Genomic DNA, 71579 nt, shown 5'->3' on the forward strand with positions numbered 1-71579 from the left:
GGGATCCACCCGGCACGCCCACCAGGGGGCGACGCTCTGCCCACCAGGGGGCGATGCTCTGCCCCTCCGGGGCATCGCTCCGCCGCGACCAGAGCCACTCTAGCGCCTGGGGCAGTGGCCAAGGAGCCATCCCCAGCGCCCGGGCCATCTTTGCTCCAATGGAGCCTTGGCTGCGGGAGGGGAAGAGAGAGACAGAGAGGAAGGAGGGGGTGGTGGAGAAGCAAATGGGCGCTTCTCCTATGTGTCCTGGCCGGGAATCGAACCCGGGTCCCCTGCACGCCAGGCCGACACTCTACCGCTGAGCCAACCGGCCAGGGCCTCAGCCTCTCTTAACACATCCCATCTGTACCTCAGCCCTTTCTTCACTCCCTTCATAGCACTTACTACAAAGTAAAATTTTTTCCTACTTTTTCTTTTCTCACTAGAACTTAAATTCTATTAAGGCAGGGACCATATATATCAGCCTCACTCATCTTCCTCTTCCTAGTGCCTTACACAGGTCTAGTGCAGGGGTAGTCAACCTTTTTATACCTACCGCCCACTTTTGTATCTCTGTTAGTAGTAAAATTTTCTAACCGCCCACCGGTTCCACAGTGATGGTGATTTATAAAGTAGGGAAGTAACTTTACTTTATAAAATTTATAAAGCAGAGTTACAGCAAGTTAAAGCATATAATAACAATTACTTACCAAGTACTTTATGTCAGATTTTCGCTGTTTGGCAAATAAATCTTTATAAAACAACTTACTATAGTTAAATCTATCTTTTTATTTATACTTTGGTTGTTCCGCTCCTGCCCATCATGAAAGCTGGAATGCCCACTACTGGTAGGGACCAGGCTGACTACCACTGGTCTAGTGTATCGTCGTTATTCATTAAATGCCTATTGATGAGTAAATTGATATTGACATCAAAGTTCATTTTTCCCTACCTGACCTGTGGTGGCGCAGTGGATAAAGTGTCGATTTAGAAGGCTGAGGTCGCCAGTTCAAAACCCTGGGCTTGCCTGGTCAAGACTCATATGGGAGTTGATGCTTCCTGCTCCTTCCCCCCTCCCTCTCTCTCTCCTCTTTAAAATAAATTTTAAAAAGAAATGGTTACAAAGTTCATTAGTCCCTAATCTTTGTACTATACAAACAGTAAGGAGAAATACCCCATTTAAGCATAATGCTGTATTATGATCAGGCTGGTCCTCAGCAGCAAGCTTCTTTTTCTGTGTATTCCTAGAAATTTTACAAAAATAAAGAGGCTGTTGGGAGAAGGCATGTAAGCCTAGCTAGGTAAAAGATAAACATACTCAGTGCAATAAAAAGCCAACTGGAATTGATACACAGCAAAAAATGCACCAATGTGTTATTGTTGGAAAAACATTTATTGCAATTCAGTGTCAAAAAGTTTTTACAAAAATATGCCACCATCTGGTACAAACAACTATAAAAAAGTCAGTTCATCATGCAAGAAAAGTGTGCAAATAATTTATACAGATGGACTCAGCTCACACAATATTAAACATCTTTGCACGTAATTGGTCTTACCATACAGTTATAATGTTCAACCCCCTATACTATCTTTCATTAAAAAAGGAAAGCCTCTAAGCATAGGACATGGACTTGAATATACCCCCTTTAGCCAGGGTGATTGGCACTTGGTAGAATCAAGACAGCTCCAAGAGTTCTGAAGTGTAGAGCACCGCGTGGTGTCTTCTGTTTAACAGGCTTGTGTATCATCATTAAGGAAACCAACATTTCTACATTTGAAGACAGAAAAAGTCATGTTCAAACTCCAGAAGTAATGTAGCAGATGGAGTTTTCAAGAAGTTCAGAGTTTTGGATCAGCCATCCATTTTTGGTCAAATGGAACATGGCCCATGTTTTGAGAGCTTTTTCAGGAAGTTGTGTTTGCTGAGCGAGTTCAAGGACACTTTGTAAAATGTTCAGCAAAGTCTTGAATATTGTGGTTCCTTGCTCCCGCTGCCCCATGGAACATCCCCTTGCTTAGTAAAGATGAGGAGTAGCGGAGAGCCGATTTCCACGGGATGGAAGCTCATGGCATGGGGTCCACTGCAGGTACCCAAAGACCGGGAGATGGAGGGGACGGAGTCAATGGGCCCCTAGTCAAAGGGAAGAGAGGAAGTACCTCCTTGGTAATCATCAGAACCTCAGTTTCTAGAAATCAAGTGGGCTGCTCAGCCATTATCTGGCTTAAGGGCCACTTTTGTAATTAAAATGTGAAGTGTTCAGGGAAAAAGGAACTTGTCAAAACATGCTGCTCACTTTTTGCCCAGCGTGTTGCATTCACTAGAACGTTGTACTCACAACAGAGTCAGAGGACCGTAAAAATATTAAGCGGCTCCTTAATTTCTCTGGGAAGAATCAGGGCCTTAAAATGCTTAGAAAACTCAACAGCCAGATGCCTAACACTGGACCCTTGCACTTGCCTTCCACAGTGAAGGTCTTGGGAAGAACCAGGTGGTGTCATGTGTCCCCAGCCACACCAAAAGGTGTTGGGCAGGGGACACAAAGTCAAGGCCTCAGAAAGTCCTGGATTTATGCTCAGGTCCACCACTGAGTACCAAGTAGGCCAAGGCACGCCCCCTGAGTATTCTAGACTCATTACTTCACTTGAAAGGCCAAGGAGTACCAGACTTCAACATCACAAACCACCCTTCTATCACTAAAGTCTGGGGTCAGAGTTCTCCTTCCCTTAGAAAACCATGGAGGGTTTACTTTCCTTAACAAAACAGAGAAGAGAGCATCTAGAGAAAACGGCGAGGTTAAAGGAATTACGATCTTGTCTGTTGAAGACATCAAGGGCCCAAGATATATCAGAGTCGTGTGTCTGCATTTGCCTAGAGGTTCAGGGTGTTTCTGAGGTCTGATTAAACACTAATAGGATTTTAGGCGAGCATCCAGTCAGAAGGGATGGTTCACAGACTCAGAGTTGGAAACAGATGAAAAAAAAATAAAATAAAACAACAACAAAAAAACCCCAACAGATGTCAACATAGAAACTGATGATATAGTTTAGTTAGAAAAAATTCACACATAAAATTACAGTTAAAAAAATTCACACATAAAATAAAGTGTCTGCATAGCGAGACATTATTGCCCTACAGTTTGGCAGAAAAAGATAAACCCAGGTGCATATTTTATGATAAACATCGTATTGAATGCTAAGGGTGATAAACTGTTGAACATGTCTTGAAATGACTGACCTTCTTACAAATCATACTACTTGCTTAGACAAATGCAATTCCAAACTCTTTCTCTTCTCCTGCATAAAAATGACAGAAACAAGGAGCGTCTGTGAGCAGCACGCTTGCTGTGCAAAGGTTTTTGAATCCACATGGATGAGAACTGGCAATAATGCTCCCACTCGTTCCCTCACTTCCCCGTCACCAAGGAAAGCCCGCTCTCACGTTGAGTTTTGCAGTATAAACCCACGCACCAAAAATATCTTCTCTGAGCCACTTCAGGATAAAATTGATCATAACGACACAGGTGTTACCACACAACCGACAACTTGTCGTTTCTGTCCCTTGCTCAAAGTAACAGTGTTGAGCAATAATGCCATCCAGTTTAAGATGTCATTGAAATTTTTTCTGGATCTTCCTCTGAAGCCAACACACCTAAGCTTCTCACCGTCTCCTCTCCTCAAATGCTTTTCTCCATTCTCCAGACACGGTAGGCTCATTGCTCATAAAACTTTGAGTCGGACCAAATGAGAACATCCCTGGGGACTTGCTAACAACTGCCCTGGACAAAACTCTTTCCTTTTCTAGAAGTCCAAATTACTTCATATTTGATATGAGTTTCAAATGCTACGCCACAGGGTTGGGGTGGGGGTGATTAAGTACAGCACAGAGAATAGAGTGTTCTCTTTGCAGCAATTTCCATGGCCATGTCCCTACTAGACCAGCAGTTCTGAGACGGGAATTCTGCTTTTGTGTTTTAAGTCAGGTTGTCCCAGGAGGGTTTGCCTAGACATTCCATAGATGATTAGTGCCCCGGGAACACGGATTTTCTTTTTACCTCACTTTACTTATACATGAGGCTCTGGCCACATCTCACGGCTCTCACGTGGCACCAGCACATGTGCTCTGTGACCACCATGCTCGTCCCCGGTGTCCTCACACAAACCGCAGCTTCAAAGAGATGCCATTTCTGTTCCTTCCCCTCTCCCTCTCCACCTGCCGTTGCTCTCTTACTCTCCTCTTCCAATGAAAGAGACCACAGATGTCAGTTTCTTTTTTTTTCCCTTAAAAATTTCCCTTGACTCTGTCATACTCCCCTCCAATAATGCCAAAGGAGATGGGAGAACCCAGAGGCACCATCTAGGTAAACATCTCAGAAAACTGTAACCCTGTCCCTGGGGCTGGAGGTCATCTTGCACACGTGCGCCTTGCTGTCTGGGGCAGGACGAGCCATTTCTTGCATTGGGGACAGTCCAACCGAGGCTGGTTCGCCAGCTTTGTGTTAATGGTGCAGAGCAGGTGACATTTCTGGGGTGGCAAACCTGAAGGTGCCCAGGAGCCCCCCACATCCTTGACCAACAGGAAGGGGCAGAGATCTCCAGCTGGTGGGAAGATGAGGAAGGCTATGAACACCTAACCCTAAAATTAATGACAGTCCAAGGTTCCAGAGCTCCAGCCACATCTTTAAGAAAACTGAGGCATTTGAGAAAAGCTGTCCAAATTATGGAAGCTCTTTAATTCCAGTGTAGGCTCTGCCCTCTCAACGCGACCCTGACTCTGGGCCGGGTGGGGCAGAGGAGCAAGAATCACCTCTCAGGATTACAGTGGTTTGTGGCACTCCAGAGCTCAGCCTCACCCAACAGGGTTTTTTTTTTGTTCAATCTTTAATTCTCATTAGGGAGAATTTACATTAAATTTAATTTTTTTTCTTTTGGAGGGTGATCATGAAAAAAGAAATACTGAGAAACCCCGGTGTAGGCACAAACATTGCAAAGTACGGAGCACTCACAGTCGACCTCTCCCAAATGTTGGCAGTTGAGCTGCACGTTGGGGGAAGGGTGTGAAGAGGTCCTGCACCAGTAGCTGCGCCCTGGGCCGTTTCTGAGCAGCCTAGGCAGCTCTCCCTCTTCAGCTCACCCCACGTTCAACCCCTAAGGATTCACTGACCCTCAGCATGAATGGCAACCAGGTTCCTACTCAGCTACACTTAATTTTCCAAGGACATGCAGGTGGCAACTTTATTTACAACCGCCCCCCCCCCAAAAAAAAAACAAAAAAAACGGGTGGGGGCAAAGCAAATAGAACAGCAAAAATATATACACTTTTGTAGAAAAGCAAAGTTCTATAAAAGTAAAGAACAAAAACACTGCCCAACCCCTCCCAGGAATATTTGACAACAAACTCATGACATCCTGAGATTTCCTTTCTCCCACATACCTGCTCGAGCAAGCTTTCCTGGAATACAAAGCAGGTTTAGGCTGAGCTCAGAGCACCTCTGTTCCCTGTCTGGCTGGAACTCCAGGCTTCCTTTTCTCATCCTCACAAGAAGCCCTCGCTCAGGGGGATGCGGGTTGAAAAGGAAAGGCAGTGAGCTCCCCAGCTCACCGCCCGCCCAGAGTGGGGGCGGCTGGTAAAGCGTCTCCGGCATGCCACGCCTGCCTTCCAGGCCTTTATCAGCACGCTGGCTCCGACCAGTCCCCAGAGAGACACTACGCCTGTCCGTGAAGATACCCCAGGAATCAGACAAGCCAAGAAATTGAGCAGGAGTAAGAAAGTCTTCACAGCTACGGGGAGACTGATCCCATCTTTTCTGTGGCAGGACATCCTCTGGGGTGGTTTTTCATTGGCCTTACGTTGCCCCGAATGAGCTACGACAGGAAAGGGTAAAAGGCCCACGTGTTTTGGGGGTTGTTCTGGGAGACGCAGTTCTGAAGACCACCCCGTACACCTCAAGAGAAACACAATGAGGACTACCTCCAAGATCCCTTCCCATTTGAAATCATATTTTTATGTGATGAAAAAAACAACACAAGAACTACAGACACTGCCAACTGCACAACGCGGTTTGTCAGAGAGATCACTGTGTGCTGTCCGAGGTAGACTATGTGTGACGTCTTCGTAAGGCGAGGCCCTGTGCATGCCCAGGCGGGTTTAAGACGGGCGGCATTTCCTCTGCCTTCTCAAAACCAACCCAGAATCAAAACCAAAAGCCCAGGGATTTCTCATCTGTAGTTTTTCTTCTTTCTTTGTCTTTTTTTTTTTTTTTTTTTTTAAAACAAGTTTTCACATTGTAAACAAAGCATGTTCTATCTTGTATTGGAGTTTTGCCTTTTTCTTCCACATCTCTGGGGACCGTGCAGGAGCATCAGTGAATGTCAAGAGAATTCCATTGTCACTGATGGCACAGAGCTCCCGCCCTTACAGTCTTGCTGGCAAATCATTAGGAAAAGAATAAGTTTATTTACAGTATTTCTGCTTTTCCATACCCATTCTAAGGAGAAGTCCATATTCTTAAATTCCCAGCCAGCAACTGCGTCTCTCCCCTCCAATGTCCTCTCCGTGACTTTTATCTCAGAAGCTTCGGGCCAGTGTTTAAAATGTACACTATTTACAAACGAAGCGTCCAAACTCGGTATTCCCAACGTCCCGTCAGCAGGGGAACCCCGCCGAAGCGCTGTCATGCGCTGCGACTCAGAACTTGAACAAGTTGATAAAGTCCTGGGGCGAGAGCGAAACGGAGCAGCTCTCCGGGTTGTTGGCTGTGCACGGGTGGTCAGTGCCCTGGAAAGGAACAGCAAGGTCAGGTCTGAGTCCTCGGAAACATCTCCTTGGCCTGCAGCACCACACGGCATTGCCCAACCTCAAGACAACATTCCTCCGCCAAGAATGCCATATACTCTGCACAAACTAAAGAGCTATGTTCACTTGTCCACAGAGATAGGAGAATTTGGGGGTGGGGGTGGGTTGTGGGAAAAAAGTAAACCTAAGGAGTGGGGGGGAGGACAGTGAAGTGAAGGAAATTAAGATCTTTGGAAGTTTCTCTCCCCAGGGACAGACTGCTTTTACTTTCACCTTAGGCTGGAGGTTGCAGTAGTGAAGATTAGGAAAGGATTTGGTGTCCTAACGGCTGGCACTCTTGGCTCTTAAGGGCTGGGCTAGGGGAGTGTGGCAGTCACCTCCGAGACACCTTACCTTCCAAGACAGAATGTGACAGTGTTTGCAAAGCTGTAGGGTGTCTCCATACTGCTCTTTCCGTGGGTAACATCGCACAAGTTTAAAATACATCTTCTTCCAATCCAGCTGTCCTTTGTCTGACAGAATCAATCGCTTGCGGATCTAAATAGCAAATGCGAGTCGTTGCAGGCGAGTTTCAGCAAGAAGAGGGTTTGTGGTTTTCTGTCTCTGAAGGTTCTGCTCCCACCCCCTGTCCCCCTTTTCCATCCCCACCTTGCAATAGCTAGGGGAGAACAGCCAGGACAGAAAGAAGAATCTTCTAATAAACAGTAGCTCTTAACCAGGCTTTGAAAGAAACAGGTGGTTGGTGACATCTTTTTGGTGATCTCTGCTACACTGCATCTGGATAGTCCTTTGAAATTCAGGTGATCTCAATAAACAACATCAATCTTTTCTTTGCTATAACTTCAGTGAGCATTTCCAGGGACATGCAGTCAGTGCTTGGCACAGTGGCTCTATTTTGTATCTAAATATTACAGGCTTCCTGAGCAAAACTTGTTGAAGAGGTTTGGGGGGGGGGGGGATAGACTGAGGCAACATGAAGAGGGGGGGAAGAGCCTAAAGTTGGTGTCAGAAGGTCCAAATTCAAATTCAAGGCCAGTGTCCTCAACTAGACAACCCCTTCACTAATTTCATACGTCACTTAGCCATCTGTGGTCTCAGTCTCTTGATCTGTTTAAAGTGGGCATCACGATATCTACCTTTCCCTAGGTCATTAAAAAATACGAATACAAGTACTTTAGCTATAAAATAGCATAGAAGGGCCCGACCAGGCGGCGATGCAGTAGATAGAGCATTGGACTGGGATGTGGAGGACCCAGGTTGGACACCCCCAAAGTTATCAGCTTGAGCGCAGGCTCATCTGGTTTGAGCAAGGTTTGCCAGATTGAGCCCAAGGTCACTGATTTGAGCAAGGGGCCACTCAGTTTGCTGTAGCCCCCGGTCAAGGTGCATATGAGAAAGCAATCAATGAACAACTAAGGAACCACAACAAAGAATTGATGCTTCTCATCTGTCTCCCTTCTTGTCTGTCTGTCCCTATCTGTCCCTCTTTCTGTTCTCTGTCTCTGTCACACACATATACACACACACACAGACATACACACAAATAGCATAGAAGGATCAGTTACTTTGTTATAGAAAAGAAGGACTGGTACCAGTTGGGGATTTTTTTTTTTTTTTTTTTGAGAAAGCTATAAAATGTGAATAGGTTATAAATGTGTGGGTTTTTTTTTCCCCCATCAAAACCATCTAAAAAACTCAGAACCTCACACATATTATTTAGAAACTCCTTGGACTGTTGTTTTCCAGTCAAACCAGGAGCCCTGGAGGGCGGGCACCCACACGTGGAGCCTGAGAAGATGCCAGGGAAGCCTGAGGGCGGGGCAGAGGAGGGAGGGAAGGGAGGGGTGCCGCCGGGCCCACCGACCTGCCGCTCGGAGAAGTGGTACAGGCAGAGCCTCTTCCACAGCAGCCGGTCCTCGCTGAGCACGTGCAGGTCGGGGGCCGCCTGGCCCAGGCTGACCAGGTCGCGGCCGTCGCTCAGCCGCTGCATGATGTTCAGCTGCAGGCACAGGGGCAGGTCAGTGAAGGTGAGGCCTTTGAAGGCGGGCTGCGGGGAGAAGGGAGAGGGCTCTGTTAGGTCTGGGGGTAGAGAGCAGCCACCCGTCAGGCGACACCCTCCGCGGAGGCGGCAGTCCCCTCGCCCTCCATCTTCAAGCTGGTGTATGGATCAGAGATCGAAAGCAGCACTTCTCCCTGCCCTCCGCGCAGACGCAGGACCACGGCCGAGACCACAGGGAACGGCCGAGACCACAGGGAACAGCCGAGACCGGCCGGAGCTGAACGGCGCCCGGGGGGTTTTCCCGTTTCACAAAGCTGCTTGCTGACTCTGCGATTCTCCCAGCAGCACGTGCTGGATTCTCCTGCTCAGTCCGTTCGCTCAATTACGAGCGAGCCTCGCTACCTTCTGGAAGGGCTCCCCGCCCGCCCTGCGCGGAACAACCACCGCCTGCCACCCCAGCATCTAACCTCACTGCCCCCTGGTGACCAGCGGCCTCTCCAAGCGGGTTTTCTCACCGGCACCCAAACACGCTGCCCACAGGGCCGCCCCTCGCCCCGTCCCAATGTTACTCTTCCTCAGGTCCAGACAAACTCTCTTCCTCCAAAAGGCTCTTGTGACTCCCTCAGGCCTTATTCTCTGCATCTTCCTGGAATTCCTAGGGTCTCTCTCAGGTGCTTTTTACAGCAAGCCCCCTTTTGTTATGCAGTGCAACCCTTTTCCAAAAGGAAGCTGGAAGGGGACATTTCTGCCAGAATGGAAGCGCCAGGGCGGCAGGAAATTTGGTGTTTTTTCTTCACTGTGTCTCCAGTGTCTAGAGGACTGTCTAGCAAACAGTAGACACTCAATACATATTTGTGGAATGAATGAAACCCAAATAATAGGTAAACAACAACAACAAAAAGACCTTGCACTGCTGTGTGTGTGTGTGTGTGTGTGTGTGTGTGCGCACGCACTCGCATGCATGTGTCCATCTACTTGCACTTTGAAAATGGCATCCAGAACCCTTTGGCCTAAAAGCCACCACCCATGGAGGCATCTCTATTCAAACCTAGGGCACCATGGAACATCTTGAAAACTGTGGATAATACGTTGGTAGTGAATCATGACTTTCTCTAACTATATCCCTGAACTTTTATTTAAGGACTTTATTGCTTAATTTTGGTGAGCTCCTGTTAACCACCCCCTCCCCACAGCCCTGCATCCTTGAAGCCAGGGTCTAACTGCGTATCCGTTGCAGACCACCCCAGCACAAACAGCTATGGGCTGGCACTGGAGGGGTTGCAATGGGCTCATTAGGCAGGCGAGAGACCCAGAAACCGACACAAATAGTTCTAGAGCAGTCTTTAAATGCTATCACGGAGGCATGCACAAAGTGTTCTGGGGGCAGCCTGCGCACGGAAGGTCCTAACCTAAGTGTTTGCCGACAGGCCTTGCGCAGCACCTGGACGCCGCTACCTGGACAGTACGTCGGCGCCCATCACCTGAGACAGTGGTTCTGGATTCCTGTGTGAGCTTTTGAGTCTGTTACCTCTGGGGGCTCACAGGAAAAAAAACTACAGAGTGAGAAACCTTTCCTTTGCTCAGGGAAACGTATCCTGGGAATGGGTATCGAGTTCCCTCCTCAAATTTCTAGGGATCTAGACTCTGCGTGAGGCACATCAAAGCAGGGACACACCAGCTGCCCTGCAGTCTGAGCAACTCCATCCCGTGTCCCCTGCAAAGCAGGACAGGCATGCAAAGGGAAGGTGGGCAGTGGCAGGGGGCCCTGGAAAGGTGGTCTATGGAGAAGAATGGAGGTGGCATGGGAGGGACACGGGATGGACACATAGGACACAGATCTGGATCCCAGGTCCCCTTGGGAAGTCTGGGTCTCTGTCTCCCCATGTCCAAAATGACTAACTCCAACAAGCGAGCCAGAGCAGCGTCAGCCTCCTGACGCATCAGAAGTGTCTATGAGTTGGCAATTTTTACTGCTCAGGCTGCGGGGTTGAACTTTCAATTGTTTGCAAAAGTCAGGGCTCTGCCGGGCTGCAGAAGGCTCTAGACCTATTTGTCATTTATCATCTGCCGCTGATCATATGAGCTAATAAAACTGCCATGAGATTTTCTTTTTGTTCCCAGCACTTCAAAGCATCAACTTTTTTGGTTAAAACTCCCAGGCCAATGATTATATGAACTCCTATTAAAGTCTACTTGGCAGAGTTCACGTTCAGATTTCTAAACCTGAGCTTTTCCAAAATTCTTGCCCGGACCCCTTGCTGAGCCCTTACTCCTGATAAATGGTTAATTGCTTGCGTGCCGCCTTCTTCTTTTGAACATAAATGTTGAAGAGAAAAATAAGTCACTCTTGCTCCTCTGATCAAGCATTTGGCTAAAATCCTTTATATCAGTGGTCCCCAACACCCGGGCTGCGGACCGGTACCGGTTTGTGGGCCATTTGGTACCGGTCCGCAGAGAAAGAATAAATAACTTAACATTATTTCCATTTTATTTATATTTAAGTCTGAATGATGTTTTATTTTTAGAGAATGACCAGATTCCCTCTGTTACACCCGTCTAAGACTCACTCTTGACGCTTGTCTCGGTCACGTGATACATTTATCCGTCCCACCCTAAAGGCCGGTCCGTGAAAATACTTTCTGACATTAAACCGGTCCGTGGCCCAAAAAAGGTTGGGGACCACTGCTTTATATCCACCCTGCCCCCACATGGTTCAAAACACACTGAGCTTCTACTTAATGTCACCTTCCTCCAAACCAGTGTGTTTCATTTTTTTCATCCTTTAGCATATTAATTATTTTGCCAATTAAAAAACTGGCTCCACAGAATTAGAGATGAGATTTTGAGGGAAAATAAGATACTGCTAGGACTTTGGCAACTGGAAAGCAATGACTATAAATGTCACCATAACATTTTCATGTAATAATGTGCTTTTCTTTGGTCCAAGCTGTTAAAAAGTAAGCTTTTTAAATATAGCCCAGACTGAAGTAATTAAGTCCCCCCTCCTCTGCTACATCTTTTTTTCTTTTCCTCTGGAGAGCTGGGCATTTGTAGGGAAAGCTCCTCCGGGCTCTGTGGGTTCCCCGCTCTCAGAATCATGCAGCTCGGAGCCAAGGAGGGTCAGGAAGGAGGGCGCAAGGTTGAGAGGGCATGGGAGAACGGCACGGCCTCTGCAGACAGGTCTGGGTTCGATCCCCACGCTACCTCTGACCAGTGGTGCGCCCCCAGCCAGACTCTTCCTACTCCTCAGCCATTTATAAAAGGAGAGGAAAAGCATGACTCGTAGTGTACTGGGCGGAATGGACGAGATACTGTGTGGGAGTCCTCAGCACGGTGCCCAGTCAACATCAGCTGTTATAAGGACTCCTACTTATGACTGATTATTCACTAGATGAGTTCATGTACATGGTGACGCAAAGGTAGGTTTACAGTTATTCCTATAGAAAATACAATCACGAATAAATGATAATACAAGAATAAACTCTGTTTCGGGTACTCACAACTGTAAACCTACTTTTGCCCCACCCTGCACATAAAGGAGTTACAAGAGAGTGTTTGCTCCAGAGTGAGCCCGTAATAATAATAGCAGCTGATGCATTTACAACACTTACTGCACGTCAGACATGGTTCCAATTATTTTCCGTGTATTAACTTCTTAAACCTTATCCCACCAGGGCTATGAGATACACAAGACTGCCCTGTCTGCCAAATGAGGAAATTGAGCCGTGAAGAGGCTGAATAACCTGTCCCCATCCTGCACCTGGTAAACTGTCACCATCATCCAGAATGCAGGCAGATATGTTCCGACTGTATTCCTCTGAACTTTGAACAAGTACTTCAGGCAGGCAGGGGAGGAGGGGGAGGAAACTGCCCTTTAATCATTCATGTACTCAACTAAAATGTACTGACTGCCTCCTGCTCTGTACCAGGTGGAGGGAGCAGAGCAGGGAACAAGATGCTGAGGTCCTTTCTTGGTGGAATGGATAAACTAGTGGATGAAGACAGGGAAGTGCATCCCCACAGGAGGTAATTTCAGGTGGTGGTAATGACTGCTCTGAAGAGGTCAGATGACAGTAGGCGCAGTAGATTGGATGGTCAGGGGAGGTGACAAGCTTAAAAGGCCCAAGCCAGGACCGAGCTTAGAGAGTGCAGAGAGCATCTTGGCCTAGCTGGAGGACTACAAACGGAGTGAAGCGAACTTCAGTGTTTGATGGGTCCTATGAGGGATTTCTTTGGGTTTAAAAGGTTTGCAAAAAGCTGAATCACTGAATAAATAGTTGGAAGAAAGCTGGATTGAAAAAAATGTTTGGAAACCACTGATGTTGAGAAGACTTTGCCATTTTAGGAATAAGGAGTCCAGGGTTCTGGCCTCAGCTCTGTCCCTAATTGCTGAGTTACTTGGGTAAAGTGACTGGGCTTCTCTGGTCCCACTCCATGAAGAAATAGCAACTACAGTGGCTACCTCCCAAGAGTGTGTGTGGATCAAGTGGAAGAGGCCCTGGGAAGTAAGCCCATGGAAGTGCCTGGGATGTGGGTGGAGGTGGCCCAGGGGTGCTCCCGAGAGGTGGACAGAGGGAACAGCTCTGGCATGTGTGACCCTCCAAATGGGTATCCCAGAGTTGCTGGAGGAAAGATACCTTTGGGATAAAAGGGACTTGCTCATTTATGTCACTGGCTAGATAATTCTCTTCTGGGCTTAGAAAAAACAGTCAGTGTTAAGTCCCAGCTACGGAGAATGCCAGAGATCAAACAGAATGTGTAAGAGGGTTTTCTGTGAGAGAGAAGCTGCAAATTTGGGTCTCAGATTCCCATTGTCAAACTGTGCCTACATGTGAGAGATGGAAATGGAATAAACCATTAAAATAAACCAGATACGTTCATAAGAAACTTTCATATTCTCTTACAATAAATAAATAACTGAGATAGCTTTTGAAAGATTACCTGGGCTTCTGGTCTGCATTGTGTATGCGTGTGTGTGTGTGCGTGTGCAGGTGTGCATGCGTGTGCAGGTGTGTGTGCGTGTGTGTGCACGTGTGGCAGCCTAAGTAATTCTAAGGACATCACATAGCTCTGAGTTTAAGAAACTAAGGCACAGAGAGGTTAGTTATTAACAGTAATCTCAAGGCCACTGCATTTTGAGAACTCATATTAATACAAGAATTGTTTAATAGAGGTCAAAGAGGTTTTGTTTCATGTTACTTTCTGGAGAGGTGGAGCAGACCCAAATTTTATCAGCGTGGGTCCCAGAACCACTTACAACAGCTGTGGTCAGTGATTAGATAAGTCAGCCAAGTGCTGCTACATGAGCTGCCTAAGTGTGCCTGTCCATTAGTGAGCCTTAAGAGATTACACCAGCGTCTTTCTGACAGGTTTTGTGAGCCTTGGTCCTCCTGCTCACTAGTAAGAGGACAAGAGCTAAGGGCTAAGTTAAAACCTAAAAGAAACTACTGATAGTAGTTAAGTTGGTAACACAGGACCTTTTTTTGGCTTTGGTTAGAATTGCTCCTGTCTTTTCTTACATGTATGATATATTCATAGTCTTTAATCAAAGCCATCCTTTGTTGTAACTATGGATAAGTAAAACTAGAATTTTAAAAGGTTGGTACCAGTAGCCCTGGCCAGTTGGCTCAGTGGTAGAGCATAGGCCCAGCATGTGGAAGTCCCGGGTTTGATTCACAGTCAGGGCACACAGGAGAAGCCCCATCTGCTTCTCCACTCTTCCCTCTCTCCTTTCTCTCTCTCTCTCTCTTCCCCTCCTGCAGCCATGGTTCTATTGGAGTGAATTGGCTCCAGGAGCTAAGGATGGTTCCCTGGCCTCTACCACAGGCACTAAAAGAATGGCTCCAGTTGCAATGGAGCAATGGCCCCAGATGGGCAGAGCATCGCCCCTAGTGGGCTTGCCAGGTGGATCCCAGTCAGGGAGCGTGCGGGAGTCGGTCTCTGCCTTCCCTCCTCTCACTAAAATAAAGAAAGAAAGGTTGGTACTAGTTCTCCAGGCCACTGCCCTCACAGCTCTATTGTATTCCAGGCAGCACCCCCAGGCTGCTGACAATGCATGCTTTAAGACGAAAGGGGCAGAGTGGAGAGATCTCCACATCGCACTCAAGATTTCAGCAGCGGAACCACCATCTTCCCGAAGCCAACTTTCCGGTGTTCCCACCACGTTTCATCTTTCACACACTCTGATCCTGTTTGGCCAAGTGTGTCCCACCCTCCCTTTATCAGGAAGCCTCCCTCCAGCACTCCATCCAAGGCATCAGAGCAGAACAGTCCGGGCTCCTCCATCAGCAGCGTGGAGATCAAGTCCTGACGAGGCTGCCCGGCCTCACAGTGGAGGAGCCGACGGAAGCCTTCCCTGCCGAGATGGGCAGGCCGTCCCCGCTTACCCTGGTAATCTGGATGTTGTTCAGCTGCTGCTGCCAGTGTAGAATCGTCTCCATTCGGTACACCCACATGTTAATGTTCCCGACCAGCACGCACTTGCCGACTCTTTGGACTAACGTACATAAGGACGTGTAGAGGGTCTGCAGTAGTTCCCGTATTAGTCTAATGTTTTGCTGGTCTTCAAGGACTTGGGTGGGAAGAAAAAAAAAATCACAGTTAGGCGACTGGAACACTCTACCTTGTATAAGTCACCCTTTCTTTGTTCTGCTCCTGTTACCTGGGTACTGCCTCTGGGGATACAGTTCTCTTTCTCGCTGGTGTTGTTTCTCAACTTGGCCAAGCTTCTGCGCTCGAGGTTACGAGGTAGAGTTTCCATTATCTAGGTCCCTTTTTGTTCATGTCTCCCTAGTTTTCTACAAAGACTCTTTCTATCTCATTGTCCCCCCAGCGCCACACCAGAGGCTCACCTGACCTGAATGCAGTTGCTTTAGCTTGGCCGTGCTATCCCTTTTAGGTGGTCAGTGGTAGGGGCATGTAGGAGTCAGGAGCTCGGGTTCTAACCCCAGACGGATGACTCTTTTTTGTGATAATGGACGAATCGCTCTTTCTCATGGGCCTCAGTTTCCCCATGTGTATAATGAGTCAGTTGATCCAAAAACCTGCGGTTCCTCCTAGCTCAAAGAGTCTATGAATCTATTTTGCCTTGTACACAGCTCAATTTTCTAGGAATTTGGAATCCAGAGGCTCTAGAGCCACGGAGGGGACCTGTGTTTACACTGAGAAGCCTGAGAGGCTCGTGGCAGGATGATTTCAGTGAAAGGACAGGAGGGTGACGCTCTTACTCTTGGTCATGAACCGGGATCTGGCACTATTGAGATGCACCTGGAGTGATTCATTTCCATCCACTCACATTCCCTTAAATCTAATGACATGTCCACTCTATTGGGAAATCCACCCGTCTGTCCCCATGCCTATAAAAAGGGGTGAGAGAGCGAGAGAGAGCTCACCTTTCAGTACCACTTTTTCCAAAATGTTCATGAAGTTCTTCTGGGCAATGCCACTCAGGGATGTGAGCTGTGACTTTGCTATCAGTTCCAACAGCTGTGGATAAAAATAGAAGTTGCCAGGCTAAGAATACAGAGATATTTTTCTCCTCTAATCTTCGCTTTGAGTCACATGACACCTAGATAGAGACTGACGGGGAGAGATAAACGGTGGGCGGAGCCACAACGCAAGAAAAAGCAGATGCTCCAAGTGAGAGACAAATGGGGGGTAATTGAAAACCCAGGCATCAGGCTGAATATTTAATTGCTTTTATTCTTTTACATATAAAGAGTTTGGCTGCAGCCGGGGCTAATTTATTCTGCTTATCCTACTTCACAAGTGGAGCCGATGTACTCTGAAGGGAACAAAACCTCCTGTGACCTGCGCATGTTTGAGTTCCGTGTCATCACTCCCATCAGGAATTCTTCTGCCCCCACTTGAACTTCTTCCCCACGGGCACCGACGGCTCTCAAGGCACCTCCAAGCTCATGGTCAGCATCCCCACACACTTTCCAAGGAAGTGGCCATTCTCATCCAGATGCCTCCCACTTATGCAGCATTCAATAAAAATGCCTATTCATTAGACTCCATCATTGCACTTAACTTTCTGTAGAAAGAGTCCAGTCACTGGAAGAGAGAGAAATTCAAGGACGGGGAGTATATGTTTTTACTAAGGGGCTAGAATCCCTGCAGCTCTAGGTTCAGGTTCAAGTCTCTGTTTGACTACTTGTTATCTCTGTGACATCACTGAACTTCTTGGCATTTCGGTTTCTTCATCTGTACTACTAATACTTGGAGTCCCCAAGATTGTCGAGAACTTGAAATGAGGGTGAGCACATACAGCACTGAGCACAGTGGCTGGCATTGCTCAGGGGGGAAATAGAGGTGAGTTTGTTCATTGAAGGAATATGTCTCATTCGCACTACCACCAGTTATCACCAAATAAAAATAAATAAAGATAATAACTTAATTTGATCCATCCTCAGTCCAATCTTTCCTCACTTCCATAGTAAAATTCTTTAAAGATGTGGCCAGAATTTTTACTTTTTTTAATTCAAAGATTTGATTATAGGAAACTGAAACTTTAGACTGGATCGACCCATTTAACAGATGAGCAAAGTGAGGCTAAAGCTCACCAACTACTCCACAAGCAGTGAGAGGCCTTGTCAGTCTTTCTCGGCACCCTTCATAATTTCCCAGAGTTATCAAATGAGAAAGGTTGATGTCAAGTGAAATTAATTTTGCCAGAATCCACCAGGCCCCCAAGAAAAACTAAAGACCCTCCAACTTAAAAAGTAAACTAGACTTAGAGACCCAAGAGCTCTGCTTTATTTTAAAGCTTGCCTCTGTGCTCCCAGGAAACTTTCCAAGGGAGTTTTGTCCCCTGGCCAGGCCGCAGCCCGACTTTTCTTCAGGTCAGTAAACAGCACAACACTGCGCTGGGTGCTGGAATCCAGGCTGAGGGAACCAGCCAAGTGACACTCTAAAAACCAGGCTGCAGGAGAGAACTGAAACTTTTGGATTAAGGCCCCAAGCGATTCAAAGAACCTCTGCTTCGAAAGCATTTGTTTAGAAATTTTGTCCCCATGGGTTCCCTTGGGAGCCTGTCAAACCATGTGCAGACTTTTAATTTCCTGAGCATAATTTTACTTTAAATTAAACACACACACACACACACACACACACACACACACACACACACACACACCTTTCCCTGCCTGGCCTTTGTATCTCTCACACATGACGCGAAGATGCTGTCATCTAACTGGCAGGAGGCGGAGAGAAGAGGCTGAGGCTGATTGGTTCAGATAAGTACTGGTGATGTAGGGGTGGTAATCAGGAGCTGACCCCGTGGCCACTGAGAGAGGCAAGAATTCAAAACAGCAGTAGAGGCCACGGCCATGGGTGGTGACCACACTGGACGCCCTCTGCCTGTCTGGCTGAGCTCGATCACCATCCGGCACGTGACAGTCAAAAGAGGAGTGAAAAATGGCACAAAGGAACTGGCCAAACCTTTCTTTATCTCCCGGACCAACAGCAGGATTTAGAAGGCCAAGCCGCTGGTCTATTAATACCCGGAGCCTCACATGTCCAGCGCAAAGCTAGATGAAAGAAAACGAGGCTTCGGTCGCTCTTGGAAGGGCAGTTGGCTGTTGTACTGTGACTCATCAGGGGGTGGGAGGTGGGTCAAGGGGATGAGAGGAGGAAGGGAAAGGCTGAAACCCAGCCAAAACCCAGATTCCATGTGACTACCATCTCATGAGGCTGTCACTTTTAATCTTGTCTAAAAATGCACCAATCACAAGGACAAGAATGCTCTCAGGGCTATGACTATGCATTTGAGGGAAAAGAAAAAACCCGTGGGTCTGACCGAGATGATCTCTAAGGAGAAGGAGGAATACAGCAGCAAACACTGGTTCCCTGACAGTGGGATGACATGTTAACTACCCTGTGTTGAATCCTATCTCAGGAGGAAGTCCCTCTTTTCACCTCCAGGGCAGCTGTGTCAGGAGGAGACCTAGATTCTCCAGCCCAGTGACCTTTACAACTGTCCTTCATTTAGCAAGTATATATTTGAGTGGCCACCCTGTCCTACCTAGCCTTGTGGTAGGTGACGAGGACATGCGGATACAGACACATGATCCTTAGCTCATAGTGTTTACGTCTGGTCTGTGATGCAAGTCATTTAACCTCCCCCAACCCCAGTTTCTTTGTTCTAAAATAGAATTAAAAGGACTACTTATATCACAGGGTGGTTATATGAATTAAAGGAGATAAATATGTAGAAACCCCCTGTAAAAATAAAATAGAAGGCAGTATTATTATTATTATAAGGATTTATTTCTTTCCCTTCTTTTAGTGTAGTTTCAAGTTTATATCAGGGTTAGCAAACTTTCTTTCTGTAAAGAACCAGTTCGTAAATATTATAGTCCTTTTGGACCATATGGTCTCTGTTGCAACTATTCAATTCTGCCATTCTAGTGCAAAACGCAGCATTAGACTATATGTAAATGAATAGGTGTGGCTGTGTTCCAAGAAAACTTTATTTACAAAAACAGGTGTGGGGGGGCCATAATTGGCCCCTGTGTCCTAGTTTGCCAACTTCTGCTGTGTATATCATAGAGTTCAAGAGTGAGGGCTACAGAGCCAAACTGCCTGCCTCAGTTTCTCCATCTGCAAAACATGCATCAGAATATTACCTATTTCAGAGTTGCTGTGAAGATTAAATGTGTTCATAAAGCACTCATAACATAGCCTGGTACCAAGAATATACTCAGTAAATGGTTATTATTAGTTTTCACCATAGTACAGAGAGTATCACCAGATAAAATTACTGCTCGAGAGTGCATAGTGACTTAGGGTAAAATATAGCTGGTTTAAAGACTTTTAGAACCCTTGTATTTCAATTTTATGTATTGTCAACCAAATGCTTAAATGCTTTCAAATTTTAACATTCCTTCCTGTCATTTTTATTACACTTGTGATACATTTAATAGCTCCCTATCTGTTGATAAAAGTTAATGTTGATACATTTCATGACTTACATAGGTGCCTCTACCATGAAGGCTTATTTTGCTAATACTAATGGTATTTATTACATGACAATAACTGTGCTAAGCACTTTGTATGTGTAGAATTGTTTCGTCTCCAATAGCAACCCAGAGGGGGTGGGTTCTCCATTTGACAGAAGAGACTACTGAAGCTCAGAAAAGTTAAGTAACTCACCTAAGACATACCAGCAGTAGTAAGCCGTGGAGTCATAACTTCAGACCCGGTATGTCTAACAGAACACGTGTATTTTGATAGCTTCAAAACTTCAGTTTTTCAAGGCCAAATAAATTTGCATCTAGGGCCAAACTTTGCTCTAAAAATAGTAGCAATGCCATGTATTGTTATGTTCTGGGAAACAGTCTGGAAGTTTTGTATCCATATTACCTTGTGACAGGTAATCAGCTTTTAACATTAAGGGACAACTAATAGCTGGGACGTATTAACAACAATTTTAAGGTGAGGCAGTTGGCTTGGGGACACCGTTCAGGTCTCTTTTCCATGTCAGCATAATGCTATAGGCCCAGGACCAACCGGTAAGTAGTACTGTATGAAACTTGTGATGAAAAGGACAAAACTTATTAATTTTTATTTCCGTGTCAAGAGAGCTGTGTGCCTGGGACAGAAGAACTGTTTCTAGCAATTTGGGTACCGAGATGGCTTTGCCAATTGATTCTCTGCCCCAGCCACGAGAAAAAAAGAGGCCAGAGGGAAAACGTCTTGTTTGGAAGTGGCTGTTTTCCACTGGGCAAATTTTAGACCAGGTGCCAGTAATTTGTGGCTGTGTTTAGGGAGAGGCAGGAGGGGGCCGGGGGAGGAGAAGGGGGGTCGGGGCTCCTCCTGAACTCAGTGGTGTCATCACCATGTGGGCAGTCAGGGCATGTAGCCTGATTTGCAGTGACTGGTCAGGCAGTAACAGGAACGGTTGGTTCTGAGCTACCAGAGGAAGGGATGGCGGTCACTGCATACCGAAACCACATCCTGCCCCTCAGCTTTGGCTCATGCTTGTTTTGGACACATTGAGTAGGAGAAAAAAATATGGTTGCGGGCAACATGGTCTAGCAAATCTCAGAGTGGATATCGACCACAGTTTGAAGATGAACGGGCAGAAAAGAGATCTCCCTCCTATCTCACTTAACCCACAGAACAAGCCGGTTTCCTATCTTTTCTTCCCTTCAGTTCATCTTTAACAAATAAATCAGCTCCTGTCACTTCTCCGCTTGAAGCCCTCAAGTGGCTTCCCTTTGTACTTTGAAAAAATCCGACTTCCTTACCCTGAATGGCACGGCCGTCCCTTCTCCAGCCGCACCCTGCACTCTGCTTCCCCGGCTCATTGTGCTCTGGCCACGCAGCCTGCCGCTGGTTCCCTGAACAGGCTCAGCTCACCCCGCCTCCCAGCCACGTCTTCACAAGCTTGCCATGTCTTTCCAAGCTTGCTCCACTCCTGGTCTCAGTTCAGATGTCGCCTGCTCAGAGAGACCTTCCCCCACCGTTCTATATGGAAACCTCCCAGTCGCCATCTTTGTCTTACCATGGTTTCATTGTTCCTCATTGTTCCATTTATACGTATCTGAAATGATCTTGTTTACTCTCTTGCTAACTGTTTAAGTGGGCTATGAACCTCAAGACAGCAGGGCTTGTTTTCTTTATCCCTCTGCCCCAACCTGCCACATCCAACCAATAATTGTTTGTTAATACATTAGTTTAGAAACAAGGGGTATGATCGGTGGAAGGGAACTGAGAAACAGCATACCCAAATTCCTTCTGCGGTAGAGGAAGAGGCTTCTCACGATGGTCAAATAACAGTCAAGCTCAGTGGTACACAGTCTGAATGGTCAGGCTGGTACCCCGTATGGGGCCTGGTCCCAGACTGATGCCCCAGCAGTAACTTACTTACAATGCAAACATATCACAGATACTTCCCAGGAGGGCAAGCAGCTGAGATCGAGAGGGACGCTACAGAAAGGGGGCTTTGGCGGCATCCACAAAATGGCAGCTGTCCTACCTGTTAGTTTAAACTGAAACCACACCAATGTCAACCACCAGGCTATTGCCCAAGAATATTCTATTTGGCATAGAATATTAAGAACATAATTTACCCCTCAACCCCTCCATCTCCTGTGACAGTGTGCTCTGCAGTCTGTATTCTATGTCTGATTAGAAAACACGCCACAGGATTATCAAAGGTAGAAAAGAAGCTTCGAGAAAGCAACTGCCATTTCTCACATGCTCAGTACCCAAGCCGGGTGCCCGCAGGAAGGTGATGTCTCCCGCGATGAACCCTCGGTTACATCGGGCAGTGCCTCTGCCTGCACTGCGTGCTCTGTACTTACGGGACCCTTATTTATTCAATGGATAAATACAATTTAAAACAAATGAAAAACCTGGAAAGCTTTGTCCTGACTTTGAGCTTGAACACTGACAGGTTGGAAGAGGGAAAATTTCAGTGACATTAATAATCTTCAGGCATGTCAAGGCTGGGTAAATATTATTTGCAAGTGAAATATCTCTCTAACTGAGGGCGTCAAGATCCTAAGAAGGAGGGCCAAGTTTACACGAATTAACTGTATTCTCAGCCGAGAGAAACTTGCCTCTGTCTTCCATCCACCCCAGAAACTTCTGAGCTTGCGATGGTGCCCTATTCTCCGTTGCATCAGTCTGAGCAGCTCCCTTTGACTCAAGGATCCTGCTTAAATGGGGCTCCCCATCTACTCCGGCACTTCCCTCTCCTCTGGGAGTCCGTGAGGCTGGATGTCACATGGCCCTCAGCCCCTGGCTCACCGGCACTCCCTGCCACTTCCCTTCTTTCCCAGCTCGGGTTTCTCTTCAGGGCATTTGTCCCTGCAAAGCCTTTCTCGTCCCACCACCGCCACCGAGCCCAATGCTGGCCGTCCTTCAAAGAAGAAGACACTCTGACTTTACCTCTTCTAAGAGGCTGTCTCCAGGGCTCCTCCTCCGCCCTCCAATCAGGACCAAACTCAGACTGCGAGTCCAGTAGCCACACCCTGTCCCCTCAGTGTAGCCCAGAAGCTCCTGACAAGCAGGGCCGAGGTCTGACATGACTCTCAACTGGCTCTGGTGACATTCGGTATACAGTATGGCTTTAATACAGAAATACCAGTTTAGGGAGTCAAGAGCTCACCTTTGACCCAGTGGCCTTCGAGATGGGATGGTAAAGAAAATCATAAAAAAAGTCGATTTCTGTATTTTATTTCATCTTTCATTTCCATTTCTGAGTGTTTTCTCTGCCTGTACTTAGGACCCTAAAGATAATAGTAGCAACAACAACGGATAGTCACTGAGTGCTCACCACGGACCAGACACTGTTTGAAAGCAGTTTATGTGTTGATATTCAGTTTAATTGTCACAGCAACAGAATGGTGGATACTGTTACTGGCCCCTTTTAAAGGTATGTGATTCACAAATGAACTTATGAATATACATACACTGACACCACGTTTTCATTATATATTTACTGTTAGGAGTCTGTGGTCAAAATCACCACTGTCTGCTCTCTCAGCCTTCCCCTGCTGCTCTGGGTGGCCCCACTTCTGTGGAGACCTCCTCCTCCTGCGCCGATTCCCTTATTCCTGTGGCTGTGTGGGCACCCTTCACTTCTTCAGGTAGTCCCCCACGTCTGCGTGCCCTCCCCCACTTCTGTGGTCATTCCCTCACACTTGTGAGCATCCCCACTCCTGTAGGCACCTAGACATTACAGGACCTGCTTCTCCGAATGCTTATTATGACTGAGAAGGTGAGGAATTCCGAGAGATGCAGATTTTCTCCTCTAAAACCAGGAGCAGCCTAGTCAGCGTTCAATGGCGGACCTGCCCTGCCCCCTCCCTGTCTGTGCCCTGCGGTTGGGGGGGGGGTTCTCACACTTCCCTCCCATTTCTGTGAGCCATGTTCAATGGGCTCGGGGCTCTGCTCTCTGCTGTTTTGCTCTTGAGGTGGCTGGCCACCTTCCCTTCCTCCCAGCTTCTCAGCCCCAATGGAAAAAAGATACCACCGGTTTTAGGATCCAAGTGGCAGAGGCCACCCTCCATTAAAGGAAGGCCACCGAGTGTGTGCGGCACCAAATTAATCCAAGGTCACTGTGGCAGCGGGGCCAGGCTCCTGCGCATCACAACCCACCGGGGGCTTGGCACAGCACGCCTGCCCTTAATTGAAGGCATTGGGTTTGCATTTGAGTCATCGTGCCCTATTTCAGCCTCTGTTGGCCAAACCGCCAGTCAACTTAAACTGAAACATGTTTTTGGAAACGACTTTTAGGGGTGGTAGGAATGCATAACTTGCTGGAAACGTTCAAACGGACTTAGGGTGGTAATGCAGAAAAATAAAAATAAATGTGCCTCGGTTTAGGTTGTGAAGTTCCTTGCTGCAAAGAGAGTGTGGTTGCACACTTTTGTTTGTCCTTCACGATCTGCCATCAGTGGGGGTCAGTTCATCCCAGTCAGGAAACTGGGATGCAGGGTTCTCTGGGCCCTTCATGGTCTGAACTTGGCATCTACGGTTACTATCTAGGCGGCAGCATTCTCATTCCATCGAGAGCTGGGAGGACCGGGGCAGGCCCTGACGCCGAAGCCCTGAAACCCTCCCTTACGCACCTGCTTTCAGTGCCTGTTTAAAAACAGCGTGCAAAATCTAACATTTGGGCTCCCAAGTAGCTTCCAAGCTGGTCTGCAAACTTGAAAACGCACTGGGCTCACCATCTCCATAGCAACGCCTGGGCACCACTTCAGCGAATTCCGTCACTGTATTGGTGGTTTCCGTAGTCTAGCTTTGCAGGTGATTCTCAAGTGCAGCCATCACATTAGAATCACCTGGGGACCACTGGGCCACAGCAGGCGCACCTCACCGTGAGCCGTGTGTGGTCTCTGAAACCTTCCCCGTGTCCTGGAGACTCTGCTGGCCTCTCTGTGCCCTGGATGAGTCAGTCAGCACTTCCCTCCTGTGGTTACGAGTTCGAGCCCCCCCACAACCCGGCCCCCCCGGAATGCTTTCCAGCTCCACAGGGGAATTTCCAAAACGTGTTGGTCTTGAGGCATAGTGTAAACAAATCTTTTGAAATGACCATTCATAAATGAATAAGTTGCTGCTTTTAAAGATTTCAAATAATCTTTAAAAGCCACAGTTAAAACCCTACGTAAGCCATTGGGGGTGTGTAGGGAAGGAGGTAGTGGTAACAAGAGTAGCCTGGGGCCCATTCAGGTGCCAATGCTGTATCAAACCTCGGCAATTTATATTCAAAATGTTTGTGCTTACTGATAAAGCTGATTAACATTATGAGAATGAGTGTTGGCTGTCTCTTTTTCTGGACATGACAGCCAGCACGAACACAACAGGTATTTTAAAAGATGAACTTTGCCTTTAAAGAGATTAAAGAAAAAAAAATCAGAAGACCTTCAAAGTTGGTTCAGCTTCTTACGGAACCAGGGAATCGCTGTAACACGAAGAAACCAGCAGGTCAAAGCAGTGCGAGGGGCTACGCGTCCTGGCAAGCGCCTCTGCAGAGTTGGTTTAAGGATAAGGAGGCTATATGAGAAGTGTATTGAGTTCCTCGGAAGAAAAGCCTCAGAATGCGGTGCCTGTCATTAAAATGTTTTAAGCTCTTCATAAAAATAACATATGATTTCTCAAATTACAGAGGGCTCTCACAGTGAAGGGGAAAAAAAGATTGTTCTTTCCAAAACAGAAATCTTTTTCCACTACTTCTGAACCCAACAGCTCTGACAGCATGCAGCAGCCTAACTTCAAGGCCATTTAAGAGAACGTGCTCACGGTGCAGCGTGCCATCGGACACCCTCAGACCCACCGTCTCCGCGCCGAGTCTTAACCAGCTGCGAGATTTCCCGGCTAATTATTTATATTATTACCTAAATTAAAACGGTACGTTAGGGGGGAAATCAATGATCATTTTGGTAAGCAGGTGATACTAAATATATATCAGTAGCTGACTCTGCATAATAGCCTGGTCTGCAGAGTATTTCCATATATAAAATATGACTGAGTTTCAGAGGTGCCAAAGTCCTTCTTACAGGCGGAGACTGAGTCTCGGAGAGGCTGAGACAGTGAAGGTGGTGGAGCTGGGACCTGACCCCAGGCCATTTCACTTGCAATCCTCCCCTTGCACAGAACTCACTGTAGCAGTGAGGAGTGTGGGCTCTACGACTGCCCGGGTTTCAGATGCTCATTTTGTACTGATGTAGCTTCACGACCCCGGACAAGCCAAGCCGTTTCATCTTGCTGTGCTTCTCCATTTGTTTACACAGACGTCACAGAAGTACCCGCACTCCGCAGCGTTCCTGACGGCTGACGGAGGGCAGCGCACAGGATTGCACGAAATAGATTGTCACTAGTATCGTCCTTGCTCCTTTCTTTCACTTGATCTCTTGTGAAAGGAGTAACAGGTGGGAAGGAGAACCATCTAAAAACTGTCCATGCCGCTGACCACTTTGTAATCAAGACGCCAGATCTGGGTGTCTGGCTCTCACACCTAGAGGATGGAAACTATTCGTATTCTTAGCAACAGTTTCCAGATCTTCCTGGGCCTGTCTCCAAATAGCCTGGACTGGGCTGCAGGCTGCAGTGACCTGCCTGAGGTGGCAGAGTCACACAGAGTGACACGAACATTTCATCAAGACGGTCTCGTATTCTCAACCCTTCTGGATTGGAATAAAGGGTGGACAGATCTGCTTATGTGGTCAGAGGCTCAGCTTAGAGCCTCTAACCCAGAAGGAGGGCCGGGTTCTCCTCAGGACACTTGGGACGGCAGCCTTGCATCTGCCCAGATGACAGGTGAATGATCCGAGCCTCAAGGGGGCCTGAATGTCATCGCTCTGGCCGAGCCTTTGCAATCATCTGACTCAATGACAAGGCACGGAGAAGCACAACAACCCGGGAAGAAGAAAATAAAAGCCAAACCGACCAACACCCACTCGGGGAAAATTCTGTCCTACTTCTGAGCCTAAAACCCGAAGAGCTGCTATCCCTACCTAGACTGAGCCACTGACAAAAATGCACAACGTTTCTGAGGGGGAAAAACAAGAATAAACCAATGAAGAAGAACTCCTGACTTGAAGGCCATGTTTAGAATTATTTGCTTTACTATCCTCATCATTGACGTTTTGCTAAAGCTCATTAAAAACAAAGGGAAAACCACTGACCCAAACAGGCAGTTTCAAGCTTCAGGTAAACACAGGACTGAACAGTGTTACGTGGGGGTGGAGATGGAAGGGAGCCATGAAAGAAGCGCTGGGGTGCTTTGAACTCATCCAACGCTGTGCTCTGAACCCAGAATGCCTTTGGGGTTCCCTAGCAGCTGCGGTAGAACAAGAAATTGGACAGCAAGAACAATCAGAGGTTTGTAAAACAAGCCAAGGTGCTTTTATGGCTTGCTTGCTGCTGAATTCTCTCTCGCTAATGTTGCAGCCAGAGCCACGCTGGCTACAATGTGCTCCCCTCTATCCGTGGAAGCTGGGTGCGACCCACTTGAAGTGTCCCAGGGCCAATCTCAGGCGCATCCTAACATCCACAGAAGATCCTGAAGTATGTTGGGGGAAGGGGAAGTTGAGGAGTCCATTTCCTGCTTTCTTCAAAGTTCCCAGAGTCCTAAAAAAATTACTCCTTTGGGGAGTATTTTTGGGAAGTATCTAGACAACCTCAAAAGACAATTCAACTGGAGAGAGAGGCTGGATAAGCCTTTGGGTTCTTGAGACTTACCCGGACGACGTAGTTAAATCTCCTGGAATCCAGAATGGCAGTTGAGAAGTCCAGCCGGTTGAAAGCTTCGCCCAACGTGCAGTAACCATGGCGCTGAACGTGAGAAAGGGTGCAGCAGTTACTCCAGAACTGTCCTGAGCAAGCCAGGTGCCTGTCTTAGGGAACCATGATCATATGCTCGTTCCTTGTGCCTTGACATGCTTTGTCTGGGAACCCCATGAGAGCCACAAATATGGGGGCAGTGGAGCTGGCAGCTGCTCTCAGTGAGTCAGTGACTCACATGCTGCACACCCTCTTCGTGACTTGCACGATTTGGGCCCTTGTCTGCACGCAGTAGCCGGGGAAGCTCATGTGGAGTTGCTCACCAAGGGAAGGTCGGGAGCTGGATGTGTGATGTGTGAGATGAGGGCGGTAGGTCATTGTCACGGACTCCTGGAGGGAGCATCAAACCTGCCCACCTGCTCCTCTGGCTACCCCACCTCGCCTCCCTCATGCTTTCCTTGAATGGTTATCAGGAGCGTTTTTAAAGCTTCATGAAGAAGCCAAAGGAGTTTTGATCTTTGAACTATGAGCCCACAAGGAACTGGGAGTAGAGGGCAGTGACGCATGGTCCCAGCTCGGTTCCGGGTCTGGTGGACTCAGGTGCCTCACTGGCCCCTTCAGACTCAAATCACAGAGGGAACTAGATGTTTCCAAGGTCCCTGACAGTGCCTGAAATTCTATCATTCTCTCCTGCTTCCTTGTATCCTAGTTGTCTGAGCAAATGCCTGTGCAGGGAGCAAATACACACAGGAGGGTTTTATAAAGTGCCACGCCAATGTAGCTATTACAATGTCCTGTCCCCTGCTCCATCCAGCTCAGCGCCTCACACGGGGCAGGCAAAACTGCTGCTATATTTAGTGACTGGCTTCTCCAGGGCTGAAGCTTAACTGAGTTGAAGTCTAAAGAGTTCTTGGAACAAAAAGGAGCTGCTGTCGTGAGGCAAAGGCCAGGGCTTCATAATAATACATTTGAGCTGGGCATCTTTACATACAGTATCTTTACTGAGTGACTGGGGGTCCACCTAGTGATTGCTTCTTTCTCTCTCTCCCTCTCTCTCTCTCTCTCTCTCTCTCTCTCTCGCCCCAAACTCTGATGATTGGCCAGTTAGTGGGCTACTCATCACCCAAGAGGACAGTCATGATTTGAAATAACATTGTTGCCAGTTACAACCCCTCCACTCTGTCAGGTGAAGGCATAAAGCTAAGCATACTCTGTAATAAACAGATGGTGCTCACCTCTTTAGTACTTCCTTTGTGAACATAGATCCATTTTTCTTGGTGAAAATCTACAGAGACAGAAAGAAAGAATACCCAGCTTTAACATGCTCAAGATTTTAAACTTGTTTCTTTTTCATTTACTCCAAAGTGGAAAAAGTTTCAACCAACCTCTCACCCTAAAAACCCAAAACCATAAAACATTCTACTGACAATCTAAGAGGATGCAAATGTCTAATTTCTGCAGCATATAAATCCTGGAGGTACAATTTACTTTGTCTGAAGGCACTCCAAATCTCTGATACACAGATTTAGTATCTCACAGCTCTAAATTAAAAAAAACAAAAACACAACCCAAGTACAAGCTTGTTTTATATGGCAAGCCTACAACTTACACAAAGCCATAAAAAGTAGAAATGAACAGATAACATGAAGCGACCCTGCAGTACAGGTGGATTAAACTGCAGATCTGTAATTCTTGCTTATTAACAGAACTTTATACTCTCTGTTAATGCACACATACAGCATCTAAAATGTTCCTAGTATTTATACAAGGAAAGACGGGAAACAAGTCTATTTTCAAAGCCTCAAAACAGTTCAGAATAAAAGCACATGCTGGAATTGATTCAGCTGACCATATCGCTGTATAAATAATTAAATTGACTATGTCAACTCTAAGTGACAAGCAGGGAAAAAAAAACAGCCCAACTAGCGACTGTCTTACAAACAAGCCTATAAAGAATGCATTAACTTTGTCAGGTTTCTGTGTGCAGGGATCCCAGTGTCCTCAGTCAGTGACACAGTAAACATCAAGCAGATGTCCAACATGCCAGGTGTTATTATTTCCAATTCGCGCCCCCCCCCCGCCCCCCCCAAATAACCAATCATAACGATCTTTGAACAGCTTTCTTCTTAAGTTCAAAACAAAGGGCTTACACTGGGTTTTGGTTTTGCTGTTCAGCATGTCCTTCTTTCTCTTCTTGGCTGCAACATCATAGTTCAGGCTGTTGAAAAGATTCTCCTTATTGTATACTTCCTTGTTGCAATAACTAGGAAAAACGAGACAAGAGGAGACGTACTGGAACCGCTCTACTTGAACATGAGCCGTTTCTCTAAATAACTTACTGGGTTATAAAACACGGAACATACACGCTTCTCAAACACAACAATAAAAATCTCTCAAAAGAAGTCTAGCCAGGCACAGACTTCCACCTCTTAGGATCAGATACTGTCGCATCTCTGTGGAAGGCGGGGATGGGGGCTTCTGCTTCTTTTGAATTCCCAACAGTGCCTGCCATTGTATCTGACACACAGTTTACAATATTACTTTAAGCAAAAGGGATGAATGGAGGGAGTGAGAGAGGGGCCATTACTGGTATCCCTGTAACACACAATGCCCTCATTTTGCAAAAGCACCCGCCCCAAGCTGCTTTTAAAAAAAGATATAATTCACCTACCATACAATTCTCCTATTTAAAGTGTACCCAAGCTGCTGTGAACTAGCAGGCCCCTATCAGGCCTTTAAAACGTGATTAACACATTAACAAAACTCGGACTCGCAAACTCCATTTCTGGGAGATGTCTTGTGAACTGAGTTAGTTTTCATGTAATGTTTGGTTTTCAGGTAATGGACTAACACGAGGCATCGCGTCACCAAGTGAAGATCTTGGGTCCTGAAGGAAACAAGTTGAGTTCACAATTCCTAAGTTTACGAGGGTTGAAAAGACAGCACTGCCCTGGGTGGATTTTTCCCTTGCAGCTGAGCTATCACGGGGGGACGGAATGAGGTCTAGCCTACTATACAATGTCATTTCAAAGTCAGTCTCTGCGGAGTGTCCATGGCAGGAATGCGGGAGAAGTACTGAGGTAGGAGGAGAACGCAGGTTCCTCACTCTCCCAGCTTCCACGGGGTATTTGTGTATAGGTAAGGTAGGTTTTAGAATGCCAGCTGGTAAAACATAAACTAGACTTTAAAAAAATGATATCACCCATGTATTGGAATCCTTTAATTTTCTGAGTTTCCTGCTGAATTTAAAATGTGATTTGATATATATCTTTTTTGGACATATACCTATTGGGTAAAATCAGATACACCCGTATTTCCCCAATCCGTGGACGTTGTATAAATAAATGGTAGTAAAAAGGAGGGTTTGAAGCAAGTTCCAGTGCCCTGTTGCTACAATAGTCTCTCAAGTGAGCACTTCAATAAGTGTAATAAGCAACTTGCTAAGATGCTCGCACGTGACATCACCAAGAATATACTCAGTGTTTCTAGTCCCATGGGAATAAACTTGACAGATAACCAGTCATTTGTTAATCTTCCCTTGTACGGCCCTGCTTAATACCATTTCCTGAGCTCCCTAACATCTTTAGCCTTCTCCTTTTCATTCAGGGAGGCAGCATATTTTTAGGTTTCAGAAAGATTACTGCAGACATGTCTTCCCATAGAGGTACTTCTTCAGCCAGCCAAGCGGGGGTGTTTTGGGGGCAGGCTTTGTGTCATCCAGGAGTGTGTGTCTGTCCACTTGCACAACGATAGGGGTCCAAAAGCACCAACCAGGCAGTTGTGGGCTCCAAGGCCAGCAGCAGAAGAGGGGAGAACAAAGGGAGGGCAGGACCCTAAGTCCTTAAAGCTAACGAAAGAGATTTCAATCAAAGTTGAGGAGAAGGGTAAAAAAATGGAAGTCACTTGACTGATCTATGGTGTACTATGGCTGAGAACAACTTTAGAAAGCTATTAGGACATTTTGTGTGCAAAAATACCACACAGCGGCTGATGTTTAAAGAAAACACAGACACACACACACACACACACACACACACACACGAAGAACAAAAATCTATAGCCTAAATTCCTCATATAAAGCTGTCTTGTTCTCAATCAAACATGTAAGGTGCAGCAGAAAACTTCAGAGCCTGGGCCATAGATTGTGACCCTTCCTTAGAGATTTTAAATATTTATATTTCACCTTATTCTTTTCTTATTGAAAACACTCCTCAAAAAACAAAAAAACGCACAACTGAGTCCTTGCTTTCCTCACAGAAACGAGAACCTGCTCTAAGCCTGACCGAGTCATCCGAAGCTGGTTGCAGAAGAATGTGACATTACTGATGACACTCTCGCGCTGCAGAGTGTAGGAAAGCTTTCCCCAAAGGGAAACCTGGCGCTCTTCGCTGGGTTATCAGGTTTTGGACCCCAGGGGTAGGGCCTGGAACAGAGGGTTATGGAGTTTATTTATGTAGCCGGCTTATATGTTTTCTTTTAAGCAATAATCTATTCAGTTAGAGGCTATTTTGAGAGTTCAATTATGTCCATTTCCAAGGAAATGCGAATCCAATGGAAAATGACAACAGAAATTATTTTTTTTTATTTTAAGAACAAAAGCCACCACTATTTGGGAACCCGCTACATACATTTATTTACTTATTTATAAAAAGCAAAACCATTTAAAGAGGTTGCTTTCTTCATGAAATCCAATCACAGAGAGCCAGCTGCTGTTTTGTAGTCACTTCTTACTAATGTTGATTGTTATGGGCACAGGCCTAGACTAAGGAAAAAGGCCCCTCTCAGCCCTATAAGACACCCATTCTAAGATACTTGAAGACAACTTTAGAAAAGATGGAAAGATTTCAAAGAAAGACCATATTGACAGCAGAGATAAAGGGAGGGAGGGACAAATAAATGAATAAAGTCCCATTTTTCATTTCACTTGCAGTAACAGGGCATTGAAGAAAGCAGTGACTGTCCCAAGGGCTCAGTTGTATTTTAAGGGCAGTGAGATTTCTATGCTAATTTTCCCCATTACATACCCAAATTTTCAAACGGGTATGGCTAATACCTGGATTGCTTGGTAGAACAACTGCTTAGTGTATAAAGCTCTTACTTAGAACAGTGCCTTCCTTGCTCACAGTAAACACTAATAAAAACGTGAACTATTATTTTTATTTTCTGATGCCTTACTCATCCAGGGCACCGAGGTGAGTTTCCTGCTTCCTGGTTTGGCCTCAGCTATGTTGGAAAGCAACATTAAACTTCTCAGCCGCTGGACTGGAGGCTTGCAGGAGGGTGGCTGAGGCTCAGGTAGCTGAGATTACTCACCTTGGGGTGGGGTGGGTGCAGGGAGGGGGGGTTGTTGGTGAGAAAGGCTGTCTCAGGTGCCTCAAACACCACTTCCTTGAAGCATTCCTGGATCACCCCAACTCATTCTGAGCTCTTTCCTTGAATTTTAAATCTGTCCCACCAAATTTAACACTTGTCATTCCTTCTCTGACTCCTGTAGTTTCAACTTTTTGAGAAGAGGACCTGCTCTAAGTTTATCGGAAATCCTCCATTTTGGGGCAATGAGCTGCAATGGGCTTTGTCACATTAACCACTGGAGGAGGACAGGGCCCAGGGTCACAGAGGGAGTGGCCAGCAGAGTCCAGAGAAGGTGTGCTGGACAGATAAGCTGTGGTCACCCTCCACACTAGCCCCCTGGCTGAAACACTCCAGCTGCACCCTTCATCCCTGACTCGAGCTGGGGCAGCTCACAGAATGGTACGTGGAATTAGAGACCGGTGCCATGTCTCTGTAGTCCTCTGTTTCACATCCCCTCCCTCTCCTTTTTTGAAAGGGCCTGCCTTTTGTTTTCTCCTAACAGGAGAGGCATTCAACTTCACCTGTGTAGGCAGGCACTCAGCCCAAACCTGACATCACAGTGAAACATCACCAAGACTGAAAACAGTGAGGATATTTGAGACTACAAACCCAGGTCTCAAAAGGCCAACTGCTTTGAAGAATTGGCAGACTTCTCATGCTAAGTAAGGAAGGGATTGTTTACAATTGCTGGGGGAAAAAAAACACAGGACTCCACAAACAAACAGCCAGCTGCTTTGCTAGGAGCTACCAAATGATTCCTAAACTATGACTCATCAAAGAACCACAGGCTGTCGGTTGGTCGCTACATTGATCACCATGTGTGATAATGATGGTGAGTGGGACGGCTCAACCTCAGAAGGCAGGAAATGGGAGGAAGGAAAGGAGACTTGTGAAGGGGACAGGGAGGTGAGGCGCTGTGGATCTCAGTCTAGGCTAAACTTCTGTGCTAAGTTAAAACCGTCTTTAGGACTGTCATACAGTGGAGAGAGAGGCACCACTTCTAACTCTGAAAGGAGAGTGATGCCATCTTATTTACCAGAGCAGGTACAGTGGGAATATTTCTACAAACCAGAGGCTCTGTATTTTGACTCCGCTTCTGCTGAACCCCACAGTCTGCTTCCCACTGAGGGGCATCGTACAATTATCTGTGGGTGAGTCACTGCTGCTCAGCTCAGCAGATCAGTGCTGTGCCTCTCTAGAGAGGATCTGAACTGTTAGATAGAAATTAAGCACCAAAATATTAGATCATCGTTCCTTAGGAATGAGGAAGAAGGAAGAAAGCTCTACTGTACTAGGACAGAACCATTTAGGCATAATTGGTCACTTGAGTTCCCAAAAGACATAGTCTAGTGACAGACAGTGACCTTTTTATTTTTCTGTAAGTAAATTATCTGATTTTCCATAAATAAAATTTCTTCGCAGTTCTGCTGAAACTGCCCAGGATCTGCCTAAAAGTATTGACCTCTTTAGCATAGGGGTCAATATGCTCTTGTCTCTTCTGAACAGGCCTTCAAGATTATATACCAGGTTTTTGTTTTTGTTTTCCAATTGGGAGACAAAGAGTTTGATGCTTTACAAATCACAAACAGATGGGGGTTCTGGAGGTCAAGCTGTCAAAATAACTGTATTTTCTTAATAGTTTTCTTAAAATGAAGTGTCAAGAGGTCAGCCAAACAATCACAGTTAGGTCTCTGTAAGTGGGAACTGGCCCTTACAAAACTCTCCACTTAATTTAAGGTGGTGGTGGGGGCAAGGGTTTTAACCAAAGTGGGTAGGAAAAGGCACCCAAGGGTGACCAGGCTACACAGACCCCTCTGGATTTACTTTCATTGCTCCCCTCATCTGGGCCAAATGCCAGAGGTCTGGAAGTCTACCGTTGAACAAGAACCAGGACTGACAGATTCCAGACCACCTAACTTAGTCAGTGCTTCCGTGTTATTAACCAAGCAGCGCTCCGGCTGGCTCAGCGGACCTCGGATTTCCACCAGGCAGGGCTCAGGTGGGACCTTGGGGTCCAGCGGCTCAGCCAGCCGGGTAGGCTTTCTGCATTTGATAAGCACCAATTGAACTAGGGATGCGCTCACTATACAAACAAAATCATCCCAAAGCATCACCGAGGAAACAGGTGCAATTGTTTGGTTCTCCCAAAAGTAGATTTGTGGGTTTCATCCTCCTCCTCCCTCAGCTCTGCACAGCTTCGAAAGTCTGCCTTGCAAATTGCGGGTGCCCTACGGCCATCTGGCCGCCCCTTCCTGGTTACTCATCCTCCCTGCCCACTCTGTGGTCGCCTGTGCGTGGGAAGAGTCTGGCAGAGCTCCGAGCGGAACCCTCATCCAATGCCATCACCCGATGGTGCCCACAGCGCTTGGAGCCCCGCCACCCCTGCGGTGAAAGACGCAGGGCCCACTCGCCTGCGCCCCTACACTTGCAAACTGCGTGACTCCGGCGTCCTTAAGGCAAGGGACGCCTCAAGTTGTGAACTTAAGTTTGCGTGTTTGTGGGCAATATCCGCGTTTGTTGTCGGATTCTCAGAGGGCCCCGGGGTTCTGTAAAGAGTTGTGCCCACTTGGGGACGCTGACCTTGAAGAACAAGAGAAATCCATTTCCCGGAATCCCGTGCTCTGATGACTTCTGCAGAAACCAGATAACTCACTCCCCCACCACCCCAGGTCAGGGTCTCCCTCCTCACCCTATTCCAGCCTCGCCTGACCCCCATTCACCTGCCTGCGCCCCGGAAACCAGCCCGAGTCTGTTTCGCCGGGTTAGAAGTTGGTGGCGGATCGGCTCACCTGCTGAGGTCGCTCACGAAGCTGCCGCTCTTCTCATCCAAGAAGCGCTTCCAGCCGTCGGCCGTCTTCACCCAGCTCTGCCCAGGGGACCTCCAGTCCTGCCCGAGGAAAGGCATGGCACCGCGAGCCGACGCCACCGACGTACAAGGCAGACTGGTGGACGGGACCGGCCCGGCGGCCAAGGGGACGCGCCGCCCTGGGCGGACTCTCGGGGTGCTGGGGCGGGCGAAGGCGCCGGCTGCAGGGATCGGCGTGGAGGGCCGCGGGTTTCGGGGTGCGGGTCGGAGTGCCTGCGCTGGCAGAGGGCGCTGCGCCGGGGAGGGTCGCCGGCGCGCGGGACTCGCGGAGTGCTGGCCGGGTGTCGCGGCCGCAGTATTTATCCCCTGCCTCGGGCCGCCGCTCTTTGTTGCCGGAAGAGCCGCCTGCTCTTAGCCCGGCCCCCCGGCCGGGAGGCCACGTGGCTTTGTTTATGGGCTCGGCTTGTTTTCCGAGGCTCCCGCGGCTCCTGCTCCTCTGACTGTTGCACAACCACGCGCGGGTGGAAACTTGAAGCCACGCTGCAAGTCCGGAGCTCCTGCTGTCCCTCCGCTTCTGTCCCCTCTGCGTTCCCTCCCCGCCCCCAGGGCGCAGCTGCCGCCACCCGGAGAGCAAGGCCCTGCGCGCGAAAGCCGCGTCTCATCCTCCCACAGCTCCTGGGCTGGCGACATGCAGCTAGAAGGGGGCCAGATAGACGTCTGGGCCACTCTAGGGCGGGGATGGAGAGGAGGGACATCTTCCCTTCCACCCCGGAGCTGTCATAATCGAGCCCCGCAGCCAGAGCCGCCCTCTGGGAGAGGGGCCCGGGCACAGCGCCGCCAGGAGCAGTGTGGGCGGGGGTGCAGCCTCTTGACTCCTCTCACTGCCTAGACCCCACTGTTGGATGTAACGGGGACAGTCCCACAACCCATCCTGACCCTGAACTGTCCTTAACAGGTCCTGGGTCAGCTATCAGGCCTGTTTCCCTGGGCGGCAAAGAAACAAGAAGATGGGGGACAGAGGCATCTGGTCCCCGCCGCCGGGTGGACGTGGGTAGCAGGGACAGTCACCCAGCCCACCCTGAGCACCCTAAGCGAGCAGCGCCGGTGTCTGCGGCGCCAGGCTCCGCACAGCGCCACCACGGAGCAGGTTAGGGATGTCCTAGCGTCCCCTCTCTCTGTCTGAATCTCCTTCTGGGCGCTGGGGGCTGGGCTTTTGTTTCGAAGAACCTGCTATATATATATCCTTTCCCCTTTCTACTGTTCGGCATCCTTTGGGATAGTAAGTCCTCTCTGGGAAATAATAGGACAAGAGTTTTAATTTTGGTGAGGGTTGAGGGAGAGGGGCCCAGAATGGCCCTCCTCCGGACTGATCTGGACTAAAAGAGCTGCACTGTGAATGTCAGATGAGGGCACCGAGAGCCCAGAGAAAGAAAGGTAAAGCCAGTGACTTACCCAGGTCACAAGACTAGTTTCTTTACCACCCTTAGTAGGATCTGAAATTACCTGGTTTGCTTTTACGTTTTTTTCTTGTTTGTTTGTTTTCTTTTGTAACAATCTATCCCTCTCTGCAAAATGTAAACTCCGGGAGAGCTAGTCTGTCTTGTTCAAGATGCATCCCAGAAGGTTGCCAGGCCCAGAGTAGACAGACCTTAGAAAACTATTTGTTGCATGAACAGGTGAATGGATGTGAGAGGCTGCTGGCATCGGGGTGGCTTCTTGCCCTTCCTGACTTCTAGTTATGATGCTTCCTAGGCTGAGCCATTTGGCAGTTAGATTGCATGGAGCTGTCACTGCGGAGTGAAAATTCCGAGCTCGGGAATTAGCTTCCAACTTGATTTGTCCAGATCCTTTCCTCTGCAGCCGTCCATACCTTCTAGTCCAGCTCTGTGCAGCCTGTAAGGCTCAGGGTGCCTTGGGAGGGACATGTTGGAAGGGGAAGGAAATTTTTTAAATAAAGTCTGTTTTCAAGTTGCCAGAGATTTCTGGTTCAGGTTTCCCACCATAAATAACTTCTTAGTGTAGTAATAGTAAAAATCGCTTGTGAAAACTTTGCAAGAAGGTCCTTAGCAAATGTTCACGCTAACAGAGGAGACAAGGTTGGGTCAGTCTAGCCTTTGTTAGAGAGAATTGATACCTGCAAGGGAGCATAATTAAGGGATGTAATTATCAAAGATGCATGCTAGTTACATAGCAGTTAGCTATGTCTCTGTGGAAACCAAAGACGGCAGACAATTTGGATTTTAATTTGGCTATAGAGACATACTGCCTGTCCAACCCAGATAAATGACTTAAATCTTCTCTGCTGTCAGGAAAGAATAGAGCCTTTAATGCCTACCTTTCAAGATTGTTTAGAAAGTGTGGTAATTGCCTGACCTGTGGTGGCACAGTGGATAAAGCATCGGCCTGGAATGCTGAGGTCCCTGGTTCTGAACTCTGGGCTTGCCTGGTCATGGCACATATGAGAGTTGGTGCTTCCTGCTCCTCCCCCCCTTCACTCTCTCTCTGCATTCTAAAATGAAAAGAAAGTGTGGTAATGGGATTGTTGGTACCAGTTCTTTCTTCCTGTTGGTAGTGTTATGCATCCACATGGTCCATAGCCTCTTTTTTCTTATTTTTTTTAAAAAAGAACTTATTCAGCTTTATTAATAAAATTAATACTAAGTTCAAACATAGCCCAAGTAAAGTTTAACAAACCCACAATGTGACCATTTGTTAAAATAGCTGTTAATGTGTACTTCTCTGATTATTGACGTTGGACTTGGCCATGTGACTTGCTTTGGCCAATGGGATGCTCCTAGGTGTGCTAGGAGCAGAGGAGATGATTGTGTGCTTATGTGGTTTGGCTTGTCCTCCTGTGTTTTTACTAATGCCATGTCAAGAGAATAGCCTGGGTGGCTACTGCTCCTTGAGCCTTGGTCCCAGCATAGGGCACATGGAGCAGATACCCAGCTGCCCCAAAATGCGCTAGCAAGAAATAGATGTTTATCCTTGATTGCCACTGAGATTATTGTTGTCCATTGTACAGCATTATTGTGTGACTAGCTACTATAAGGGTTGAGTGGCTGAAAGTTTGTGAAAGTTCTTTTTTTTTTAACTTCTAAAATTCAAGCACAAATAGGAAATTCTCTCTCTTTCTCTCTCTCTCTTTTTTTCCTTTCTGGCTAAGAATTAATCTCAGGAAGCCTCAGTATTTGTCTGTAGTCTTTCAGCTCTAGCTTCCTTCTCAAAGAAAAAAGTTGGGGCTATCATATCTTAACTCAGGCTTCTGAAGTATGAGCAACAGCTTTGGATTTATCACACCATCAAAAATCTAACCTGACACTTCTTCAAAGACATGGTTTCTACTAGGAATCTTCGTAATGCCGAGCCCTTCAAGATAAAGACTGTGCTGGGCCACATCTAGAGCAGTCCCCTTTGCAAAGGCTCTGTGATTGAAAGCCCATCATGGCTGAGCATCTGACAATCACAGAGGCGAAGTGCCCATGTCATAGCTTTGGACGGAAGACACAGAGGCAGGAGGAGAAGCTGAGAGTTTCACAAGGCACAGAGTAGGGAGCCAGCCTGTTCTGATGGTTTGAGCAGTGCCCACAATGTGGCCGTGAGTTCCATAACATGGATACTGAGCTGCCACCTCTCCTGAACAGCTTCATGTAACAGGTTGCCCAGACTGCATGCTGGGTATTTGCTTTTTTGGATTTTTGACAAGTGCTTCTCCTCTATGGGTCTGTGAGCTCCTTGTTGGTAGGGCAGTGTCTTAGTGGTTTGGTCACTGCTAAGGGCCTAGCATGGTGGTTGGTACACGACAATCAGTAAATAACTCAGTAAATGTTGTTGATGCTGTTATTCCCATGTCTTCACCTATTGATATCTTATTACTTCTAAGTATATAGCAAGGTGAAGGGAAGAGAGGGTTGGCAGCCCCCAATTCTACTCTACATGGCTAAATTCTCTAATGGTGCCTTACCAGTTGATGAGGCAAATGAGGAAGGTGGTCAAAAGGCAGCATCTTAGAAAGTAATGTGTTAATGTGTTTGTTCCCCTTGATCACAGATGTTAGCCATGCTGAAGAAACTGTACCAAGCACTTTGCAAAGATAATTTTGTTTAATACTCCTCACAAAAACCTGTGGGCTGGGTATTGTCATCCCATTTTACAGATGAGAAAACTGAGGCTCAGAAAAGTTAACCTGTTTAAGAACCCCCTAGCTAACTAACATGTGGTAGAACCCAAGCTGGTACCCAGGCCTATTGCCAATTCCAGCTGGAGCTAGATGACTGGGTTCAAATCATAGTTCCCCACTTAAATAGCTGTGTGACCTTGGGCAAGTTACTTAACCTCTCTGTGCCACATTTCCCTCATCTGACAAATGGGAATAGTGATAGTACCTACCTTAAAGGGTATTGTGAAGATGTATTGAGATAATATGTTTAATGGTGCTGACAGCAATGGTAGTCATTATTATTATTTTTATGCCAACTTTGCATCTCTACCTTTGACCTTTAAGGCCTTGTCCATCTTCCCCACCAAATTTTACCTTTTGAGGTCATGGAGCCCAGCTCATTCAGCTAATATCCAGATGTGAGAAAATGTGTTGATTGAAGCAAATTATACAATGAAATGATAATTTTTCTATTATCAGTTACTATTTATTGCACTTGAAGTAGGGAACTGTGTCTTTTTTGGTTCAGAAGACTAGATTTCTCAAAGGTAGGCCTGGTACAATTTTAGCACACCCACTGCCTCATATGGCTGTTTGGAGACATTGTAGAAAGGACTGAAAAACTTGATAAATATGAAGTAGTTTGTTGCTTCTAAACCAAAATGGCATTTGTTTATAGCTTTAGCCGAGGGACTGACCATTTCTCACTGAGATGTAATGATGTTTTTTGTTTTTTCAGAATTTCTCTTTCTAAAAAGGATAGTGTGTGTGTGTGTGTGTGTGTGTGTGTGTGTGTGTAAAATACTTATCAACGGTAGTTGTAGGTTAAAAATAACTTTAGCTGTTGGGCAGGAGTTGAAATCAACCAAATTTGTTGGCTCGTCCTGTCCTAGTCAGAGCTACTTTTATGAAGGCAGAACTGGAGGAGCTCATCATATTAAATCCAACCCGTCAGCATTGTCACCAGGAATGCATGTTTAATGCCACAACAATTTGCATATGACCTAGTCTGTCTAGGGTGGAGCATCCTTGCAACAGTGTGAAATACGTCTGTTAGGTGTGTTTGAGCAGGAACTGCTGGCTGCGTGTTATTTTTGGGTCTCTGGCTGCCATGAGTTGGTCAGACACATGTCACCAAAAATATTCTCGTTACTTTAATGAGAATCATTTGGTATTCTTCAAACACGGCCCTGGTTCTGTTTTGAGAGAGGGTCAAGGATAGTTTGCTGTCATCTTCCTTCTTTCATAGTACAGTTGTTCAGTTTTAATAAAAGTTTCTTTTTCTTTTAATAAGTAGTAAAAATGATTTGGAGACAGGACTGCTAACTTATGTATAATATAGGGATATGAATGAAACTATAATATTTACACCAGTAACCCAGACTTCCAGTGTCTTTTTTAAAAAACAAATTTTAAAATGAGGATGTTAAATTTGTCATGGCAAATTTGTATGTTAAATTTATTATGGATATAAAGCTTTAAATACTGTGTTAGTGCCTGAAATTGGTTAAAATGAGCCTATCTACAATCTTTCAAATGTTATCTTGAACGTCTAAGTAGCAAATTTTAGTGCTGATATTTCTCATATGCAAAAATAGCTCAGACTAAAATCCATCCAGACATGGTTTGTGGTGGTTTACTTACTTACTTATCACTAATACATAACTTTGCAAAGTAGGTATTTTTATCTACATTTTATTGATGAAGAGACTGAGGCTGAAATATGTTTGACCATTTACTTAAAGTTCTGCTTAAAAATCAAAAGAAACTTTTAGGCCCTGGCTGGTGGCTAAGCGGTAGAGCGTCGGCCTGGCGTGCCGGGGCCCTGGGTTCGGTTCCCGGCCAGGGCACATAGGAGAAGCGCCCATTTGCTTCTCCACCCTCCCCCTCCTTCCTCTCTGTCTCTCTCTTCCCCTCCCGCAGCCAAGGCTCCATTGGAGCAAAGATGGCCCAGGCGCTGGGGATGGCTCCTTGGCCTCTGCCCCAGGCGCTAGAGTGGCTCTGGTCGCGGCAGAGCGATGCCCCCTGGTGGGCAGAGCATCCTCCCTGGTGGGCGTGCCGGGTGGATCCCGGTCGGGCGCATGCGGGAGTCTGTCTGACTGTCTCTCTCCATTTCCAGCTTCAGAAAAGTACAAAAAAAAAAAAAAAAAAAAAGAAAGAAACTTTTAGAGCAGGGGTCCCCAAACTTTTTACACAGGGGGCCAGTTCACTGTCCCTCAGACCGTTGGAGGGCCAGACTATAAAAAAAACAACTATGAATAAATCCCTATGCACACTGCACATATCTTATTTTAAAGTAAAACAAAACAAAACAAAACGGGAACAAATACAATATTTAAAATAAAGACCAAGTAAATTTAAATCAATAAACTGACCAGTATTTCAATAGGAACTAGGCTCCTCTCACTGACACCAATGAAAGAGGTGTCCCTTCTGAAGTGCAGCGGGGGCCGGATAGATGGCCTCAGGGGGCCGCATGTGGCCTGTGGGCCGTAGTTTGGGGACCCCTGTTTTAGAGGTTACCTACTTCACTTTCCTCCGTTTGCCTAGGAAAAGGCTAAGGAAGAGACTCACTCAAACAGAGTTAGTTAGTAGCAGTCCTGGGAATTGGGCACCCTGAGATCAAACCCAGAGGGTCAGAATATTCTGTGGATCTTGCTGTACTGATGTCCCCGAGAAATGTACATTTCAAAGTAAAATTTAAATCCTATGACTTACACATTCCAGCGGTCAGTTTTATCAGGTTTTCTCATCTATGATTTTGGTGCAAAGAATAGAAGAAAAAAAACAGGCATTTGAGCCCCTAAGGAGGCTACTATTCAATGTCAGCCAGGATCCCAGAAAAATGGCAGAATTGAACAATCAGGGGCCTTGAAAGTCCTTACCTGACCATCAGATCAAATGCAGATCTGCTACTTGTTATATTTTGACAAATTGTAATCACTGCATGTTCTAACTTGTCACCCTAGTGATTGGAGAAGTGGTCTGTGAGTCATGTTAAACGTGTTTCCTCATATGTGTCAGCTGCTGATTTGTCAAATCCTGGAGAAGTCACGTAACCTGTTCAGTTTTTACACTGCTATACACACACTTGTTGTAGAGGTGGTTGTATGCTTCTATGCCCTCATTGGTTGAAGGGTGATCATTAACAGTAATTACACATTTTCACTGGGAAATAGAAAAATACAACTCTCTCCCGCCCTTTCCCTTGGTGGTTTGCGTACCTCTGCCTATCTTAAACACACCATTTTCCTGCAGAAAGCAAAAGTCTATACATGTATTCTGCTTACTGCTGTATGTCTGGTGCCTGCCCCATAAGAGTGGTCAGTGTATGTGGAACTGAATTTCTAAGTTGTAGCCTGGAAATTGTGGACCATGAACTAAAAACCATTTTCCTGTTTGGGCTGATTCACAATAAAAATTAGAGAAAGAACCCATGGTTTCTTTTAAACAACAGTACATTCATTTCAGGAAGAAGAAAGTAATTTAAAAAGAAGTACAGAATGTTCGTTGCCTTTTCCATTGTGACTACTGCCTGAGGAGTTCAGTCCCTTCAGGGACATCACATTTTCCACTGGGGTTCACTGTTGATGGTCACTTAAGAATTAATTTAGTCTTTCAAACATCTGCTTTGCTAAAGATAGTATTCCACAAAAGCTTTCGCTAAAGGTCTTCAAATCGGGAATATGTATGTATGGCACATACAGTAGATTTTCTCCTCCTCCGTCAGCTAAACAAAAGGAGTGGTTATCTTTAGTTTTGTGTTTTTAACCAGTGTACAGGCTGTAAGATTTATCATAGATGATCATTTATTCATTGTCTCAGCAGGGACACGTCACACCTTTTGCTGTGTTTCTGAGACTCTTCTAATGCTTCTCAGGGAACAGTACGAACATTTACTCTGGGAGTGGATAGTCCATAGGGAGAGAGAAGGACAGAAATACAGATTTCCGAAACTGTGGCAGGCACAGAAATAGAGACTTGCACAGGAATTGTTGGGATGGCCACGAGGATAAGGTGCCTGACCGGATGTGGCTGGAATAGTCAGGCAAGGCTTCCTGGGTCTTAATGGATGAGGAGGCACTGATGAAACCGAAGGAGATGACGATGGGTGTGGGGTGGGCATCCAGGTAGAGGAGGCAGCAGAACAGTGGCAGACGAGGGGACCACCCTGGGGTGTGTGTGGTGACAGACAGAGTGCGAGGCAGGAAGTGTGGGGAGCTGGGCATGGAGAGGGGCCGATGGCAGAGGGCTCTGTGAGCCTTGGTACACAGCCTGGGCTGCTTCTGGAGCGGTGGGCGCCACGGGAGAGCTGTCAGCAGGAAAGTGGCACAGGCACAGTGTGCAGTCGGGAGGTACCTTGTGGAGGGTGGGCGGTGGGGGGCTGGGTGGAGGAAACACACAACAGGAGACAAGTTTGGAGGATGCCACTCTTTTCAGGCAGCAGCAGATGAGCCCCAGAGCCAGGGGCGTGGGGCTGGGGCGGGACGGACTTGAGACACGTGTAGGAGGTAGCACTGCAGGACCTGGTGCTAGATCAAAGGCAAGGGAGGAAGAAAGGGAGGCGCCAAGAAGGGTTTTCAGGGTTCCAGTTGAAGTGGAAGAAGAAATGAATGGGTGGGTGGAAGGTTGAGGACTAGAGTCTCATTGTTTTGTGTGAGACCATACTTTCACTGGTTTTAGGGCCAAGAATAGAGCCAAGTCGGTGCTTCCTCTGCCCTGGGGGCGATGGCTTGTGCTGCTGGAAGGAGTTCTTCCTAATTGCCCTGGCCTGCTCAGAGAAGAGGCAGGAGCTCCATTTGGAACAGTGTTCAGAGGGATGGTCTCTTTTTGCCCTCACCTATTGGACCCATCTGGAAGAAGATGGTTTTTCTCTGCCAGTGGTGACAGTCGCACCCAGTCCTGGGCCATGAAATGAAATCTTCCAGTTCACATGCCTTAAAAATGTTATAAATATATAGACCGCTATTTCTCACTGTCAATTGGTTATTAAAGAAAAACAAGATCTTCTTTTAAACAAATAAACAAAAGATGAAATTGCCTAAAACTAACAAATGAATGGGCGTGTGCCGCCAGCCCCCTGACTCAGGGGTATGCCTTATTGTTTCTTGGTGGCAGGTTGTGCTTACTTCCAAATACAGGATCTAAAGGGACAGATCTTCTGGCTCCCTACTGTGGTCCAGCTAGGGACAGACACGTGACTTAGGCTTGAGGGATCACACACTCTTCTGGGGGGTGACAGAAGGAGGTTAGTGGGTCCCTGTTGAACGGCATTCCTGGCCAGCATGGTTGGAAGGGTATTGACCCTGGACTGTCTGGGCTGCAGCAGATTTGCCCTGGTCCCTGCTATTGGGCTTCTCAGGCTTTCTTAGTTCCCACCTAGGTTTTCCACGGCTGTTTCTTTAGCTTCGTGACGATGCTATGGACTCTCCTAATCTTCCAATAAAATATTATTTGTGTGTAGGAGAGTCAGGGTCAATTTCTGTTGCTTGTAAACAACAATCCCAACAGAATGTGGGACTTCCGTGTAGTAGAGGTATTCAGAGACCGGGTCACACGCAAACACTCAATGTCTCCTCCACCTATCACTTCTCTAAGCCCGAGTCTCATGTGCTTATGTCTGCAGTCGGGCCAAGGGTTGAATTAGACCAGAGAGGATGATTTGTAAGTATTAGGACTCACCAAATAAATCATCTGCTGAGAAGACTGGACTCAAGCCCGGACAGGGGATTTTAGCTTGCACAAAATTGGCAGATTTAGAAATATTGAGACAGAAAAGAATGTTGAGCCGTCCACGTGCGAAAGCGAAAGATGAGGAATTGAAAAGCTTAGAGCTGTAGACCTTGCTTATAAAACCATGGGGTAAGCGTCATCAGGGCAGCCAGGCTACATCCAGAGAAAGCTCAACTGGTGCTATTTTGTCAATTTCCCTAAGGTACCCGTTTTGTTATAAACTGTTTCTAAAGTTGATGCTTCAGATGTGGGATTTAGCTTGAAGGCAGGAGGGAGGCAGTCATATTTATTGAGTAGCTGTTGTGTGCCTGACTTACAGCTACATTGGTCTATGTAATTCAACCCGCAAACCCTACCTGGTAGGTGTACTATCTCCATTTTATTCACAAGGAAACTGCCTAGTCAGAGTCACACAGCTCACAAGTGGCAGGGGTGGAATTCGAATCCAGAACTTTTGACCCCAGAGCTTGGGCTCTTTCTGTGACGCCGTTCTACCTCTGGAAGGTTACGTGAGGATAGTGGGGAGAATCAGGACAGCAAGAGTTAACTGTTAGACCTTAGGATCCTTCTTCCATATAAATGACTCAGGACCGGAGACACAGCCGACTGGTTATTAACATAGCTGCCATCGTGCAATCTGAAGGGACCTTGATTGTCTGGCATCCTACACAATATCACCTCGAACTAACCGAGGAACTCGCTTTATGGCAAAAGAAGTTTAGTGCTGGGTTTGTGCTGACAAAACTGGCTGATTTTACTGTGTAACCCATCACTCAGAAGCTTGACGGAACCTAGAACGACCATCTAAAGGCCGCTGGGAAATAATGTCCTAAAAGTTTGGGGTTCTTGTCCAACAGAATTCGGTAAATACAGTGTTTCCCCCACATCCAGAATGCATGGTCTCAGAGCCAAGGGACGAGGTGGGCGTAGCCCCACTTCCCTTTAGACGACTGTACCTAACAGTTCACTCAGAGCATTTGGGCTTCCCAGCCCTGAAATCTTGGGTTGGTGGGTTTGGAGGCCCACCAGGAAGCACAGACATAGTTCCATTAATATCGAAGTAGAAATTGTCCCTCATTATTTGAGGTTCCTCATGCCACAGAACCAACAAACAGACAGAAGTTTACTATATTGAGTAGAGCAATTGATCCTCATTTTTAGGGGAAACTAGGTTATCGCTACCCAAGGAAGGCAAGACAGACCATATTCAGAGCCTGGAAAACTCACTGGGTCACTCTTAGTACCCTCATGGATAATAATAATGGTTAGTGGAAAAGTGTCACAGCTCAGTACAGGGACACTAAGGGCTCGGACCCAGGCATTTGAGGTGCTGAGGGGAGGGAGCAGGTGGGATGGTGGTGGAGGGAGAAGGTTTTCATCACATGACCTGCAGCTGAGCTGTGGACTGAAGCATGTGTTCTTTCACCGATTATAATTGTCTTTTTCTGCTTGCCTCTCTGCTACCTCGTGGGAAGAGTATGTTACGGTTTAGGTGACGAGTGAGGATGTGACTGTATCGACTTCTCCTCACCATGACATGGCAGTTTACGGGACTTTGTGTCTCAAAGACATGGAGGATGAGACTCTCTTCTTCGTCGGAATGAGCGGCAAGAGGGGTGCTGAGTGGATATGGCAGCCATGGGTCATGCAGGTTGCTCAGATCCCCCAGGGAGGCTGAGCGTATGGGCCGCCTCACCTGGGCTTCCCTGTGCTCTGGTTTCCCACTGGGCTCCATCGGTGAAAGTTACCTGCGACAGGCGGGAGAGTGAGAGAAGCCAGCGGATTTCTGCCTCACTCCCTCTGCTTCGCACCCTAGGCTTGGCCCTCCCCAGACTTTGCTTCCGTCCGGCAGCTCCTGTACCCTGGTCTTGCACTGGATTCTGCAAAACCACTTCAGTACTCTTGCCCCTGAGACCCAGCGGGAGCAGCGGCACCCTGCTGCCCTGGCGTCCTGCGGGCTCCCTTAACCTTGTCTGCATCTCTGTAACTGAGCCCTTCATTAAACCCTCTGAAGCGAAACCATTGGAGTAGAGTTGCGTAACCTGCTGGGCCCCTGCGTGAAACAAATTGGGAGCTGATTTTAGTGTATTGAAGCATAAAATGATGGTTTTATTCATTTTATCGAAAGCAGTCTTAATTTTCCCAAAGGATATGTAGTGTAGTGTTTCTCGAAAAAGCAAGGGTCCCTGTAATAGTTAAATCAATTTCACCTACAAATGTTTGCTTTGCATGCAGCCTTTCAAGAAACTTAGGCAGACATACCTTCCTCCCAGCATTACTCACGGCAAATGATATCATTTCCATGTCATAGCTGAGAAAGCTGATTTCTACAGATATGTGGTAGAACTTTGCTGTGACTTGACCTTTTTCAGTTGGCTGTCATCAAGTTATATATAATTCTTTGAGATATGCAGTAACCAAAACTGATTTACTCTTCTCCAAGCTTCTATCTATAGTTGAAACTTACTGAATGCCACACAAAAAGTCCTGTGCCTGGTGAGACAGAGATGACCAAGGTGCGATGCCCGCCCACCGGGCACAAGCTGGCCTCAGTGAAAGAGGTGTGGGCAAGTTCATTGAAGTCTCTGCTTTTGTGTGTCCCCATAAGTAAGAGGAATATAAATACTAACTTTCATTCAGTCAACCAGAGTTGTGGGATGCTTGCTGTGTTCCAATGACAGGCACTAGAGGTATAAGGCTGAAAGAAAAAAAATGCAAAAACAAACAAGACAAAACCATGTCTCCAAAACACACAAGACAAAACCAGAAAAAGAGAAAAAAACCCCAACAACCCCCCAGACAAACAAACAATAACAACCACAAAAAACTCCAACACCCCAAAACACTTACTCAGGTGATCTCTGGAGTCCTGGCATTTACAGTTTAGGGACCTGTTGCAGGGTTGTTGTGAGAATTAAATGAGATATTTATGGACCAGCAGGCACATAGTAGATGCTTAATAAATGCTATGGTCATCTCCTGGGGAGACAGGCCCATTACAATAAGATGTAATGTATGGTATATGTGTGCAAGATAGTGGATCATAGAGGAGGGAGAAACTTACTCTGTTGTGGGGAAATCACGGGAGGTTCCACAGAGGAGCTGGCATTTGAAGGACAAGCCTCGCTTTGCTGAACAAAGGACGAGGGAGGATGACATCTGGGTAGAGGGCAAAGCCAGGCAGGTAACGAGAGTGCTGTGGCGTTTGGGAAGAGGCGCTGGCCCAGTTTTGCTAAGCGGACCGACTTTGTGCAGAAGGGCATCAGCAGGGAGGCTAGTTGGGACCCTGCTGTGAAGAACCCCACCCCCAACTCCCCCCCCCCCAACTCCCCCCCCCCCCCGCCCGGCCACGCCCCTCCATACTGTCCATACTGAAGGCCGAGGGCCCTTTGGAGGTGTGGTGAGCACCTCCCATAGTGTTCAGCCCTAGAACACCAGGGCTAGAACACTAGAACACCAGAGACATTTTATTATGATTTTTTTAATTTTTTAAAAATTTTTTTGTATTTTTTCTGAAGCTGGAAACGGGGAGAGACAGTCAGACAGACTCCCGCATGCGCCCGACCGGGATCCACCCAGCACGCCCACCAGGGGTCGCCGCTCTGTCGCAACCAGAGCCACTCTAGCGCCTGGGGCAGAGGCCAAGGAGCCATCCCCAGCGCCCGGGCCATCTTTGCTCCAATGGAGCCTCGGCTGCGGGAGGGGAAGAGAGAGACAGAGAGGAAAGCGCGGCGGAGGGGTGGAGAAGCAAATGGGCGCTTCTCCTGTGTGCCCTGGCCGGGAATCGATCCTGGGACTTCTGCACGCCAGGCCAACGCTCTACCACTGAGCCAACCGACCAGGGCCGAGACATTTTAAACCTGTGTGCCCATCCTTGAGTGTGGCACGTGCCATCGTCTTGTGCTTGGAACAGGTTTAAAGGCTGAAGCAGCCTCAGAGCCCTCAGTGGAGCCCCAGTGCCGTGTCCGGGTAGAAAGGGCACTGTGTGTCTGACACATGTCAGGCCAGGCGCCGGCTCCTTACCTTACCGGATAAGGACAGTGAGAGGCGAGTCTAATTCTCTCCATTCTCAGCTGTGAGGGCTAAGGCTCCCAGAAGATGAGTTACCCGCCTGAGTTCTCACAGCGCGGATATGGGTCAGGGTCCCTGCAGGAAGGGAGAGCAGCTTAGTGAAGGGACAGTCCACAGTGGTGTGGGCAGGGTCAGGGAAACCAGCCACGATGTTGGCACCCTGGGGACAGCAGGGCGTGGAGAAGTCCCCTCCCTGGCCCTACAGGGGCAGGTGGAGGGAGCAGTTACAGGAGCCTGGAGACGGAAGCTACGATTGTAGGAGAGGGCCACCAGATGGTAACTGTGGCTTCTGGCCAAAGGAGACAGCCAAGTCCCAGTGACTTGGGAGAAAAAGCCAAGGGGATTAAATACCCCGATCTCACCCTCTGCCTGCCCAGCAGCCCCCTATTGATGAACCCAACCGGAAGCAGCAAGAGGGCAAGAGAGCCCAGAGCTGCAGCCTCCTGGGGCACAGAGCAAACAAGAGAGGGGCAGTGGGGGGTGGGGGTGGGGTCTGGAAAGACAAATGAGAAATTCCCAGCACAGCCGCTAAGGGATAAAGAGGATTAAACCCCCACTTTTTCGACTTCATGTCCCTTGCCTTGTTCATTCTGCCATGTTTAAACAGCACTCCCTAACATTTGCCCTGCTCCCTGCACCATTACCCGAGGGGTAATGTGAAAAGTCAGCAGCATTCAACAGCACGGAATGGTGGTGAGGGCATGTGCTGTTTTGATTACTCTGACACCCACTGATCCCCTTCTTTTCGCAGTGGTACCCTTCTTTGATACTTGACACACATGCATTGGGTGGGGTTGTCCTATCTGCGGGTGACAGTGTGGGCATGTGGCCTACGTGATACATTTCTGCACAGGACAGGGTTGGAGGTTTGGCTAAACTGACCCTGATTCTTATAGATATCATGATTTCTCGTGACAGGCACTGAGGGTGCACTCTCAGCAAAGTGGGCCAGGAGATTTCAGACTGGAGGATGTTCTAGAAAGACTGTTTCCTTAGGTCACCCCATTTCTTCTTCGGTGTTACGTCCGGGGTGTGCTGATGAGATTTTGCCAGACCAGGCTCAGTTCCTGTTGAAATTCCTGCAGTGTCATTTTTATATCATTGTAAAAAGTGCCTTTATCAAGATATTTTATCTAGATCTGACACCTAGGTGTTGGCCACCAGCAGCATTTTGTGTGTGTGTGTGTGTGTGTGTGTGTGTGAGAGAGAGAGAGAGAGAGAGAGAGAAGGACAGACAGGGTTAGCTAGAAGGAAGGGAGAGAAATGAGAAGCATCAGCTCATAGTTGTGGCACTTTAGTTGTTCATTGATTGCTTTCTCATATGTGCCTTGACCCAGGGACTCTAGCTGAGCCAGTGACCCCTTGCTCAAACCAGCAACCTTGGGCTTCAAGCCAGTGACATTTGGGCTCAAGCCACCGACCATGGGGTCATGTCTGTGATCTCACGCTCAAGCTGGTGACCTCAGGATTTCGAAACTGGGTCCTCAGCATCCCAGGCCGATGCTTTATCCACTGTGCCACTGCCTGGTCAGGCAGTATCATTTTATTATACAGTTCTTGGGCCATGTATCTTATACAGTTATCAATCAGTCAATCAATCAACTTATCTATCTATCTATCTGTTTATTTATTTTATATGTTATAACTTATATAGATACATCTGCTAAAGCGTTCTAAGCACATCACACGTGGTCATCAAATTACAGCAATAAAACAGTGACCAGTGTGTGAGCTTGTGTAGTCACTTCTCTAGAATGTCTATGAGGGGCTGAGCCCAAGCCAGACCGATCATCCTCTTGAATGTAATGAGACGTTCCGGACATGTGACTATATAGCAGGCCAATCGCAGTGAATTTCAGGACTCCTGATGGTGATTCCGGCAGTCTCTTCCGCAGAAGTGGCTGAGCGGTGGGACATCGCCCTACAGCTGTTGGTAACCATCTTACCTCTGTGAGAGGAGGTGGAGAGAGTGAAACTAACACAGAGGACTGCATAGCTGAAGATGTAGAACAGAGTGACCAGCTCATCACAGACCGCTCTGATTTTAAAACTTAAAATCCCAAATGCTGGGGACGCCTTCAGTCCTGGACAGATCAGAGTAGAGAATGTATCCTGATGATATCATTTGAGCCCCTAGGTCCAGCCCTGCCTGTGGACTTTCCACTGGCTTCTGTCCTTTGCAGCCAAATGGATCCTGTTGAAGCCAGAAATGGGTAGTTTAGGGGACAGGAGCACCTGTGTGGCTTTGACCACGGCTCTGAAGTCTTCCAGAACTCTTTGATTTCCCTGTCTCTGAGATGAGTGGGTAGATGACTTTTATGTTCTCTTCCAGCCCCATAAAACCTACGCATCCGTATCAGTCCAGTCTTGCAAACTCCTCCTCTCCCTTTTTACAGTGAAAACAAAACAACCCTGCTGTGCCGAGTGTTCCAAAGTGCGAGCAATGTGCTCGAGCTGATGTTATCACCCCTCCGCACCCTTTGGCCTAGACGAAAGTGAGGACTGCTAAAACATCTGCTTGGAACTCTTATGGGAAGTTTTCTTCTTGGGAAGAGGGTTGGAACACGAGGCACGAAGTAACAGTCAGGCACTGCTTCACGACGGGGATACCTTCTGAGAAATTTGTCGTTACGCGATTTTATTGTATAAACATCATGGGGTCACTGACACAAACCCGGGCGGCGTAGCCTACTACACGCCTCGGCTCTATGGTAGAGTCTATCGCTCCCAGGCTGCAAACCTGTACCGCACGTTACTGTACTCACTGGATACTGTAGGCAATTGCAATACAACGGCAAGCATTTGTGAATCTAACTACAGAAAAGGTACAGTAAAAATACAGAATAAAAGATTTAAAAAAATGGTACACCCCGATGGGGCACTTACCGTGAATAGAACTTGCAGGACAGGAAGTTTCTCTGGGTGGGTCAGTGAGTGAGCGGTGAGCGAATGTGAAGACCCAGAACAGTACTATACTCGACTACAGACTTTATCAACACTGCACACTTAGGCTACACTAAATTTATAAAAATAACATGAGATTAAATCAAGCACAGGAGAGAGCGAGGCATTTAAGAGACATGGTAAACATGAGAAGGACGAGGCTGCTGCCAGGGTTAGCACATAATATTTTGCATCAATTTTTTTTATAAGTAGGAAGAGTTGTTTACTATTTTTATCATGATGTCCTGTACATAATTGTGTGTGCTATGCTTCATGTGGCTGGAGGCACAGTTGGTTTGTCTATACCAGCAGCACCATGAACACGTGAGGATTGCATTGCTCGAGGATGTCATGATGGCCGGGATGTCAGGATAGCTGGGACATCAGATGTCAGGTGGGCTGGGACAGCACTGGACAACAGGAATTTTTCAGCTCCATTGTAATCTTCTTGGACCACTGTCCATACGTCCATATATGCGGTCCCTTGTTGACCTAAAGATCACTATGCAGCACAAGACTGTTACTTATTTTGCTTGTGATACGAAACAGCCGGAGAGTCTTCAGGAATCAGGTAAGTTTCTCACCGGTATTGATGACTCTCAGGGTGGAGCTTCCACAGACAACCCGGGGCAGGGGTGTTCTAGGTCTCAGCTCTCCAGCCAAAAGAGACCTAGTCTGGGAGTCAGGGTTCCTGGGTCCTTGAAGAATAACTTAATCAGTGAGTGCTTTAGAGTCGATGTGTTTTTCACATGTATTCTCTCCTGTGAGCCCTTCTTTCCACCTGCAGCAGAATGTCTTCCTCAGGCACTGGGTTTTATTTCACTGGTTTCCTCTTGCTCTTTAGGTCTTATCTTGAATGTCCTGGAGGGAGGTTTCTCTGGCACTCTTGGGACAGCTTGGTTTTTGTAGTGATCACGGTGAAGAGGATAGGGGTTGGTTGTCAAGCACACCATCTTATCTCCTCCCTCTTTTTGATAACAGTCTCTCCTTTGCTTTTGGGGAAATTTTCACCTTTTCTGTGTGGTTCTGGTGGGGATGGTAATCACAGAGTCAGCTTCCTTCCCCACAAGGGTTGCCAGGTAACAAGGTTGAGATAATCATAATCATTCCCCCCCCCCCCCCCCCCCCCCCCCCCCCGCACAGTGATGAATTCACAGATAGGCCTGTGGACCAATCAGGTCTTCTCTGAAATCCATCTGGAGAGACCTTGAGAGAAGGTAGGTCCTTCTGATGGGGCTGCTAAGCCAGTGTGTGTGCATCCAGGGATACCAGAGGCTACCATGCTTAGCAGCATTGAGGGAAACTCCACAGTAGGAGAGAAAGAAGGCACGGCACAAAGGGAAATAGTGATGAGTAGTGGAATAAGAATGAGAGCCCTCTTTAGAAATGCACTTGGCCCTGGCCGATTGGCTCAGCGGTAGAGTGTTGGCCTGGCGTGCGGGGGACCCGGGTTCGATTCCCGGCCAGGGCACATGGGAGAAGCGCCCATTTGCTTCTCCACCCCGCCCCCCTCCTTCCTCTCTGTCTCTCTCTTCCCCTCCCGCAGCCAAGGCTCCATTGGAGCAAAGATGGCCCGAGAGCTGGGGATGGCTCCTTGGCCTCTGCCCCAGGCGCTAGAGTGGCTCTGGTCGTCGCAGAGCGACGCCCCAGAGGGGCAGAGCATCGCCCCCTGGTGGGCAGAGCGTCGCCCCTGGTGGGCGTGCCGGGTGGATCCCGGTCGGGCGCATGCGGGAGTCTGTCTGACTGTCTCTCCCCGTTTCCAGCTTCGGAAAAATACAAAAAAAAAAAAAAAAAAAAAAAAAGAAAAAAAAGAAAAAAGAAATGCACTTAATATACCATGAATGAACCCTTTTAAAGTGTGCAATTCAGTGGTTCTTACTTTACTGATGGATTTGTGCAGCCATCGCTATGACCTACTGTAATCCCAGAACATTGTCATCACTCCCAATGGAAACCCTGTCACCTCAGCAGGAACCCTCAATTTCCCTTTCCTCCTAGTTCTTGGAAACCACGTATCTACTTTCTGTCTCTAAACATTTGTCTGTTCTTGACATTTCATATGAATGGAATCATACAATATGTGGCCTTTTGTGCCTGCCTTCTTTATTTATTTATTTTTTAATTTTTTATTAATTTTAATGGGTGACATTGATAAATCAGGGTACATATGTTCAGAGAAAACATCTCCAGATTACTTTGACATTCGATTATGTTGCATACACCTCACCCAAAGTCAAATCGTCTCCCGTCACCTTCTATCTGGTTTTCTTTGTGCCCCTCCCCTCCCCCAACCCCTTCCCTCTCTTCCCTCCCTTCCCTTGTGCCTGCCTTCTTATACTTTGCATAAGTTCATCCATATTGCAGCATGGACCGGTACTCAGCTACTTTTTTTTTGGTATTTTTCCAAAGTGAGAAGCAGGGGGTGGGGTGGGGTGGGGGAAGAGGCAGGCAGACAGACTGCGCCCGAAAGGGGTCTACCTGCCATACTTGGCCAGGACATTGCTCCGCTGCAACCGGAGCCATTCTAGCACCTGAGACAGAGGCCATGGAGCCATCCTCAGCACCCGGGCCAACTTTGCTCCAATGGAGCCTTGACTGCAGGAGAGGAAGAGAGAGATAGAGAGAAAGGAGAGGGGGAGGATGGAGAAGCAGATGAGCACTTCTCCTGTGTGCCTTGGCTGGGAATCAAACCCAGGACTTCCACACACCGGGCTGATGCTCTACCGTTGAGACAACCAGCCAGGGCTCAGTTGCTTTTTATGGCTGAATAATATTCTATTGTATGGCTATACCACATTTTCTTTCTCCACCATCAGTTGACAGACATTTCCCTTGTTTTTGGCTCTTATGAATATGCTGCTATGAATGTTTCATAGAATCTTACACAATTATAATGAATTATTTCTATGATAATTTGTTAATGTCTGTCTTCCCCATCAGAGTCTAAATCTATGAGTACAGGAGAGCTTAGATAGTGCCTAACAGCTAGTAGATATTCAATGATTACTGAGTGAATAAATGAAAGACCTAAGGAGTATGACCCCCATTTTATAGACAGGGAAGCTGAGGGTCAGGGAGATTAAGTAACTTGCCCAAATCACATGACTAGCACATCCGTCTGACTTCCTCATCATCAATGACAGAAACCAACTCTGGCTGATTTGAGAAGAAATTGAACGTATTGATTGAGAGGCTTTTGGGGAACTCACAGAATCAGCTGGAAGACTCAGGCTTAGAAAATGAGCTGGAACAAGGGAAGCAAGATGGCTGCCAGGCCTGAGGCCAGAATCTGTCTGAGAAGCAGACTAGTGTGGACATTGCTGACCTCCTCCTTGACCAGGGGACATCACCACTGCTTCTATCACCACCACTGGACACAAGTATCAGATTTGCTGCTTCTTCTGCTGGCCCCCAACCCCTGTTGATTTGAGAGAGCGAGAGAAGCATCAAATTCTTGTTCCACTTAGTTGTGCACTCATTGATTGCTTCTCCTTGGTGCCTTGCCTGGGGATCCAATCTGTGACCTGCGCATGTGCCACGATGGTGCTCTATCGACTGAGCACCCTGGCCAGGTCCTGGCCCTAGTTCTTTGTATCACCAGCTTGTGGTTGAAAGCCTATAGGACTGTCTGATTGGCTGTGGGTTGGCTGCAAGGGAAGCTGGGAGACTGAGTATCTGGGCTTTTAGACTTTGGCAGTGGCGGTGGGCTTTCAGATATTATGGTATATCCACACAGTAAGAGAGCCCTTACTCCAGTACTCTCAGTGGGGAGTTCTCTAGACCAGGAACATCTAGCGTTGGGTAGAAAAAAAAAAAAATTTTCACTCTTGTAAGAGTTGGAAATCCAGGTCTCCGAATTGAATACATTATAGTTGTTTGATAGCTTCTGACAAGACGCCCAGTTCTCTGAGGCTTTTGAGTCAGTGAAAGCGTTCCTGCGTTATTTTTCATCTCCTTCCCACTCTCCGCATGTCAGGTGTCAACGCTAGGACAGGTCACCATGTACTCAAGAAGCCCATTAATTTCTTATCTATCTCCCACCTTTTTAAAAAGCATGTCCTGCCAGAACATGGTGCCTTTTTAAAATGCAAGCAGAGTTGAATGCCTTAAAAAAAAAAAAAAAAACAGACTAAAAAATATCCAGAAAAACACGAGGGCTTCAGCCTCTGACCGTGCTGTGCGTATGTGACTAGGGGGTTTCCCTGTTGCTGCAGGCCTCGAGGGGAGTGGCCTAGTGACAGTACCCTGCCCCACCCTGTGTACGACTTTGTCCAGAAGGCCACCCTGTTGAGAAACATGTGACTTTCTCCTTGGTTGATGTCCCCAGGACTTTTCATCAGTGAACTCCCTCAACATAACCTCAGTGGAAGCTTGTCCCAGTCCATCCATCTGGTGCTCATGGAAATAGAGCTGTTGTACCATCTGAGGGTCTTCGTCCTGAAGCGAGCAGTCATTGGTTTTATCCGTGTAAAAATGCACCCTCTCTCCTCTGCCCTTGGGCGCGTGGATAATTAAGCTGCATAGTTATTCAGACCCACTAAGGCGATGCCAACCTCCCTGTATGTAGGCCAAGAGACCCCAGGTTTGTTGGACCATACAGGAAGGACATGCCAGAGGACAAGGCCATCTCTCTTGAGCTTGAATATTCTGGCTGGAGGTTCTTAGAATCCAGTTCCACCGTGAACCATTTTACAGAAATTGGGGCCTCGAGAGGTAGAGAACGTGCTCTGGGTTCAAAGTGGCAGAGTCAAGGCAAGCCTTTGCTTTGCCATCTCTAAAACAAGTGATAAAAAGAGCAAAATATTCACTTGTGAAACACAAGCTTGTTCTGACATCAAAGAAGAAAGTATATGTGGAAGCACTATTATATAAAAATTAAATAAATTTAGCAGAGTGCTTAATCGCTCTGTGCATCAATCTTATCACCTGTGAATTGGGATTATTATTATCAGTACCCTGTTATCAAGTCGTGTGAGGATTAACTACATTAAAACATGTAAATTACTTGAGCTGGAACTTCACACATTGCGCGTGCTCAATGAATGCTGTTATATTGGTTTATTGAATCTAACTCTCAAAGAAAACTTCAGTTAGGCCTTGCTACTTGACTGATGAATTTAAAAGTTAATTAAGTGATTACTTTACTCCCCTACGAATATTTTTCTTGGAAATTTGTCCGCCAGCTAAAGTCTCACTGTCTTATTTTAAAGATCCCCAGAAACAGCAGAGGGCTGCCTTGGAAACGGAGGAGCTTGGCTGTCATCTCTCTGAACGTGCAAGCTCTAGGTACTGTCCTGCAGGTGACCTTGTTTCCGGTCCTGACTTGGTCAATTGCTGGTGGGGTGCCCACAGGCCGACCCCTTCCTTTCTTTGGGCATCCACTTCCTCGACTGAATTCCAGATGTCTCTGTAGAAGGTGTAGGCATTGGACCTGAATTTCTTGATTTCCTAGAACGAAGTGGTATAGGTTAAGCCCGTGGATTCTGGAGCCAGAGTCCTGGGTTCAAGAGCAGTCTGCAGTGACTGGGAATATTATGTAAGCACTCTGAGCCTCAGTTTTCTGATCTGTAAAATCGGGGTGATAACAGCACTTCCTTCAGGAGTTGTAAAGGATTAAATTAGGTAATATATGTAAGCTGCTCGGCACAGTCTCCGGCACCCGGAAACCTGTACTGAAGTACTGGCTATGAAAGACACGGGAAGGTGTTTGTTTTGAAAACTACCCCTCCCCCCCCCCCCCCCCCAGTATTCGCTTCTTTCTTCCATGTTCTTAGTCTTTTCCTTTGAAGCCAAGTTTTGGTTAACTGAGTGTTCTGGTTGATTGCAGGTTGGTTAGTCAAGACTTGGCCCACCTTTCCCATTTTGTGGTTCATGCATATTTATGATAGAATTTGCTAGGGGCCTGCTCAACATCAGAAGGCACCTCCTTCCAGCACATTCATTCTTTTTTTTTTCTAGATATTTTTATTTATTTTAGAGAGAAGAAAGAGAAGGGGGGGAGAGAGAGAGAGAGAGAGAGAAAGAGGAGAGGAGGAAGGAGGAGCAGGAAGCATCAACTTCCATATGTGCCTTGACCAGGCAAGCCCAGGGTTTCGAACCGGCAACCTCAGTGTTCCAGGTCGATGCTTTATCCACTGCGCCACCACAGGTCAAGCCAGCACATTCATTCTTAGGGAAGGAAATTGATGTAGGTTTCCACGTAGTGGCCACCACTCTGACTCTCTTAAGGCAAGCTGGCCTCTGGGAGGTTTGGATTAGACAATATCACACCAGCAGTAGAAGCAACCTTCTTCAGAATAAGAAAAACATATCTAATATCATGTTTTGTCTGGGTGCATCAGGGAATGTATTTTCCTTGGAGGTAAATAAAAAAGAAGCAACTGCCCTGTTTTTACAAAAGTAATAAAATAGTAATAAAATGTCCTGTGAACAGCCACTTCTTAGTAATCTGGACCCAGAAGATGTGGGTTCAAAGTCAAGGGTGGAGCAATATTAGCTGCATCACATAAAAACACAAAGAATGTGGAGAGCTGGTTATGGATTTATGACATGTTTATAAGGCTGAACACTTGCTTTTTAAGAGCCTCCTTTCTATGGCTTTGCAAGGAGAGGCAGCTCTAGAAAATATTTCTACTTGACTGCCTGGAGAGAGATGAGGGCAGGGGTGGGGAGGAGGCCGAGGGGTTGTTTATCTGGTAACGGAAGAGCAGAGCAGGTGAACTTGCTCAAGTCTCGGCCCCTTTGCACAGGAAGACAGCCGAAGGTGTTTGGTTGCATCTGGGCAAACGGACCCTCTGGGAGAGAGGTCTCAGAGGGGGTTCTGACTCCAGCCAGCCCTTGGGGTCTAGGCCACAGAGTCCTTGGCGCCATTGGCAATGGAACCACTTGTCTTTTGTGGCTCTCAGTTCTCCTTCCACGGCCCCTGGTCCACTCTGTAACCTCCCTGTCCCTCTCGCCTTGCTGTCTGGTGACCTCTGCCCATGCTGCCCATCTAGTCCCCTGACAGTCCCTCTCCCAGGCCTTCTTTCAGTAGGTTCTCTGCCCTTCCCACTCTCCCACTCACTGAGCCTATCACTCTGTCTCAGATCAAGCAGTTACAGCACTCTGAGCTCATTGCTAGCTACTTTACAAGATCCTTTAAGATTCTTATAAAACTCTGTACCTATGGGTATTTGTAGCTCCATTTTTCAGAAAACTGAAGCTCAGCTTGGTTGCTTGACTTAGCCAAAGGTACAAGCTAATTAGCTGCAGAGCCAGAATTTTATCCTGGACCTGGACCCTCTCTCCCAGATCTGGGCTCTGGTTATAAACTCAGTGGTCTTACAATTGTGTGTCACCGTGAGGCTTTTCTCATAACAGTGGTATAGAAGATAAAGTCTGAGCGGTCCCATGGAGAGCAGAGATGAATACTTTTAGCATGTTGATAGCCATTCATTTTGAGTTAATTGGTAGGTAAAATTTACGTATTAATTTGTTCAGTGAGACTGAGTGCTTTAAGCACACACCTTGTTGTTGTAAGTGAGTCCCCGGCAATTAACTTACCTTCTGTGGGTTTGTGAATTAGGGATAATAAGACCTCCTGGTAGGTTGTAGTTGGGTTAAGAGGAGTAATGAGGTAAAGTGTCCGAGAATGGGAGACTCTCTGGAACTTGCAGTAGTTACCATATATCACACTTGATTTTATTCAAAACTCCAAGATTAAAGGCTGAATTTCTCATTTAATGAATGACCTAAGAGGGTGTTGCTTTCTTCAAGAACACCAGAATCCAGATGGGTCTTATAGGCTCTCCAGCCCCGCACAGCAGAGACTAGGAGAGCGGAAAGGGTGCTGGTAGATGCGAAGTCTGGGAAGAGAGGCACACAGCTGCTCTTGTGATCCAGGAGCACTGCTGGCAGGGAATTTTGAAATGGAACACTTATATTAACAAAGCAGCTTCCCAGGTGCTCAGTAAAATTCTTTTTTTTTTTTTTTTTAAAGTGAGAGGAGGGGAGATAGACAGATTCCCACATGTGCCCCAACTGGGATCCACCTGGCAACTCCTGTCTGGGGCTGAAGCTCAGATCAATTGAACCACTGGCTGTGAGGGGGGAAGAGAGAGAGAAGGGGGAGAGGGAGGGGAAGAGAAGCAGATGACCACTTCTCCTGTGTGTCCTGACCAGGGATTGAACCCGGGATGTCTGTACACCAGGTCGACGCTCTATCCATTGAGCCCACTGGCCAGGGCGGTAAAATTCTTTAGTTGTGTTACCCCCTATGGCAACTCAGAAGGGCTCTGATTCGGACATCAGCCGGACAGCAGATGACTAGGGAATAGTTAGTTATGTCTAAATGTCTTTCTCAATGGCTGGGCTCCTTAAAAGTAGTCTTCCTGCTTCAGATTTCATTTCTTTTTTTTTTTTTTAATAAATTTTTTATTAATGTTAATGGGATGACATTAATAAATCAGGGTACATATATTCAAAGAAAACATGTCTAGGTTATCTTGTCATTAAATTATGTTGCATACCCCTCGCCCAGAGTCAGATTGTCCTCCGTCACCCTCTATCTAGTTCTCTGTGCCCCTCCCCCTCCCCCTAACTCTCCCCCTGTCCTCCCTCTCCCCACCCCTGGTAACCACCACACTCTTGTCCATGTCTCTTAGTCTCATTTTTATGTTCCACCAATGTATGGAATCATGTAGTTCTTGTTTTTTTCTGATTTACTTATTTCACTCCTTATAATGTTATCAAGATCCCACCATTTTGCTGTAAATGATCTGATGTCATCATTTCTTATGGCTGAGTAGTATTCCATAGTGTATATGTGCCACATCTTCTTTATCCAGTCTTCTATTGAAGGGCTTTTTGGTTGTTTCCATGTCTTGGCCACTGTGAACAGTGTTGCAATGAACATGGGGCTACATGTGTCTTCACGTATCAATGTTTCTGAGGTTTTGGGGTATATACCCAGTAGAGGGATTGCTGGGTCATAAGGTAGTTCTATTTGCAGTTTTTTGAGGAACCACCATACTTTCCTCCATAATGGTTGTACTACTTTACAGTCCCACCAACAGTGGATGAGAGTTCCCTTTTCTCCGCAGCCTCTCCAACATTTGTTATTACCCGTCTTGTTGATAATAGCTACAGATTTCATTTCAAAGGATGTCTTTCATTTGAAACAGAGCTAAGAGCTGGGCTGGGGTGAGGGGTGGGCTTCAGGCAGGGAAAAAAATGTTCTAGGGATGGAGTTGGGGGAGAGAGGAAATAACTACAGACTTGCAGCTGTCACTCAAAGAAAGAAAGCTGTCTTTTTTCTTAGATCCTCTTTCTCCTGCTGCTATGAGTTTCCATGTGGATATTCTACAAGAGTCATGAAGATCTCCAGTTACCTTCAGGTATTTGTTAGAGTTCCCAGCAGATGCATAAGGAAAGGAGAAGTTGAGTCGCCAGGAAGGGCCTTTGGTTACATGGGATGTTTCCCATGTAGAGTAGTGGCTTGGGGAAATTGAGTATTCCTTTGGGCTGAGCTAGACCGAGTGAGGCCAGGAGGTTTGGATATCAGTGATGGCATATAAAAGCTGGAAGGGTCTCCTAGGTCCTGATCACTGACTTAGAATGAGAGCATTTGAGGGCTGGGATTTAGGAGACACTTCAGGGATCTGGGAAGTTGTAACTTGCCTCAGCAAGTATTTCTTGAGTATATTAGTCAAGGCACTTGGCTGCAAGTGAAGGAAACTCAAATTAGTTTAAGGAAAAATAACACAGCAGAGGGAATGTATTGGGCCACATGAGTGGAAGGAGGCCCACGGCAGCTCTCAGGCGGTGGGCGTGGCTGGAGGTCCCCGACCTCCATCTGTTTCTTGGCACCTCTGCACTGGTGACAACTCCAGGCAGCTTTACTTAGTGGTGACAAAGGTGGCCTCTGGCACCTCCCAGCTTCCATTGTCCTCAAAGCTGGAGAAGAAATAAAGGAGACTATTGTTCCCAAAATTCCAGCCCAAGAATGCCATGATGGACCAGGTTTGGATGACAGGACTGTTTCCTGAAGCAACTGCTCCATCCAGGAGAATTCATTTTGTACCACTTGGAGCCGAGAGGCTGCGGCCTGCCCCACCTGAACCACCTGGACTTCACATAGTGGATAAGGTGACCAACTTTTTTATAATGAAAAGGAGGACAAAAATAAAGCGAAGAAAAATAATATTGTAAATAAAAGAAATTTTATTAATTGCAACAATAATACACTATAATATGATAAATGCATAATAAAAACATTTGTAATATTTTATATTGTAATTATCCTTACATGCCTATTAGTTTTTAATAATAATTGTAAGAAAAAGTACTCATTTAGATGAAAACGCCACATCACATGCAATGCATTGGCCCTGCATTGATCGAATACGGACATTTACAGATTAGTCTTCCAGTATCAAAAAGGAGGACATGTAGCCCTGGCCAGTTGGCTCAGTGGTAGAGCGTTAGCCTGGCATGCAGGAGTCCTGGGTTCGATTCCCGGCCAGGGCACACAGGAGAAGCGCCCATCTGCTTCTCCACCCCTCCCCCTCTCCTTCCTCTCTGTGTCTCTCTTCCCCTCCCGCAGCCAAGGCTCCATTGTAGCAAAGTTGGCCCGGGCACTGAGGATGGCTCTGTGGCCTCTGCCTCAGGCACTAGAATGGCTCTGGTTGCAATGGAGTGACGTCCCAGATGGGCAGAGCATCGCCCCCTTGTGGGCATGCCAGGTGGATCCCGGTCGGGCGCATGTGGGAGTCTGTCTGACTGCCTCCCTATTTCCAACTTCAGAAAAATACAAAAAAAAAAAAAAAAAAAAGGAGGACATGTAGAAGGACATTTTTCAAGGGAGGATGGAACTTAAAAAGAAGGACTGTCCTCCCTAAAGGAGAGCGACTGGTCACCTTATTATTAGATTTGGATAGACTGTAATGAAACAGCACAACCAAAAACTGGTGAACCATCTTTTATTATAGCCTCGCAACCAGCAGGTGAGTAAATACACACAGCAGGAAAACACTTCCCTTTCCATTCCGGGTTCCCAAATCCAATGGCTTTCTCCCAGTTTTCCTAGCATCACAAGCCCCACCAGCTTTAGTCACCTCTCTTTCCCCATCTGCATGCCTTCATCTTGGCTGCCTGCCTCCTCTGCAGCAACATGGTCTCTGCAAAAATGGCCTACTAGCTCCTCCTTCTTTACAAACTTTTTAAAAACTACTTGGGCCCACATAGACCCCCTTCTCCAGCACACATTAGCATAAAGCCCCTTCCCAAGCAGGAAGGTAATTAGCCGTCCCATGTAGGCAGTGGCCATCTTTAACAATAAAAGTGAGCAAACCCAGAAAATACGGATTTTACAAACTCATTTGCCCAACATTCCATCCCTTTTGCTCACTTTGCAATCCACAATCCGCAACACAGGTGTTCCTGTGCAGGAAATTAGGCACATCACACAAACAAATTACAGCAACAGCACAAGTCCTACGATTTCAACAATTACAAAGTGCCCTTCACCACAGCTGCCCCTCCCCATCAGGGTTTTTCACATTATCCAAAATCCATAAATCCATCTAACATGGGAGCCAGTGCTCACTCTGGTCATCGTCCAGGAATCAGCCCACGCACATGGGGCCTCAGGCCTCCCCCCTCATCCCTGCCATCCTGGCAGGTCTTATGACGCTGTCCCAAGGGTGAGCATGTGGCAGCAGCAGCCAGCATTTCCACCTCTGCCCCAGAGCCATCCACCCCTATATCCCACAATTGTAGCAAACCCTCCAGCGGCTTAGTAGGTACTCCTTGCTGCTGGGCTGTTACCTTCTGAAGTTCGCGGACTGAAGCTTCAGCCCAATTCTCCTCATCTTCAGAAGAGGAGCTGGAAACGCCTGCTCCCGCCGGCTCAGAGCCACTCTGCTGGCACAGCTCTATTTTGGGCTCCAACGGCTGCTGGCTCTCAGTAACTTCCAGGGTAAATTGCAACCTGCCAACCCATAGCTCCTTCTACAGAGGCCTCGAACCTGGTCAGCCTCCTTCTCCAGCGCTCGCTCCAGTTCCGGGATCTGTATCTCTCCTGTGGCCATTCCAGCTATCTTCTGCTCCTCGGTTTGCAGGCCTCAGGCAGCCTCTTCCAAAGAGCTCGAGGTTTCCTCACACACAGCTGTAAAAATCAGCCAGCCCACAGTCCCCAAAAGGACAGCCTTGGGGAACCATAACAACAGCTAGTTCTCTACTCCACCACTCAAGGGTGGTGGCGGCTCCATATCGATCTGATCTGAATCCAGCCGCAAACTACCCCAAATGTAAGGCCGGTGGTCATGGCTGTCATCATTGTGGCCAGGCAGGTGCAAGTTCCCATTAGTAAGGTGACCAACTTTTTATTTTTTTTACAGAGACAGAGAGAGAGTCAGAGAGAGGGATAGATAGGGACTGACAGACAGGAACAGAGAGAGATGAGAAGCATCAATCATTAGTATTTTGTTGTGACACCTTAGTTGTTCATTGATTGCTTTCTCATATGTGCCTTGACCGTGGGCTGTCAGCAGACCAAGTAACCCCTTGCTCAAGCTAGTGACCTTGGGTCCAAGCTGGTGAGCTTTTCTCAAACCAGATGAGCCCGCGCTCAAGCTGGAGACCTTGGGGTCTCGAACCTGGGTCCTCCGCATCCCAGTCCGACACTCTATCCATGGCGCCACCACCTGATCAGGCAAGGTGATCAACTTTTTTATAATGGAAAGGAGGACAAAAATAAATTGAAGAAAACAATATCATAAATAAAAGAAACATTTTATTCATTGCAACAATAATACACTATAATATATGATAAATGCATAATAAAACATTTGTAATATTTTATATCGTAATTATGCTTACATGCCTATTAATTTTTAATAATAATTGTAAGAAAAAAGTACTCATTTTGATGCAAATACGCCACATCACATGCAATGGATCGGCTCTGCATCGATCAAATATGGGCATTTACAGATTAGTTTTCTTTTTATAAATTTTTATTAATTTTAATGGGGTAACATCAATAAATCAGGGTACATATGTTCAAAGAAAACATGTCCAGGTTATCTTGTCATTCAGTTATGTTTCTTGCCCATCACCCAAAGTCAAATTGTCCTCTGTCACCTTCTATCTAGTTTTCTTTGTGCCCCTCCCCTTCCCCCTTCCCCTCTCCCTCCTTCTCCTCCCCCCAGTAACCACCACACTCTTGTCCATGTCTCTTAGTCTTGTTTTTATGTCCCACCTATGTATGGAATCATGCAGTTCTTGTTTTTTTTTCTGATTTATTTATTTCACTCCATATAATGTTATCAAGATCCAACCATTTTGTTGTAAATTATCTGATGTCATCATTTCTTATGGCTGAGTAAGTATTCCATAGTGTATATGTGCCACATCTTCTTTATCCAGTCATCTATTGAAGGGCTTTTTGGTTGTTTCCATGTCTTGGCCACTGTGAACAATGCTGCAATGAACATGGGGCTGCATGTGTCTTTATGTATCAATGTTTCTGAGTATTTGGGGTATATACCCAGTAGAGGGATTGCTGGGTTATAAGGTAGTTCTATTTTCAGTTTTTTGAGGAACCACCATACTTTCTTTCATAATGGTTGTACTACTTTACATTCCCACCAACAGTGAATGAGGGTTCCTTTTTCTCCACAGCCTCTCCAACACGTGCTATTACCTATCTTGTTGATAATAGCTAATCTAACAGGTGTAAGGTGGTATCTCATTGTAGTTTTGATTTGCATTTCTCTAATAACTAATGAAGATGAGCATCGTTTCATATATCTGTTGGCCATTTGTATTTCTTCCTGGGAGAAGTGTCTACAGATTAGTTTTCTAATATCAAAAAGGAGGGCATGTAGAAGGAGGGAGGATGGACCTTACAAAAGAAGGTCCCTCCCTAAAAGAGGATGATTGGTCACCTTAATAGTGGAGGCGGGTCCTTCAGAGATGCTAGCCAGAGAAGGTTTACCTCGTCCACCACCAACAGATCATCATGGCGGAACTGGGGGCCGGGACACTCACCCTCTGAGATCATAGCCTTGTTGGGGAGTGTGGCATGTCCTCTGCCTTTCTTCTATAGTGATAGAATTTTTGCATGGTTGCCTGTGGTAGGCAGTATAATGTCCCCAAAGATGTCCACATTCTAATCCCCAGAATTTAGGAATATGTTATGTTACATAGCAAGGGGGAATTAAAGTTACAGATTAAATTAAGGATGCTAATCAATTGGCCTTAAATAAGAAAATTAGCCTGGATGATCTGGTAGGGTATAATATAATCATACAAGTCTTTATTTTAATTTTATTTTTACTTTTTAAAGATTTTATTTATTGATTTTACAGAGAGAGGAGGGGCAAGGGACAAGAAGTAACAGCTTCCTAGTTGGTTCACTTTGGTTCTTCATTGATTGTTTGTTGTATGTGCCTTGACTGGGCAAGCCCAGGGTTTTGAACCAGCGACCTCAGCCTTCCAGGTCGAAGCTCTATCACTGTGCTACCACAGGTCAGGCACACGAGTCTTTTAATAGGGATGAAGGTGGCATAAGAGTCAGAACCAGAGAAATGGCACCAGGAGAAAGACTCACCTGGCAAGTGACTTTGAAGATGGAGGGAAGTCATGACCCAAGGAACATGGGTGGCTTCCAGAAGCTGGAAAAGGCAAGACATAGATTCTCTCCTCGAGCCTGCAGAAGGGAGCCCAGTCCTGCTGACACCTGAATTTCACCCAGTGAGACCCATTTTATACTTCTGTCCTGCAGAACTATAAGATAATACATGAGTGTTGTGTTACATCATTATGTTTGTGGTTATTTGTTAGAGCAGCAATAAGAAACTAATACATGGCCCCAAATGAAAGGGATATTGTTCAGCCTTCTTGCATGCAGGTGTGGCTCTGAGTTCGGGGTGTAGGTGGAGCAGCTGTGTGGCAGCTCCTGGGAATCTCAGGCAGCGGCAGCGTGCCCTTCCCTCACCTCTCCTTTATCCTGCTGCCCAGCTGTGGATGCCAATCGGACCCTGAGGATGAAGCCACACCCGACAGAGGTGCCGGCATGAGCTGGAAGGAGCAGAGCCACAGGGCAGCCTCGGAATTTTTAGTTCTATGCTTTGACTTGAGTGAGGAACGAATTTATCTCTTGTTTGAACCACTGTTACATGTTTTCAAAACTCACAGCTGGAGCTCATCCTAATTATTGTAGAAAGAAAAGGCATTAACCCTGACCTTTCAGGAGGTCCAACAGACCCAGTGTCCACAAGGTAAGAGTGTCCCAAGGGTGTTCCAGCAACGATTCAGAGCTCCCACCCAAGCCTGGCTCTCCCCACCCAGTGCCTTTTTTCATCGGCACTGCAGTCTGGGCTCACAGCCCCGGTCTCCATAACATCTCTGGCTTTAGCTTCCGTATCTATTCTTAGGCAGCAGCCCGAACCACCCCCAGTTCAGCTGGCCCTCTGGCTCTCTGAACCCTGTGCTGCCTTGGTGAGCACACACGATCCAGTCTGGCCCCATGGAACTCACCCCTACCCTGGCTGGCCTCCCCACCCTCTAAATAAAGCTAAATAAGAATGCAGAATTTCATCAGCATTAAAGACCTTGTCTCTACCTCTCTGTGCGTGACTTTAGAGGAAATCATTGTTATCATAATTAGCATTTATTAAGCACTTACCCTGGGGCAGAAAATTTGGCTAAGTACTCTGTATTTTAACTTCATTTAACCCTCAGAACAACACCAGGGAGGAGGTACTAGTGTTATTGTGCAGGCGAAGGAACGAGGACCGTATGAACAGAGAAGTTAAGTGATTTGTCTGAGGTCACTCAACTGCTAATGGCAGACCCGGCGGGGGAAGCAGGCAGGCTGGTTTCAGAGCCACGCGGTGATACATTAGGTGCACGGCCTCCGAACCCAGCTACTGTCATCGTCTGAGTGGCACTTCACTCCGCATACTGTTTAGAAGATCATGATGATGGCTCAGGGCATCAGGCAGGCCTGCCATGTATGGTGGTGTGGACTGTGGCCTTAACAATTCAGGAGGTATCATTCATATTGTCATCTCTGCTCCTCGTAACCCCTGGACTTGGGCAGTGGACAACCTGGCCAGGCCGAGGTCCTGGGACCCGCCACGCCGATAGCGGGAGGTCACATGGAAATGCCAGGAACTCAGCTGGGGAGCTATTAAAAAACTTTGCTTGGGAGGTGGTGTTGAAGATTAGGAATCAGAGAAACAAGCCAAGGTAACGGGAGACAGGAACGCAGAGGACTTTTTGCTGGGCAGTCTGACAAGTTCTGCTGGAAGGTTGCTTTCACGCCCGGACCTGCACTAGAGGACTCTTTTTAAAACAGGGGGGCGCGGGGAGGAGTTAGCTTTGTTGTTGTATCATAAAAATCATGCATGCTCGTTGATGGATGTTTGGAAAATACAGAAAGTCTAAATAAGAAAACAGTAGTCATCCGCTGTCCCCAGCCCAGAGAAAACCACAGCTAACATTGTCCTGTATTTTCTCCAGGCTGTCCTCTCTCTGTTTCTTGATGGATGGTGTAAAGATAAGGAAATAAATAGCTATAGATCTCATTGTCTCTCTGTCGCTGTCTCTCTATACATCTGTATCGTCATTCCTCATGGGGCTAAAATCACTATGTATATTAGCTCACACTATTTGTATAATTTTCACTCAGTCCTCTAGAAATGGTTCAGAAGGGATTGGGCTGACCCTTGCTTGTCCTGGAGCACCTTTAAGGCCCCACCTGATGACTTTACTTATTCAATTTTTTTTTTTCAGAGAGGTGAGAGAGAGAGAGAGAGAGAGAGAGAGAGAGAGAGAGAGGGAGAGAGAAAGAAGAAGAGAAAGAGAGAGAAGGGGGAGGAACAAGAAGCATTAACTCCCATATGAGCCTTGACCAGGCAAGCCCAGGGTTTTGAACCGGTGACCTCAGGGTTCCAGGTCGACGCTTTATCCCACTACACCACCACAGGTCAGGCCCCACCTGATGACTAAAACAAGCCACTGAGCAATTTTTTCAAGAACTAATGAGCCGTGTACTAGAGAAGCTGTTAGTTAATAGGCTTGAAGCGGGTAAGTGGAGGCAATCCTTGAGACAGACAAAGGATGCATCCCGTTCATACCTGGGGGTCTGGAGTATTGAGGGGCCATTGGAACCCATGAGCCTGCTTGCACACCAGGGAGCTGGGTGACCTCCCAAATGATAAACTGGCTCCCCTGAAACAGAGACCTTTGAGGTGACGTGGTCCGGCACCTTTCCTCCTCTTCATCACTCTCCCGCTCACCTTGGCTGCACGAATACATTTTCTAGATGGGGAAACTGAGACCTAGGGAGGTAACATGACCTGCTTGAGGTCATAGAGCAAGGCAGTGGCATAAGGTCTAGGACTGGGGTTCCTGACTTCTTTCGAAGAATCCAGCCTGTCTGAAAATGTGTGTCATGGAAAGCCGGACTTACCAGATACCCCAGAATAACGGAGTGTTCCATGGCCAAATCAGGATTTTGGTCAAAGTCTTCATGCTGTAATCCTCTCTGAGATTCACAAGTACCTTAGCTTACTGAAGACTCTAAGGCCTGCAGCAAAGAAATCTATTGAACTTGGTTCAATTCATTGTTTTTTGAACTTGTGTGGACAAGGAACTCTTTTCTCATTGATCATTTAGTCATGTCTTGAGGAACACATTTGGGGAGAGAGAGGCTGTGTTACACTATACTGTCTATTTACTCACAAGAAAGGACACCTGAGGACGTGAGAAATGTCACAGTGAGTTAGAGTCACAGTCCTTCTAGCACAGGAAAGGGCTCCTCGATAGGGCCATCAATAATAGGATTACAGAAGTGTGTGGCTGCCCTTCCCTGAGATCAAGCTTAGTGAGTTTAAACTTTGGAAAAGTTCAAATAGCTTACACCAGTGTTTTTCAACCTCTGGTCCGTGGATCGGTGCTGGTCTGCCAGAAATTTCATGCTGGTCTGCAAAAGAGTCAACCATCCTGGTGAAAAACACTGGCTTGCACTGAATGAGTTCCATGGAAGCAAGTTCTTGTGTGTCTTATTCATGTCTTTTTCCTTAGTGCCAAGAATGATGCCTAGTATATAGTAGATACTCGATAAAGAATTGTGTGAATAAATGGAATTACCTTTCTAATTACTTTTGAGAGTTGCAGAATTCCAAAATCATTTCCTCTGAGAGATATAAAATCTTTAACTTTCCCTATCTGGGCACTGAGACTTACAACTTATGGTTCAGATTTAACAAATGTTTATTGAATGCTTACCGTATGCACACCCTATGTTAGGCATGTTCCCATATAAGTAATCTCATATTTAATAATTTCAATTACCCTGGAAGTAAATCTAATCTCAATTTTCCAGGTGAGGCGGCTGAGGCTTAGAGGGTTTAGATGATTTGACCATGGTGATGTTTAAAAAAAATTTTTTTAATTAAATTTATTGGGGTGACATTGGTTAGTAAAATTATACAGGTTCCAGGTGCACAACTCTACAATACACTTGTAGGTGATGTTCTTAATAAGTGGTAAAACTGAGATTTATGACCCCGTGACCCGAGCTGGATGTAGTTTATTAATGGAATGATCAAAGCAGACTTGAGATGAATCAAAAAGAGGCAGGCTTCAGATGAAGACTCCTTCAGGTTATGAAAGAAGGCACTTCCCCTTCCGAAAGGTTGTCTCAGCAAGACCTGGTCATTGTGGCTCTCTTGGGTGTTAAGTGGGGACTCCAGGCCACCTGTCATGTGTCCTTATGGAAAAGAATTCTGCCTAAGGCAGATGACTATGAGAATCGAGAAACATGGATAGATCCCAGCTGATAGAAGAGCTGAAAACTAAGCCTCTCAAGCCTTGGTTACGGCAACACAAGGCATAACACGGTGGCGTGACTTCTCATTGACCTGTCCACTCAGCAGGTTGATATTTCTGTTTCCACCCAAGTCTTTGAATAACAAGGCATGGATCTTATTAGCACCAGTGCAGCTTTTTA

General features: G+C 46.8%; 1 protein-coding gene across 1 annotated transcript; it reads right to left on the minus strand.

Moving 5' to 3' along the window:
* Nucleotides 1-1353: 1353 nt before the first annotated feature.
* FBXO32 (F-box protein 32) lies at nt 1354-36230 on the minus strand. Its single transcript, XM_066379437.1, has 9 exons — nt 35654-36230; nt 29663-29775; nt 28748-28797; nt 27471-27563; nt 16163-16256; nt 15158-15342; nt 8637-8819; nt 7166-7309; nt 1354-6754 (listed from the first exon to the last, which is right to left on the minus strand). The coding sequence occupies exons 1-9, from the start codon at nt 35767-35769 to the stop codon at nt 6665-6667; spliced, it is 1068 nt and encodes a 355-aa protein (XP_066235534.1). The 5' UTR covers nt 35770-36230; the 3' UTR covers nt 1354-6664.
* Between the last annotated feature and the right edge of the window lie 35349 nt (nt 36231-71579).

Source organism: Saccopteryx leptura, chromosome 3 (genome assembly GCF_036850995.1).
Source record: "Saccopteryx leptura isolate mSacLep1 chromosome 3, mSacLep1_pri_phased_curated, whole genome shotgun sequence".
Taxonomy (NCBI): domain Eukaryota; kingdom Metazoa; phylum Chordata; class Mammalia; order Chiroptera; family Emballonuridae; genus Saccopteryx; species Saccopteryx leptura.

Bases quoted from the DNA above. Each gene is read 5' to 3' on its own strand.
- FBXO32 (XM_066379437.1), bottom strand. From the start codon at position 35,769: ATGCCTTTCCTCGGGCAGGACTGGAGGTCCCCTGGGCAGAGCTGGGTG. The intron at 29,776-35,653 runs GTGAGCCGATCC...CGTTTTTCCTAG, and splicing joins TTCGTGAGCGACCTCAGCAG to TTATTGCAACAAGGAAGTAT. The intron at 16,257-27,470 runs GTAAGTCTCAAG...TTTTATCCACAG, and splicing joins GATTTAACTACGTCGTCCGG to CTGTTGGAACTGATAGCAAA.